Consider the following 72089-nt stretch of genomic DNA (forward strand, 5'->3'; position numbering starts at 1 on the left):
CATGCATAAAATGTATGCCATGGATACTTAATAACCAAGCATAATTCTTCAAGACCAGGGAGATTCCTATTTTAGGAAATGGTCATGACTAAACTCCCCTCATTGGTGACTGCCAGCTTTAATATTTTTAGAGCACACCCTTCTTACACTTCTTTCAGCAACTGAGCAGCACATCTTAAAAGTGCTAGTGGACGCATTAAAAAACCTCTCAATACTCGTTTCAAATGTATATTCTAAAATGACGCAAGCATCACATTAAGGCCTGATGTCAATGTTTCACCAAGATATTCCAGTAAATGAGAAGAAATACGATCCACTAAATTCCACTAATGTAATATAAAGATGGTATATTACATTCTGCCAAAGTTTAATCAATTTAATATACATCGAATTAATAATGCTCAGCCTGAGTATTGTTTAGGATAATTAAAGATTTATTTGCGTTTTTCAAACCACAATAATCAAATGTTCCTCTCCAAATATATAGCTGTATTTCAATACTTTAGTGCTAAGTTTGGTAAGAGTTGAGGAATTATGGCCCTTTGCTTAATTGCCTTTACCCTCAAATATCTGAGTGGGCTGTACAAGAGTAAGTATGTTTTCTGGGGAAATCTGTACCTGGGGACTGGAAATGTTAAATAAAGTTGTTAAAAAACTCTGCAGCAAGAGAACAAGGTATCAATAAATAATATGCCTTTCCTTGTAACAAAGAGAGTAAACGTATTAGTAAGCTTCAGGTGATTTCAAAACGTATTATCCTGTGTGCACGGATATATATGCCTACCTCTACCCAACACAATTCCAAAAATATCTGTGCCTGAGTTATTAAAAGAAGAAATGTGTTTTTCCTATACTTTGGAGTCTCATTACTCTTTGGTTTCTATTTATGTCTAACGAAGAAGAAACAGTTACAGGAAGGAGATATTTGACAAGTGTGCTGTGTGGCCATTTTCGTGTTGGACCATTTCTTGAAATATTAAATTCAAGGTTTCAAAAGATAAAATAGTTATACAAATGGGTTAGCTTAGTAAGAACGTGTTCATCAAACAATGCATCATCTATAATCATATCAGAGCGATGATCCTAGGAGAACATCAACAAAAGAAACAAGATCATTCAATGTGCATTCTTACCATGATTGACAAATTATTTGCATCAACTTTAGGTATAATATAGAATCATCAACTGGTAAAACGTCAGGGAGCCAAACAAGAAATTGCCAAACTTGCCATAGAAGGTGAAGTAAAAAATGTGTTTCTGTAATTTATTTTCCAATCAATTTGACAGATTGGTCCAGAAAACTGTGTATCAACAGCATAAGCTAAGAAATCGGTATGCTGATCAATTAGTTTGTAGTTATCTTCAATAATTACAACCAACGATCATAAGAATGATTTAAAGAAACAATAGGAGGTCAAACACTAAAACAATACATTTGCTCAGTTTATACTCATGTGGCAGAGTTGTAAAATCATATATGTGATGTGAGCATTTGGAAGGATCCAATCACAGACACATATGGTCAAGAAGAGAGAAGATTCATCATCATTAGGTTCCCAATAAATAGGGATCTCTAGTGCAGCCACCTTATTTGCTTTAAGCAGAATCCACTGTTTAAAGCATCTGCAAAATCAAGTATGGGGAAACATCCTTTACAACGCAACTTTTACCACGCAGTGCCTTTACGACACAACTTTTACAACACAAACCGTTACAACGCATTGCACTGGGGGGCGCTCTAGGATAGGGAATAAGTTTAATTTACTGTCCAACACCTTCCCTAGTGTTCACGGGGCCTGGAGTTGGAATAGTAAATTAAACTATTCACTACCCAGCACCCCAAAGCGCTATGCGTTGTAAAGGTTTGCGTTGTAAAAACCGCGTTGTAAAGGCATGCGATGTAAAAGCATGCGTTGTAATGTCATACATCCTCAAGTATGTGATCAGAATTATGATTCACGTACATGAGAGAAGTCAAAAGACTGCTGTGAGACTTCGATCCCTTCCATTTGGTGCGTGAAGCAGTGTAGCAGTAGGATTGTACCAAATCGCTCTTCAACAGAGTTATATTTTTAAATGATTGAGATGTTCCATTTTCTTAGCCATTTTAACCATTGGTAAAGAGGAAGTCATCAAAGTATCATGTGAAATCACAATGTCACTATGAAATAGCAGGACCAAAGAATACAATGGATCCAAATTATTCAGAAAAGTGAAATACTTCCAGATGCCAGAGTAAAATTCTAAATCAGTGTTTGGTACAAAGATCAGCTTTGCTTTAGGGATTAAGTTGATAACCTTTGCCCAGAATAACACAAGATGTCATATCCTTCTGGAAACTCACCAAGCCATCTTAGTGCTCTAAGGATCAGAGCATGCTTCACCCCTAGCCCTAGCAGACATTTTGGTCTGTGTGCTTAATCTGCACATCCACCAATGCTATGCAGATAGATATGGGGTGCCAGTAGGTGCTGGTTAAATGTAGTTGCAGGAAACAAATGTTTCAACAGACTGCACACACCCCCACAAGCAGGTTTTTGAGCCACAGATTCACCCACTAAGTTCCAAGGCAGCAGATCACACTATTAGGCAAGTGGAGATCGATTCAAAGATTGGGTAAATGTTGGTGACAAAAGGTGGAAACACCGATAGGGATGGATGTTCTTGACTGGAAGCGAAAATTGGTACAGGAGCATCTTGGTTTGCTCTAAAACAATAGCAGCTCACACTTTGGGGCCAGAAACCAATTTTTGAAGCAAAGAATACCTCCAACATAAGTAATATGGTATTCATCATATGTTGAGTGGTATCATATTGTATATTAAAATCCCATATTTCTGATTGGGTATAAGAGCCATCTCATCATCACCAATGACTATCTTCCAAATACTTGTTGTCAGTTCTGCAGAACGAATGGCTTGAAACTAAATTTAAAAAAAAGAATAATCGCATGTTAATTCTAATATTTCTCTATTCTAAAATGGGAAAATCTCCCATGGCACCGAAAGAGTGAGAAATTGGGACTTAGCACTGGGAGATGCACTAAAAGGGGTTGTGTCTGGAAGAAACATAGTGGGACATAACAGACACGCAGAGTAAGGGTTACAACTAACGGGAAAGGAGCAGCACTTTGTTGGTCAGACTGGTCTTCCTACATACAACAAGCACAACATGAGTAGTCATACAATGGGGATTTTCTGATTTTGCAAAAAAGTTTACACAGCAGCAGTCTTATAAGCAGATCTGGCACATATTACAGAATGTAATCCTACCAGCTGGATTAGCACTATACGTCACTCATTGGGTTCTATTTTGTGGATGATCTTTCCACCTAGACTTGGAGTCCATTAATGAGTAAGCTGATGCCTACCATTTCTCCATCCTGGGAAGTTCTCGAGGTACCTATTTGATGACTGCACCCACCTTTTATAGGGCCTTATTTGAAATGTGTTTCCTCATTGGCGTTGCCAGCGCCAGATAGGCTTAGGTTTCTCAAAAATGAAAATAAATGTAAGCAATTAATTAATCAAACAAATTGCATTAAATGTAAGGCCAGGATCAGCCAAGAGGAGTCAGATGAGGTCCTTGGTCAAATATTGGGTTCAGAATAAGAAGGGGGTCAATTGCTTCAATGAAAAACAGCGAATATCTGATCGACCTCGCTCTCTGCAAATCGATTACAGAATACTTACAACACGTTTCCTAACATGCTTTGCATTAGTAGTAGAAAAACCACTGAGAAGGAATGACTGCATCGAAATTAAAACAGTTTCTTCTAAAACTCATCAGATGTCACATTGATTTATCTCTCTGCATACGATATTGGACCTTTGCGTCAAAATACAATTTTGTGAATGAAATTCCCAAAGTGAAAAAAACAATTAATTTGTGAAGTTTGTCAGGTTTCATTGTAAAACTTCACGAAGGTGTCAAAGCAATGTCTACAAATCTGCACAAAACTATTGCTGAAATATTATCTTGTTGAAGAGTATGAAGTTTGTCCCCATTTGCAGCTAAGATTGTCCCTATACATTACAAGTTGACTGGAATCATATTTTTTGGACGATGGAGTTTGTACTACTCCGGCTAATTCCAAGTATCCGGGTGTTCTCGCATCTGGGATAACCAACGGCCATATTATCAAGAAAGGGCGCTACATTATCGCCGCTTTTATCATCAGGGAACTGCCGCTAAAGCGGAGATAATGGGCTTGATAATATGCCTTTTTTAATTCCCATAGAAGCCCAGGTTCTGGTGTTCACCTGGGCTTCTATGGGAATTCACAAGGGCATATTATCAAGCCCATTATCGCCGCTTTAGCGGCAGTTTCCTGCCGATAAAAGCGGCGATAATTTAGAGCCCCTTCTTGATTATATGGCCCCAAATGCGGGAACACCGGGCCTGATTTTCGTTAGTAAGAAAACACACGCAGTAAAAGACACTGGGGCTATGGTGCCAGCAGTGAGCAGAGTGGGGAGCATGCAATGCCCTCCTCAGCATGCCAGGAGCCTACTTTCATCACTCTATGACCACTGGCAAGCACACCACCATTCCCCTGTCCAGTTGCCTGCTTCCAAATTGGAAGCATTAATCTCCCCACAATCAGGCAAACCATGTGCAAAGGGACCTGGTAATTTTGGGTCTGGCTAGTTATTCCCATTATGGGGAGTTTAACTCATGATCCCTGTTAACTCATGAAAAAATACCAGCCACAATGACCCAGCACAGGAATCTTACCATCAAGTCAATTAGGAAATAAGTAGGGATATGCAGAATACAGAACGTGCAGAGAAGCTGCACATGTGCACTCCCGTGGACTAGTGTACAACTAAGAGGTTATCTTTTAGCATAATAGTACAGAGCGCATAAGTTACAATGGAAAATAGACAAAAACAGGCCGAATACTTTCTTCAGCTATCACTTTAGGATGCCCTGGAACGACATCCTCCTCCTATCCATCAGAATGGCACCACCCATCTTCAATTTAGAAAAGAGCTGAAGAAACACATTATAAAAGAACACAACATCATAACACTGTAAAATGTATACTTACATTCTCAGAACCAAGCTCACCTATTCACTTTATGACTGTAACTTTGTTTTCAACCCTGGCCAGTGCTCCAGGGCCTTCCAGCAAGGTTTGCACTATAATGCTCTGCTACCTTTCAGCTAGGGTTGCACTATAAAAATACCACTTACAGTACATACATACAAACATACAATGAAAGTGAACAGATGACATTTGAAAATGGTGCTTTTCCAAACAATTGATAGAAAAAAAAGAGAATAGGGAAGGAAAAGATCCAGTGAACCTGGGCTTTCTTCTTTGTGATTGACTGTTAAGTGTGGTGCACATCGATTTTGATGATAGAAGCCAGCTTGACTACAGAGAATTTCTATTTGAATTTGTGAATTGTGAAGAGGGGAGAAATTGTCAAGTTTCTACAGACATTTCTTTTGAAGATACTGAAAATTAAATATGTGTCCCAGTTAAAGATTTAGATAGCACAATGTAAGGAGAGGTCACTTTTTGTTTGTTCAAACTCCAATTTCTAGACTGATGCTGTTGGTGCATGGATATTTTTGTAACGCTGGGGTTCTGATGTCCAGCACCCAGTGTATGTGGTCTGACCCCTAAAAGCATGTCGAATTGGCTAATCCCTGATTGGCATATGTAACTTCCCCATGAATTTCCAGTATATGGTACCAAGTGGACACAGGGCCTGTAAATAAATGTCACTAGTGGACTGCAGCACCTATTGTGCCACTACTAATGTGACAGTACAAAGCATGTCTTCAGGCCTTCCCTGAGCATGAGTGTGCAGTTGCAAAACTGTAAAGTAAATCATTTGATAAACATTTCTTTTAAATAGTTATAAGTCAATGATAAGGTAGACCTTAAATGCCCAAAGGGCAGGATGCATTGTATTTAAAAAGAAGTAGGGAATGTATACTTACTTTTTACATGTCCTGGCACTGAAATATCTCCAAAGCCATTTTTCACTACGGCAATACTGGCTTTCTCATAGTAAAGCACTGGGTTACATTATAACACTAATAGTGTGCAACTTTAGTTTGGAACTATCTATAGCCATCATTCAATGACTCAAATTAATAGGAAATTAAAATCCAATCTGATAGTACAGTCATATTTTAAATTACTATTTTGAAAATGATACTTTTTTAAAGTTGGCATTGTTCTACCTGAAGCCTCAGACAACTATTTCAAAGATAATCCCCAGTTGTAACCTGGCAGCCTGCTGGGGAAGTACTCTTAGGAAATGAACAAAAGAGCCTTGACTGGGAAGAGTTGTGACCTCCTGGAGGATGTGGCCACTAACAGCACCAGCTTCAAACGGGAGGCCCCTGTCAAAGGCAAATGTAACTCAAACCTAGGTCAGGCCCTGCCATTGTCCAAGTAGCCAGAATAGTACCAATCCCAGTGAAGAGGAAAACCTGTCCCAGAACTAGTTTTGCAGGAGGGGTCCTTATTTTCCTAAACACACTTCACTGATATGCCCAGAACTCTGACCAAGGGAACAAAGATTATGCCATGTTGAATTTTGGCAGAGCAGGGCACTTTGGGATGGCTTTTGGCCAAACCCCCAGGAAATGATGTCAGAGTGAGTAGAGTTGCCTCTGGTAACTTCACCCGTATTGGTTTGGGAATCACTTCCACCCACAAGCAACTGCCAGGCATAAACGTGGCACCTCTATGTGCCTTCTTCAGAACACTGCTGGACCTGAGGAAGACAGAAGAAGGACTGCACAAATAGGACTGCACCTGCTGAAACCTGTGGAGAGAACCCCCAAGGGTTGGACCTGCTCCCCACATAAACCCAGGAGAGAAGAGTAGTCTCCCACGGCTAGTTGGTGTAGACTCCTGTGAAGCTCCAGGAACACAGAAGCTACAAGACGCCCATGAATATTGTGAGCCCAGCTGATCAGTTTCAGCTGGATTTTGTGTGGCTTCTGCGAGATTGAGTCATAACACCCAATTGGTTCCCAAAAGGTCTTGGACCCTTGGCTGGTGTTAACACCTTGGTTGCTTGGGTTGATCTTCTGCTGTGTTGAAGGTCAATAGAAACGGGTGTGGTCATGATGAGCTCAGCTCGTCATCATCACACGAGCACTGTGCTGCATGACGAGCTGAGCTCGTCATGAGCATAGAAGGGGTTAAAGTGTACTCTCCACCCTCCCCCCGAGATGCAGGACTGGGCACTTAAAAACGTTTTCTAAACTTTTGCCCAAAAACCTACGGCAGTATTGGATCTCCACCGAGACACAGACGCTGATGTTGAATCACCAGTGGGATTCAACTTCCTGGTTGGCACCTCTGAAAGAAGTTTGACTTCCAGCAAAGTTTGTAAGTCTAAACACAGAGGGATTCCACTGAAACTGATGTGAGGAGTAGCTGACCGCTGACGAGATCTTCCTCGGCACAGACTTTGGACTTTGCCAGCATGGAACTTTCCTGCCGTCAATAACGAGAGTCTCAAACTTACCGCCAACCCCGAGGTCCTGAACTTCAGCCAATTGACAATGTTGAGCCCTACATCAGATTCAGCCTGCAGCCCGACCATTCAATGACATTTTTCACCCGACACATGACTAATCTAGAAGGTAAACTTTCCAGCGGGATGAATCTGACCCCTGTATCCAAACCACACTCCATTGCGGTCAGCCTTAACATTTTACTTTGAACTGTACTAGAGCAACCTGATACCTGCCGATGTCACTTTGTGCTTTTTGATGCTAGAAGCGAATATATGACGTTACAACGCATGCAATTACAATGCATGCTTTTACAATGCAGTCTTTACCTCGCAACTATCATTACATTGCAGGATTTTACAACACATGCCATTGCAACGCATTTTTTAAAACTACAATTACAACTCATTCCATTACAAAATCATAGCATTACAACGCAAAATACTTTTAGAGCAACAGTAGGGTAAGTGTTGGATAGTGTAGGGGTAAAAATTATTATTCCCACTCCAGTGAGTGCAACAGTAGGGAAAGTGTTGGATAGTTTAGGGGTAAAAATTACTATTCCCATGTACCCTAAAACCCATACCCACCCTAATACTAAAATTATCTCCATCACTTACTTTATAATGGGTTGTAATGGCATGCCTTGTAATGGTATGTGTTGTAATGGCATGTGTTGTAGTGACATGCGTTGTAATGGCATGCATTGTAAAGGCATGTGATGTAAATGCAATTGCATTGTAAAAGTTGTGTTGTAAAGGTAGGTCGTTGTAATGACTGCGTTGTAATGGATGTTTCCTGCTAGAAGCATTTAAAACATTGAAGCTGTCGTATATCTGGTTCCCTACATCCAATTTTTGATGTTTTGGTGTCTATTTGAAGATTAAACATGCTCTCTATTTTTATAACTTGCAGTTTGATTTTTATGGAGTTTTTTTGTCTACTTATGTTTGTTACTGACAAATGCTTTACACTTGTTTCTCCTAAGTTAAGCCTACTTGCTATGTGCTACAGAAACCAAATATTAGGCTCAGGTTTAAGTTACGGAAACCTGCCTGGATCTAGATTGTGCCATTATTACTTGGAGAGGACTACCATCCACTTCAACTAATAATACACTTTCTCACACACACCAAATGCTATTCCGAGAGAGATTGTACACACATCAAACACACTTTATGTTCTCTAGGTGCTGGTCAAAACATTACCATTAGCTCCTTACTGAATTGCACAGTTGAATACAGGCATATTTTTACATCTGCTTTAAAGGTTCACATAATAAAGTTCCTGAAATAGGGAATTCCCTTTATGAGGATGTTATATTCTCTCATTGAGGACAGTCAAAAAGCATCAGGTCACTTAATTGTTTTACTTTCTGATTTTAACGTTCTTAACCCTTTGGCCGCGGCAGTAATTCTGTCGTGGCGCTGAGGAGGATGGGCGGTCGCTCGGCGCCGTCATGCTTGTGACGGAACCACTCCGTCAAGAGCCATGGGCGTGCTGTGCGCATGAGGGAGTGGTTCCGTCACGGACCCGCCCGCTCATCAATTCACCTGTGCAGGCGCGGAATTGATGCCGCGTAGGTGGCGCGGCCGCGGCGTGACGAAACCACTCCGTCATGAGCACAGCGCGCCCGTGGCTCGTGACGGAGTGGTTCCGTCACTAGCACAGAACGGGTTAAGGAAGGTAAGTTTATTTGCAAGGTGGAAGTAGCCCCAATGTGCATTTTACATATAATTATGTGCCTAATACAGTAACCTTTCCACAACCAGTGCAACATACTCCTGTTGTCAGATACATGAACACATTTTCTAAGTCGGTTGGCAATGATACCTCACCATTGTATACCACTTGCAGCCTCATCAATTTGGTTAGAGAAATGCCTAGAGAAAGTGATAATGCATACGTAGTCAAGTCTGTAATTGTTAGAAGTTCTCACCTTCCAGTGAAGGTTTAAGTCTCATAGGAAAAGGTGGTCATACTTTATTTAAAGATGATGTAGGAAAGAAATCTTAGGACCCTGCTAATCTGTGCGAGTAGAATAAGATGTTTTTCCTGGTAAACGCCAGTTTTACTACCATGTTAACCAGCTTGATTGCTAAGCACAGGATAGATGAAAAGGCTTAAGTAAGCCAATGATAAGTATCTATCAATAAAAGCTCAGTTTTTCCCCTCTTCTATTGGACACAGCTGTCTGGCAGCAAGGTCTTCATTTTCTCAAGGCATGAGTGTAGCATAAGTAGTAGGAATGGGCAATTTTGTGATCTTGCCCATGAAGTTAGGCAACTTTGGAGAATTTTGAATGTTGTAAAAAAGTATAAATGTTTTGTTTGAGACTGGCGTACCTAAGTTTACGCAGTATTGTGGCTTGTTGCTCCTTTCTAAGTGAATGGGGCATTGGGCTGCATAATTTGTGTTTCCCCACTGTTGCTGTTGAAACACAATAAACACGATAACCATTACTTAGCTATGTCATCTCTTTTCCCTGCTTCTGGACGTTGTTCCCTTGGACCTTGGGAAAGAAGGAAAGGAGATGGAGTTAAGTACCATCAATTTTGTTGCAGGACACAGCATTGGGAAAAGTACCTGCTGAATACAGGCTCTCCCCAAGCTCCACCCATGCTTTTGAACAGCAAGAGCTTCACAGTTTAGACAAAGTTGCAAAGTTGTAAGGCCACTACATTTGCACTTTTCTACAAATGTTATTAGACAATTTTCACTTCAGTTCAATAAACTTTAAAAACATATGAATGTAGCAGTTGCATAGTTCAAATACCTTACTCCTAACTTCTGTAAACCAGAAGCAGAGTAGGTGTATACATGGTGGAGAGACAAGCTTTCTAAGAAAATGGATCCTAGGCAATATTTTAGGCCAAGTGCCAACAAGTTGTTTTTTATCTTCTTACTTAGTCTCTGAAATTGAAGTGGTAATCCTCTAGTGGGGCAAGGCTGCAGATTGTATGTTTGAGTACTGCATATATAGGTTACACATTGTCTCTAACATTTAGCCTGACTGCTTTTCTGCCAAGCTTCCAGATGATGAAAGTAGCTGGGGCAACCTAAATCTTTGGCCCAGCACTGATACACCTTCATCTGATCAGCTTGGCAAATTAGTCCCGATCCCCTGTTGGTTCTTGGAGCAAAAAGTTGGCAAAAAGATCCAGGTTTCAGGAAATGAAGGAGGAGTACACTTTCACACCATCCAAGGGTCCAGACCTTTGGGGACAGCACTTCGGATCAAGACTTAGTTCAGCAGCAGGGTCCTTGGTAGGTCCAGTTGGAACTAGTCAACTGGGCAGTTGCATCCCTGTCGCTCAAACAGGAGGTCAGCCAGCTGACCCCTGCAGTCACATCTGGGGCCCTGGGGTCATGGCAAACAGGTCCAGTCTTTCATCAGGGTCTTTGGACACCAGGGTAGTCCTTCTTCTGATTCTTCACAAGTCCTGGAGTATTCTGAGAGAAGTTCTGGGGGTGCTAATTTTATGACCAGTACCAGCTTATAGGAAGTTGAAATTCTTGGCCTCTTCCTAACCAATGGAGTAAACATTTCAAGAGGTTACCCTACCCATGTTTGGAGCACTTCCTGTGTGTTGTACAGTAAACTATCCAACATTGCTCTTCTTTACCAAATAACATCATGGCAAAACCCTTCTTCCTCTGGTCAGAGATCCCTGTGCCCACCCAGAGGTGTGGCTATGATAAAGGGCATGCCCTATCTTCTGGTCACTCCCAAACAGTTATGGGGCAGCTCCTTCCTCCCACTGAGGTTGGATACCAGCTGACAAGCAAGTCATAGTGAAGAGGGCATAAGTGCGAGCTATATCCGTTAGTGTCAAGGTAGGCACCGTTTGAAATCAGTAAGGGACCTGTGCACAACCCCCAGCCACCCTGCTCAAGGAGAAAAATACTTCTCCACACCCAAGGCTTTTGTTCACTTTGTGAGAGCAATACACATAACACCAGAGGAGAGCCATTAACAGTCAGGTGCTATTGGACACTGGCGGAAAGGTACAGTTGGCTTTGGCACAACAATGAGAACTTTCTAAAAGTTTAAGTTCTAAAATAGTAATATAAAATCGACCTGACCATAATGTTGCATTTGAACTTACTATTAAAATGAGTCCTTGTATCTCGCGTCTAGCTGTTCCCAAACTGAAGTTAAGAGTTATGAATCGTTATTAAAAAAACAGTGTTTTCCTATGAGAGGACACGTCTTGCCACAGTGAAAAACAACTTTTTAGGTTTTTTACTGCGAGGTAATGAAAAACTTTAAATATAGAGTTCCTACTTTTAAAGTACCATGCACCCTGCCCTATGACCATAGCTTCGGGTGCCTTATAAGTACTAATGGGGAAGATTTAGGCCTGGCAAAAGGTGTTTTGCTATGGCAAAGTGGCAGCTTAAAACTGCACACACAGGATGCAAGGGCAGGTCTGAAGGCATGTTTTATACTACCCCTTTAGAGGGCGACACAATGAGTGCTGCAGCTCACTTGTAGCTTTCAACTTCAATTCCCTGGTTATGTGTAGTACCATATACTAGGGACTTACATGTAAATTAAATGTGTTAATTAGGTTAATGCCTATTTCACTGTGCTTGAAAGGGAGAGCCCAGCCACTTTACCACTGATTAGCAGGAGTCCTAGGGCCAACAAAAACAGGTTCAGTTAAAGAAGGCAAATATTTGCTGGAATACTAATCAAAAGATGGTAATTTCCAGCATCCAGCCTAGAACATGCTGTATTCTCAGCTGTACTGTAATACATTGTAATCTTCTGGCGGATAAAATGAAGGCAATATCTAAGTTGAATCAGTTATGTTGGGTAAGGGTGGTGCCTTGAGGGTAGTGTGTGGTTTGTCAGTGTCCAAAAAGATATCTGTTGAGAAAGCATGAAAAAAGTAACGTAGTAGACTGTTGATAATTTCTATACAATATTCACATCCATCATTACCTGCCATTAGCTCTACTTACAGTATGCAACTGTATTATTGGTACAGTACATATCTTTGAAGTAGTCAACTTTTGCTATTTCATATTTAGAGGAAAAGGCTGGAATAATATTTCTGGTAAATCCCTCAGAACACAAAGATAGTTCAAACTGCCTTCCGTTAGTTCTGCATATTTCCCTCTGTACTTCATTTAACATTGTCATTCCGAAACCATGGAAAAAGAGCAGTACGAGTAACCACACAATGAAATGTGTTTATATAATACAACAAGCTCTTTCAAAAAATATATTTTAAAGTTATTGTTCTGGATGTTAGGATTAAAGTTAATCAAATTACTCTTCTTGTTTTTTTTAAAATTAGTGATTGTCAAACATTCTGAAACCCTCACCACAGCATTAATCCAATGACCTGTTCACCAGACTTGACAAACAATAAATCTATCACTTACAATTTTTCTCTCCTTTTCTTCTCTTCTTGCTTCTCTTTTTGCCTCCCTCTCACCATCTTATTTCTGCCTTCCTTCTATTCTTTCATGTCTTCTTTCCATAGCATCTCTTGTATCTTCCACCTAGTTATAATCATCGCCATGTAGCTTCCTCTCGATTTAGGGCCTGATCATGACTATGGCAGTCCGATGGAGAGCCATAGCCATGTTCGTGGTGCGGACACTGCCGGTCTAACCGCCCTGTTACAAGTTGGATGGCCGGACCAACATAGGACCTGTGATACCTACAGGAATCAGAGATCCCTGTGATGTTGCGGTGGTCTTGAATATGCTTGGAGTTACCGCTGTGGCACCACCAAGCATATTACGAGTTTCCTCTCCGCCATGATTTTCATGGTTGTGAGCCCACCATGAAAACTATGTTGGAGAGGAAAGAAATGCCTCAGGGCCATAGGGCGCATGCAGGGGGGCACATGTTGTGCCCTCCTGTGGCATGCACCCCATTCCTGCACGGCATGGACAACGGAGTCCATGCTGTGCAGATACAGCCTTTGATGCTCCCAATGCAATGCCTTGTTTCATAGGTACCGCCATTGGACTGCCAAAGAAATACCCGCCAGAGATGAAAAAAGTCGTAAACTGGCAGGCGGTGACAGTACGTCTTTGGTGGTGTGAGTGTGGGGCAGCCGTGTGTTGGCCCCTCTCCCACACCACCAAAGTTGTAATCAGGCCCTTTGTGTTTTCCTTACTTCACCTTCACCCATTCTAGTGTTCCCAAACTACTCTATATGTTGCTTTTTAGAAGAATTCTTATTAAGTAAAAGTGAAATACAAACAGTGCTTTAAGAATATGTATGCATTTGGAGACAAATTAAGGAGAGAGCAAAATATTATGTGTCAGAAAAACATCACTGTGGCCCTCATTCTGAGTATAATGTTAACTTTGTATGTAGATATAAGCAGAAATTAACAATCAAACTGGTTTCTCTCTGTGAGTTAACGGGGATCACACGTTAAACTCCCCAGAATGAAGATAAACCTGCACAAGAATTATCAGGTCCTTTAACTCTGGTGTTTCTCAATTTTGAAAAGTTTATTACTGATAATAATCAGTTGAATGTGATTTCATTGAAAAACAATTTCCTAGGATACCATTACTAAGAAGCCATTCCACCTAACGGGTTTAATGGAAATAGTTGAACATGAATGGCATTTAATTTTCCTAAAAATCAATTCATAGAATGTCTCTTTTTCAGGATTTATTTCAAGCCTACAAGATAAAGCAAGTTTTATGGTTGCAGACCTGCCAACCTTAAGAAGAAATGAATGGTGTGAGGAGAGGACATGACCTTGGAGGGGGCCGGGCATTGTGCCCAGAACTATGTAGGAGGCTCTTTTTCGCCCTCCCCCACCACCTCCTCCTAAAAACAAGCCTGGTGGGACTGGTGCTGATGTCCTGGGGCTTTTTCACACCCCATAATGATTGTCAACTTTTAAGAGACTCCGAAACAAAACATAAGCCGGAAATCTACTCTTTGCAGTGGTTTCCAGCTCACTTTTCCTGGCACCATGTGGTATCCGCTCCTCACCGAGGGATCGTTTAAAGGCAGCTGATATCATCTGACACACGGTGGTACTGTGTGAGTTAGCGGGTCTGTATTTGCAAAAGTCATACAGCCCACCCATTGCTTTCCATTAGTTGGCTATATGATCACCCTCATCTGCTGGCTTCTCATTTAATGGCTTTCCTTATCCCAGCTTATCCATTATGTGTATCCCCTCTTCAGGAGCATAGCCTCTGTACCATCTCTCTGATAGGATAGCTTCTGTCCTTCCACTGCTCACTTTGAGGAAACTACTTTTTTCGTTTTCCTTAAGGACTCTATTATAATGTATACACTTTCCAGTTCTCCCCTTCGTGTGCTTATTCCCCTGCCAAATACCCTCCTGTGCTCCATTTTGCTACTCACTTATGTGCTTCTCCACCACGCTCAGTGTTATGTACTGCTTTGCCCTCCCCCTGCCCTGCCCTCCCCGCTTCCCCCACCTTCTCCTCTGATGCCCCTAAGCCCACCTTTAAAAAAATTGCTTTATAAAGCAGCGTATATGGGTGTGTCTATGTATGTGTGTTGGTGTGGTGTTTCTGTGTCTCATAATTTCAAGACCGGAAATGCCAGACCACTCATAGTTACCCAGAGCTTTATCGTTCCCAGGTATACTGCTCCCGGAAACTCTTAAAGGGGAGCCTAAGACTGCTCTGCAGTATTTTCGGAAAACATCCATATTAGTGCCAAAATATTACTCTGAAATTATTCTATAGAAAATCAACTTCCAAAAAAGCACTGGCAAAACCAATAGGTTTCACCTATATGAGATCTATAGGTTTTGTTAATGTTTTTACATGTTGCATAGAATGACAGCAAGATGAAGATGGGAGGGTGGGAAAACAGGACAGACAGCAGGAGGAGGGCGGTGGTTCAGGAGTGGTACAGCAGGGGCATGCACTCTATAAGAGTGTATGTCCAAAAGTAAAAAAGAATAGCTGGAGGAGCCAGCAGCCAGTAGAAGGACACTGGCCGCAGATAGGAAGCTGTAGTTGGTCCATGCTCCACAGCAGGGAAAAAGCTCAGGAGGTAGCCGAAGCAAGGAAATGAGAATGACGTTCGACCCAATCACTGGTAAGTGATGGTAAGTAATGGCTATGCTCTAAACTAATTTACATTTTTTGGTTTACTGGAGATTTCACAAACACAGCGCAAGCTCTGTGCAGGTGAAACCTAAAAACCAAACCCCTTTCCAACACGTTATGAGCATGTGGAGTACTGCTCTCCCAATGCTACATGGAGCAGTGTACATGGCACTAATCTACCTGACCAAAGAATCAGTAGTTGATTCTCTGTGGAGGCACCATGTAACGTACGAGAAATAGAATGTCACACTGAGTGGACATGAGCAGTCTACGAGGAATGAGTGACTGAAAAAGGAAAGGGGGCAAGAAGCAGTCTGGATACTGGTAACACCCAGTCAGAATGACTCAGCACATCTTGCCATTGGAAGAGGAAACACAAAGAGATGGGGAGCAGTTATGCTATGCCATGCTATGTTTACAGTGTGAGTGAGCTTTAGATGGGTATATTCGAGAGGTAAAGACTTAGTGCACTAGTGACATGGATGTGTGCAAAGCTAATTCTGCAGCATCAAATGCCATCTTGAATTAGAAGTCCTTTAAGTGAGTATGAAATTGTGAATGGCCTAAGTGGGAGGATCCTGCTGAGGAAAACGTTTGTCTTTCAGAAATAGTGGGTACAAGCAGCTGCACTGCTTTCAAGTTTCACCTTTAATTCTTGATGACAAAAATCTGAGCAAAGAACCAACCAATGAACGTTTTTGCAGTTTTACAATGGAGAATAACACCTATAAGATCATCAGTGAAATATAGGATTGGCAAGGCTATTTATCTTTACACGAAGAGGACATAAATTATGCTTTTCAATCTTATTCCCAGTAACTTTGCAAAGTCAAGGTTAGAGGTGCTCATAAAGCTATCTTTAATTATCATAATACTATGTTCACGGCAAATCACTGATATCAGGTGCGCAAGCTGACAACCTCTCTGAAGGTAGATGAAATCACAAGTACATTAATAGGTCTACTAATTGTAAAGCTGCTGGGGATGAGTATTTCAAAGTCACATTTTACAAGGGTTTTCCAAGAACCTTCACCCTGTGGTCTTAGAGTTATTGCAACGATTATGCTATTGCATAAAGAGAAAGTATTTGAATGGGTGGCCTCTGGCCTGGCTGCATCCACGGGAAGTGCTGTGCCAGGTTGACCATTGCTGCTTAATATATGTAGTGAATCTAAATGTTATATAAACCATCTGTTGCTAAAATATCTGTTAACAGTAATTAATTGATTGGTGGTGCAAAACAGCTGTACCTCGAATATTCCACTATGTTTGCAGTCTATATTGAGTACTTTATGGCTCTATTGATTTTTCTTAAGTAGATTGTAGCATCATGGCAGAAAACCTACAGTGCCAAGTCTGTTGCAATATATAACACCACGCCGATGACTATCTTGCCTATTGAAGACAGATTAGAGTTCAACATTATCCGTTAATTCTTCATTTCAGGGTATTTTCTGGAAACACCTGGGTGATGTCTAGAGACTGAACTATTGAATGTCATCCCTCATCTGATGCTATAAGAACCTGATAAACATGTGCTGATTGTTTAAATTGACCTTAGTGGGGGAATAGTTTATTGCTGGACTGCATTTGGGAGACGCCTACTTTAGCTACATAGTTACTATTAATTTGTACTTATTTTCTCACAGTTTATTCCTAGTTACGTTGGAAGATAATCTTTTGATTTACGGTAAATTCAGGCTTGTCAAAAAAGCAAAATATAAGGTTGTTAGAAATGGGGTCTCTAGTTGGCAGGGGTATGCACCTTGTCCAAGTAGGGACATTCTAGTCGGGGTAAGGGAGTTAGACACACAAGATAACCCCTTCTCACCTCCTTGGTAGCTTGGCTTGAGCAGCCAGACCTATCTCAGAGGCACTGTGTAAAGAATTTGCACATAACACACACAGTAACACAGTGAAAACACTACAAATGAACACCACACCAGTTTGGAAAAATAACCAATCTTTATCTAAACCAAACAAGACCAAAACAACAAAATACAACATCCATAAGCAAAGATATCACTTTTTAAAGGTTTAAGCAGGTTAGTCCATAGAACTCTATGGATGCATTATTAGTGTAACTTTTTTTCGGAGGTGTCTTTGCGCTAAAACTAAAGTAAGCCAGAAAGTACCATAAACTTGTTCTGAAATAACCAGGTTTTAAGACTCTTTCTGAAAGAAGCTAGTGAACTTGCAGACCTTATATGCATTGGAAGCGTATTCCATTGATCTTAGCACAAAATACCTTTGATGCGGCAAAATCTGAGACGAAAAACAGCTGTAGAGGAGGGAAGCATCAGAAAACACAAGCAGTGCATTGATTCTTGAGTCCCAGAAGCATGGAGGTGTCAGTTCTGCTGCAGGCAGGAGAACTGTTGTGTCGATTCCTTACTGTGCTGAGAATCAAAGTGTCGAATTTCCAGCGTGGCTCCTTACTTCGGGGTGATGTCTCTAAAAACTTGATGCACAAGTGCGATGCATGGAAAATCCGGATGCACTGGGGTTAATGCAGAGGTGGCGAAACAGGCTCTATGTTGAATCTTCCAGCCACACATCAGGGCCTGAGTCGAGGTTGGAGCGGTGGTCTTGGACGTCAGAGAGACGGTGCTCTGCATTCCTGAGCCACACAACAGGCGATGCGTCAATTGTTTGGCTGCACCTCGGCGATGTGTTGGTTTTTCAACCAAATAGCATTGCTGCAGCTAAAAACAGACCCTAAGGGCGATGCGTGGTTTTCAGCTCTTGAAGCAGCAACACCACCTCCAAGGGCCCAGAACTAGAGTTGGTACCACTTGGCAGGTTAGAACTCTTAGCAGAGGAGTTCAGGGAATCTGGCGATTAAGTATTTAATGGTCTTGAGGTTTCCAACAGGAGGCAAGCACACACACGCCCTTGGAGAACCTTGAGAAGCATGATAAACTCCAGAGTTTATGAGACAATGTCATCACATGAGAAAAGATCATTAGCTCTTGGCTGTTATGGAAACTCTTTATCTCCCAGTACTCTTATTATGGATTTGTTTACTGCTTAAAATTAATGGAAAAAATGCATAAGGCAAAAGGATATCAATGTATCAGATATACTGAAACGTGTGGCCAGTGCTGGAGCTTTTCAATAGATCTAAATACAAGTGGGGCATTTAGGTAGGGTAACATCCGAGCAGCTGATAATCAAGCCCAGATGTTAAGAAGCGCAAACCTCTTTTAGGGCACCAGAGGAGTGGCCCCAAGTGAAATTGCCATTGACCAGTTACTGGTGATCTTAGGCTCAGGTATGGGCAATAGATACAGTTCAGTCAATGGAAGAACCGTTACTGCTCCAATTGGCCTTTAAAGCCAGAGTTCCAATAGGGGAGCTACTATTGCTCAAAACAGGTTGGCACCCACAGTAGAACATCAGGGCACCTAACCTTAGGGTCCCATATGTTGGGATGGTAATATTCCCTGCATGGCTCGATAGAGTGTGCAATCCTACTCTGAGTTTCCTTTACTGTGAGTCCCAGTATATTTTCGTTTTTTGTTTCAGCTCACACAACAATCATTCATGTACACTGCAGGTCTGTAGAGAAATGGATTTGAGACCTGGGGCAAGTGATATGGACAGACCCACCCTTCCTTTTTTTTTAAAAACTTTATTTTTGGGTTTTCCATCAATAACCTTCATCATGGAGTGCAGTATAGTTACACATTACAGGCGATTTACACAGCATACATGTACAAATTGGATCATTGGTACATACATTTCCACATTACAATTCACCATCAACATCAGACATCTGAAGAGCGCAATCAATTGTATTCGGTTTCATGTCACGTTCTCAAACCATGGATTCGTATCTCATGAGAGACGGATCATTACAGTATACGTACGGTGAGACAGTAAGGTTCCTCATAAGTGGGTGCTGACTTCTTCAAGAGCCCGCCCCATTCGGTTTTCACATTACCTCGGACAACATGATACCCACCCATGGGAGGTCTTCTGGTGTAGAGTGTCCTAACTAGAGGATGGGGGGTGGGGATATTAGACTGCTGACCCTTCTCCAGTATCGTCATTAACCCGGGATAGATAACCACTCAAAGGGGCCCATATGTCACAGGGCCGTGAAGTTGGTGGCAACAGCTCAGAGTATGTGTTTAATTGTTCTTGGCAATAAATTAAGTCAAGGAGCCAGTTCTTGAACTTCGGGGCCCTGCCTCTACCCCATCTACACGCAACTCTTCTCTTCACCACTAGGAGAGCCAGCGCAACAAACTTGCAGTGCGCCGCCTGTAGGAGCTCAACGTACCCCAAGAGCGCCAGCACCGGGGAAGGGGTTATTGCAGTGTGAATCATTTTGGACAGCGCAGCCAGTACCTGAACCCAGTAGAGTTGGACTGCATTGCATGACCATGCCAAATGTAAGAAGTCAGCTCCTGGGGCGTGGCACCTATCACAGTTGTCAGTAGGACGGAGTTGAAGTCTACATAACCGGGCCGGGGTGTAATACAGGCGATATAAGAACTTATAATGTATAATTCTATGCCGACTGCTAGCTGAAATGCGTTCAGTTTGCTGGAGGCAAAAAGCCCATTGCTTGTCTGTGAGGGGCCTTTCAAGTTCTAAGTCCCATTTCAGTTTGGCTGCGAAGGGCGGATAGTCTATGTGTGTATGCATTGTCCTGTATATCATCGACACTAGCCTGCCTGGGTTGTCAGATTGGAGTATAAGCTGTAAAGGAACTAATGCCAGTGGTTCCTGTGGAAAGTCAGGCGTGAGTGCTTTTAGCCCTTGGCGGAGCCTAATGTATAGAAAAATGTCAAGCGGGGATGGGTGTATGCCTTCGTACAAATGTTCCATGGAGCGAAACGTACTGTGGTAAATAAATAAATAATACCTCTATTTTTGACTGGATATAACAATAACAGATAGCTCAATAAATAAGAGTCAAGATTCGAGGTAGTAGGAGTTTGCAGGTTTAATACAGCATAAAGGACAGGAACAGGACAACCTGCACGGGCAAGATCTGGGATGGCTAGCCAACAGGGGGGCCCCGACAGCTGTCGGGCAGGAGCTGGAATGAGCGCGCTGGCTTTTAATAACAGTACACAAGTATATATAGTTAAAACAATTGCATTACAATACATACAGTAGGCGTAACAGTGGGCAGGGCCTGTAGCAGTCGCGAAAGATAAGGCAGAAAGTAGGTGTAACAAGAGGCGTGAACATAGACATGTGATGTAAACGTAACGGAATATGTCATAAATGGGGCGGAAACATGGAGGGGGCTACCTAAGGAGCCGGGACCTCTAACCTAGTGGTGCGCGCAAGCTGGCAATGACGTGTTACCAGGGAGAAGCTGGGGGCTATGACTTCTGCGCTAGAAGGAGAGACGAAAGTCTGGAGAGTTAGAGCGACATGTACCTAAACACTATCTAGTATCTGATGTTTAGAGAACATGTTGATGGAATCCAAAAGTTATCAGGGTAAAGGCTAACAGACACTAAGACTGGTGCATGCATTATTCTACATGTAGTGTGTGTTGAGGAATATTAAATGACCATAAATACAGTATTTCTCTTACATGGAGACTTAAAGGCTAGACGATGACTGAAACTATTGATGCGATTCAGTAGCTTAGGAATGCAGGGAAGGAGAGCTGGACTGATAACTAGAATCATAACATACTCTTGGCAGACTGGCAGGCAGAGCCAGGCCGAGCCGGGCACTGTTAGGCAGGAAGTAAGTGAAGGGTCAGGGATACAGGTGGGGGCTGTATCGCTCCTCGGAGAGGGTTCAGGAGACAGGAACTGAATCTGAGTCTGGGCCCTTTTGAGGCCTAGAAACGGGGATTTTACAATGAAATAACGTGTACACTGAGAAACGTGGCAACGTAACTTTACATAGGCTTAATATTCGTAGCTTTCACGAGAACTGGAAACTGGCATACTAGAGATGGACACAACTGTAATTGCGTCTTTAATCGATCATGGGGAATACATATGCATATTAATCATGCACATTCAACATAACATGGGGAACACGTAGGGACACAGAACATGGCAAAATTTACTTTTCCACATTCCCTCCTTGTCACTACGTTTCCATCAGGAAACATCAATATTCATGATACCGTCTATCATTTCATACAGTATCATTTGCTCGTCTCGAATTTTCTTGGAACGGGATTTAGGACGGGACTTGGGACTAGGAATACAAGAGGTAGCACAAATGCCGCAAATCGCAGGGCCACATTGTATACAGAGGCAGCAACTGAATATGATCGCTACTGCAATACCTAGAAATGACAATACTTTCCATCCCCAGGCAGAAATAATACTCCAAAACCAACCGGACCATGTCCAGGTGCCTGGATTCTGGTGCAACTGATGGGCAATTTTATGAAGTCTGGTTATAGCTGAATAAACAGACGGCGCGTTATTAGGAATGAAAATGCAGCAACTAGATCCGATGACTCTACATGCTCCTCCTCTATCGGCCAGTATGACGTCAAGAACGAGACGATTTTGGAGCACGACAAATCTCATAGCAGATTGCTCTTCGGTTAAGTTACCTAGGGCAGAGGCAGTCTCATTCACTTCTGCTTCAAGGGTTCTTGTTAACCTACGGATTAACTTACTATTCTGGATAGGTCCTATAAAGAAGAAGAATCCTTTATTGAAATCTGTATACTGTTCTAGAGCAGTTTCAGTTTGATCGACAATCGGGGACTCGATCTCCCTTCTATGTCTAATATGTACTAGATGTGTGTTTCTATGATAATCAGATGGGGCTAGAAAAACTGGTGGCAGTAGGAAGGCAATGTAACAGGTTCCCTCCCAATCGAGGGGCAGACGAACATATGCGGTCTGACCACAAACAAAATAAGAATGACGTGAAGCTTTGAAAATAGATTTCCCACTGTCACTATACTTGACAATAGTAGTACAATCACTATGTCCTACATGTACGGAACCATTATTTCTGACACATAATTCGCCTTTGACTGGTAGTACTGAAATAGCGGGTAAGTCTGGAGTAGGATCAGACTGAACATTCAGGACCATGAATTTCGAAGAATAATTACCTAAATTATAAACTTCATTTTCTAGATCTAACCCTGTTCTGTGGGGAAGACCTTGCTTGTCTGGAAAACATGTACTATTCAAAAAGGACATATCTGTGGTGGATGACGTTAACATGGACCAGGCTCCACATGAACCGTTATGTGAGAACGGATAAGGAAACAGTGGCAGAACTCCCTTCGGTGTCTGGAAAGGGGGGAGTCGACCACACACCCAACAATTAGTGGCATTGCTGGTCTGGTGTGAATAATGTAACATGCGGATAAATGAATTGTTGCGCATAGCAAGACGATAGGATAGTTCGTGAGGAGGCAGATCACTAAACGTGTGCTCTACTGTAGCATTAGAATACTTATTTACATGAGAAATTGGAAAACATAAATGAAATGCATAGCTCGTGCAGGTAACCATCAAGCTGAGAAACAATATAAAACTTAGAAAAACGATACATCGGATTGAGTTTTGACTAACTCTCTCACTATGGGGGTCTATTTCATACATGTCAGATACCTGTCTAACCGTTTCACCTAGGGGAGGACTTAGACAATTAAACTGGCTGACTTATTTTACTAGACCGGAGCTTACTTTTATACTCCTGCTGTGGAGTTTTCTCTAACAGGGGAGGCTTGGTATCAATGTAATTTGCGGGACAGTCCTTAAGAATAGTTTCTTGGCAGTCTTTAAAATCTTGACAATCCTTGGAAATGTTCTTGGAAACAGTTTTTAGTCCGTGAAATTTCTTGACGTGTGACAGGTGCACCCACCCCTTCCTGCCTTCCAACTTGACGGCAGTGCGGGTGGTCAAAAGGACTAACTTCGGCTCCTTCCAGCGAGGCTCCAGCGGACTTGAACGATCAAAATTCCGGACGAGAACCAAGCTTCCTGGAACAATTTCATGCGGTTTCACCTCGGTATTGTCTGGAAATGCGGCGGCAACCTGTGAACGACAAGAGTGTAGGGCAGACATCAAGGAAGCTAGGTAATCTGTCAGCATATTACTGGAAACATCTGTAATACTTCGGGGTCTGGGTGTACCCCACACGTTCGGGGGGCGGCCGAATACGACCTCATAAGGGGACAGACCTGATCTGGAGTGTGCGACCATGCGCATATAGAACAATGCAACTGGCAGGGCAACTAACCAGTCTACACCTTTTTCTTGACAGACTTTGGCAATACGGATTTTCAAGGTTTGATTATGTCTCTCTACGAGACCGGCTGCTTCTGGATGGCGTACACAATGGAACTTCCACTGGTACCCTAACAACAGGGAAACGTGCTTCATTAGTTCAGATGAGAATGGCTGGCCGTTATCAGAATATACGACCCTTGGGAGTCCATAGCGGGGGAAGAACTCACGAACCAACTGCTTGGCAGTGGTCGCGGCTGTGTAATCTGGGACTGGATATGCTTCTGTCCACCTGGACAAAGCGCATACAACTACAAGGACATACTTGAAACCTCGACATCGCTCCATCTGAATATAATCCATCTGGAGGACTTCAAAAGGGTGGTCAGGGGGCTGGAATCCACCTTGTTCCACCGGGACACTTTTACCTGGATTGAACTGGCAACATATCATACAGGTACGGACTTTCTGTTTGGCTGCAGCTCGTAAATGCTTGTTAAACCAAATGTTCTGGATACTGTCTAACATGGCTTTTTCTCCTAAGTGTGCTGGACTATGTGCGGTATTGATAATGACTTGAACCATTGAGTCGGGGAGAAACCATGTGGCTTTTCCCTTCGTCACCCATCCCTGATCTGTCTGGACCCCTCCTTGTTCGGACCATTTCTTGATTTCTTCAGGAGTAGTATGTAACTGTATGTCTATGACATCTTGAGTAGGGTCCTTAACTGTCATACAAGTAGTCTGTTCTAGAGTGGATGTCGGTGTCTTGTTAACTGGTATGTCTAGTGTCTGTGCTGTAAGCTTGGCTGTTCGATCTGCTAGATCATTACCTTGAGAAATAATGTCAGTAACTTTCGTATGTGCTTTGCATTTCATGATAGCGATAGATGTCGGTAAATGTATTGCATCTAACAGAGCTTGAATAAGGAACCCATGCTGAATCTTGGTTCCATGAGAAGTCATGAAACCTCTCTCCTGCCAGAGCACTCCAAAGTCGTGTACGACTCCGAATGCGTAGCGTGAATCTGTGTAAATGTTTACTTTCAGGTTCTTGGCACGTATGCAGGCTTGAGTCAGAGCAACTAGCTCTGCTGCTTGAGCAGACAGGGTGTCAATACGGTGTGTTTCAATAACTTCAGTGTCAGTAGTCACTGCATACGCGGCTACTAGTTCTCCTGTACTCGTTCTCATACATGAACCATCCACATAAAGTGTCAGGTCAGGATCTGGTAATGGAATATCTGTCAGATCTTGTCTTGGCTTAGTCATAGTGTTAACAACTTCCACACAGTCATGTGTGGCAGGATTTGAAGTAACTGACGGTAACAGTGTAGCAGGATTTAGAACGTTGCAGCGTCTGATTTCTATGTGTGGCTGGAACAGTGTCAATTCATAACCTGTCAAACGTGCAATTGTCAAGTGCTGAGTCTGTGTTCGGTTTAAAAGAACTTCCACGGAGTGTGGAACTTGTACTGTCAAGGAGTGTCCTAATACTATGGAATCACTTTGTCTGATAGCTAGTGCTGTGGCTGCAACTGACTTGAGGCACGCAGGCAGAGCCTGGGCTACTGGATCTAGTGTGCTCGAAAAATAAGCACAGGTCTTGTACTGTCCGGCTTGATCTTGTGTGAGAACAGATAATGCTGTACCATTACGTTCTGTGACAAAAAGTGTAAAAGGCTTACTGTAGTTCGGTGTAGCTAAAACAGGTGCTTGGCATAAGGCTTTCTTCAATTCATTAAAACTAAGTGTATGTTCAGATGTCCAAGGGAGGACAGTCGATACGGCTGCCTCCTGTGTCGTTAACTGTATCAGTGGCTTGGCTAGAAATGCATACTGAGGAATCCATTGTCTGCAATAAGAAGTGAGGCCAATAAAAGCACGTACCTCCTTCTGTGTCTTGGGCTGTGGAAGACTCGCTATTAACTGGATGCGATCGGGTGTCAACTGCCTACCCCATTTGGACAGTAAGTGGCCTAAGTAGATCACTTGCTGGACACAGAATTGAAGCTTCGAGGGGGACACCTTGTGCCCCATCTCGGCTAGGAAATACAGGACTGTAAGTGATGCTCGCTCGCAAGCACGTTCAGAACGGGCTGTGATCAGTAGATCATCGACATACTGGAGCAGGGCAGTGTCAGTTGGCATGTGAATGTTGTCTAGTTGTCTCTTAAGTGCTTGACTGTAGATGCTAGGACTTTCTGTGAAACCTTGAGGAGCTCGTGTGAATTTATAGCTCCTTCCATTTAAACAAAAACCGAAAAGGTACTGGCTGTCTGGATGAATCGGAACACTGAAAAATGCGTTTTTGAGGTCTATGACTGTGAAAAATGTAGCCTCAGAATCAATGGCTGTCAATAAAGATGAGATATCTGGGACTACTGGATACTGGGGGATGATACATTTATTAAGTTCTCGAAGATCAATCACTAATCGATATACTGGAGGTGCATTTGGATCAGTACGTTTCATGACTGGAATGATAGGAGAATTACATACATTGGAGTCAGTTTCTACAACTACTCCTTGAGCCATGAGCTCGTCAATAATTTTGGATAAGGCTGCTACAGCCTCAGGTGGCAATCTGTACTGTCTGATTCGTGGTAACACTACACCTTGCTTGAGAGTCACACGATGGGGTGTGATTTGCATAAAACCAACATCAGTTGGACCTTGCGCCCATAGATGCTGCGGAACATTAGACAATCTCGGATCAAAATCTCGTAAAACATAGTGACCCTTGAAGTCACGCAAAAACAAACGTATTCCCTCTGGGGAACAGCAAATAACTGCACCTAATTCTTTCAGTGTCTTAATACCTAACACATTTTCTGGACATGACTTCGTAAGTAATAGATCAGTAGTTCGGGACAATGGACCAACTTCTAGAGTAACTGGCTTTGATATCTCGTTTACAATTGGCTTTCCTGAAAATCCAAGGGAAACATTTCTAGAGCCTGAGAGCGGAGCCCCTGGAACCTCGTCGTGACTTATAGTAGTCCTACTTGCCCCTGTATCAATCAGAAACTTTCTGTCTTTCCCTAATACTTGACTATGAACATAGGGACCTTCTTGATCTACAGGAATCTCGATGAGAGGCAAGCCTACCTCCCTCTCTAGGCTGTTTCATGAATACGCTTGATACTCTGGATACTCTGTCTGAGCATACTGGTACATCTGCTGTGTAACATGCTGAGTTGCAGCGATAGGCTGCGGTGCTGGAACTGTCTGTTGTGCATTCTGTGGCTGAGGAGTCTGTGAAACTTGTTCTTGTCTAGGCGGACGTGGTCTTTCTTTAGTTTTACCAGTGGCTATATTGTGTTTCAGAACTGCACACTCGTTTATAAAATGACCTGGCTGTTTACAATAATTGCATGTCCCTTTAACGGGAGCTGCAGGATGACTGGCTTGATGCGGACCCCTCTTCTGACTGTCTTGAGGAACAGATTGTGCAACTAGTACTTTCATTTTTGTGTCTTTCATACGTCTTCTCTCGTGTTCTTGCTCTTCTCTGATTCTATTCTGGTGATACTGGAGCATCTGTAACATCTGGGACGGGGTACTAGCTTGCCATGTACTTTCGACTTTCAAAACTCGATTCTTAACTTGTGGACTTGAATTCTCGACTAATTTAGTAACAAAAAGATGAGGGTATGACTCGCTACTCGTCTTCAAACCACTGTTGATGATAAAGCATTTCTCAAATCTAGAATAAAAATCACTAGTATCTTCATCCTGTTTCTGTTTACATGCTGAGATTGCATCCCAGTCTTCCTTTTTAGTGGCTAATAATCTAGGCAAAACTTGTATTAATAGTTCTGGTAATTCTTTACATTTGTCTCCAAGACCGGTACCTGGTACTCGTATCTTATCTTCAGCTTCTAGAGCTGTCCAATCGATCTTTTTCTCTCCCACCTCCCAATCTTTTTCCTTGAGTTTTTCGTATACCCCTGCGGGCAACAGGACTTTTAGCATTTTAATAATATCTGGATACGTGTATTCTCCCATACGGAGCATGTCTTTTAATTCTCGATGGAACCCTGCTGGATCTTTGTCGTGACAGGGAATTAATTTCTTCATTTCTAAGAGTTCCATCTTGGTAACTGGGGTGTAAACAAATACTCGTTGCATTTCACCATCTGGTGTCCTAACTGGGTGTACTTCTCGTAACGGATGCTGTCTGTCTATGTAAAACGGTTTACTTTCTGGAGATGAGACATGAACAAAATGCGGGTTCAGAAACGTTCTATATTTGTGGCGCTGTTCTAGAATGACACTAATTAAATCGGTACCTAAACCTTTCCATCTATACTGGAGTAGCTCGTTCAGGATATCATGTAACGGACCTGGATCAGAATGTTGACCCTCATACAGTGTAATGAGGTGTTGGATCATATACATACCCACCAGTCGCTGCTCGGCTGGGGGCAGTTTCAGAAACATTTGTGCCACTATTTCGTCTGGAAAAGTGGTAGAATCAGTAATCCATCGGACTGCTGATCGGGCTAGTTCTTGTTCATGCATAGTACCTAATTCACTATAACCGATTCGTGATTTCAGAATTTGATCGGTAGCTTGAAATACTTGTTCTAGAGAACCTTGTTCCGGTGCTGGAAGATGAAAAACTTTCTTGTGTTCTAGGTGTAAATGTCGGTCTGGAATTCTAGATTTACCCACATACGCTATTCTGGCGGGATTCTCGTCGTCTACCTCTTCAGTAGAAGAGTCATTTTCTTTCTCGCTTCCTAGAGCTTCTTTGCGTTGTTCGTGTAACCTTATTATTTCTTTACGTATTTTCTTGTACATACTCTCTATACTATTGAGTGTCTTGTGCTTACCCTCGGCTATATTATCACTCCACTTTGTCAGAATTTTCATTTCGGTCGGGTCTTTAGTCGGGGAATCTTGTTCCCTAATTAAACAATTGATCAGAAACTTTAATAGCATAAACTGGATCTCAGATTTCCTGAGAGACATGACTTCAGCAATACTTTCTGGATCTTGTCCTGTACGAATGAAACGATACATTCTGTCTAGATCTTCTTTCATATTCGGTAGGGTGACCAAATACTCGGACACCTGCCTTATACGTACGGAATATATAACCATACTATCCTCGCCTGGGACTGGATCATAACAGCATTCAGTAAGAAGTCGCCTGATTTCTGCAATAGTCTTATATTTGGGCGTACGCTGTAACGCACGTTCATGTAACTCGACTGCTCCTAAACATCTACTTGGCGGCAGGGTACCAGGAGGACCTCCTCCCGCGGCCCCTATACTGGAATCGTCGACTGATACTCTTCGTGCTGGCAGAGTGACTGATGTGGCGGGAATTTGTACTACGGGCTGGACCGGGGGTACCGTAACAGGTGTTGTAACAGGTGCCCCGGTGGCTGGAGGACCATGAATTACATTATTTACAGGAGCTGGTGGAACAGGATTTGCATATTCTGGGACTGTGTCGTCCAAATAGGACGAGATAAAAATATCAGCTGCGGTCGGTTTGTGACGTAGCTTGGTCGGAACTAAGGATGGCGGAAAATTACTGGATGCCTCCGGGGTTGCTTTTGGCAAGCCCTTGGCAAGAAGAGGATACATACCCTTAATGAGGGCATTCCTCTGTCTGTCTGACTGTTCGGCTTTAACTCGTTCACCTATTTTCGATTAGTTCCCTTTCTTGGGCTCTTTCTGAGGATTCTCTACTTAATTCTGACTTTCTGATTTCTTTTTCGGTTCTTTTATGAGATTCTTTGCGCCATAACTCGATGGCATCTTTCTGTGACTGTCTGGCTTTCTTTTTCCATAATGCTTCTTCTACTCGCATGATGCACTCGGCATCCCATGTACCCGATACGGGCCATCTATACTTTTCTTCTAACTGTTTGGTGTACTCCACCCATAAATCCAGATATAATATGGCACTTATGCCATGCTTTTGATACATAAAATGACCTGGACTGTCCCTAGGCGGGACAGGAACTGCTTCTTCTAACAGACCTTTTCTAGTTTTTAACTGACGTAACTTGGAAAACAATGGCATGACTGAACTGTAGTCTAGACACAATACAATACACAATGAACACGATAATTACACCACTTTCATACCACGACATTGAAATACATGGATGACATTTAAAATAACAGTTCTGACAGAATACATGAATTTCTCGAGAACAGAACGGACTAGAACAGAAACTAGATGCACTGCTAAAACAGTACGAAACTTACCGGTCTCATAAAGAGACACGTCAGGACCCGCATCCACCTAAGTGGACACTTCGTGTTGGATCTGTGTACCCAAACCCACGGACCAGAGACAATACAATTGACCCTGTCTAGATACTACCCCAGCAACGGTACTCACCGGGCAGCAAGAACGGAAGGCCTCGGACTGGACTGCTACGACGCCGGACGGACGAACTTCGGACTTCTGTTACGGGTGGGCCTCCGGATACCTCGGACCTTGGACTCTCGGCTTGGGCTCTGGTCGGGACTCGCCGCGTTCCTCCACCGCCTCGTCTGGATGCTGGACCGCAACCTCCGTCTCCTCCGTGGGCCTGAGGGATACTTGAAGCAGAAATATCTGCACGTGCACGGTATGGTTCCGTCACGGCTGCAGAGGATCAGGGGGCTTGCGTGGCTTCGCCGGCGCGTGGGGAAAGGGCAAGTCCCTATTCGGGCGCCATTATGTGGTAAATAAATAAATAATACCTCTATTTTTGACTGGATATAACAATAACAGATAGCTCAATAAATAAGAGTCAAGATTCGAGGTAGTAGGAGTTTGCAGGTTTAATACAGCATAAAGGACAGGAACAGGACAACCTGCACGGGCAAGATCTGGGATGGCTAGCCAACAGGGGGGCCCCGACAGCTGTCGGGCAGGAGCTGGAATGAGCGCGCTGGCTTTTAATAACAGTACACAAGTATATATAGTTAAAACAATTGCATTACAATACATACAGTAGGCGTAACAGTGGGCAGGGCCTGTAGCAGTCGCGAAAGATAAGGCAGAAAGTAGGTGTAACAAGAGGCGTGAACATAGACATGTGATGTAAACGTAACGGAATATGTCATAAATGGGGCGGAAACATGGAGGGGGCTACCTAAGGAGCCGGGACCTCTAACCTAGTGGTGCGCGCAAGCTGGCAATGACGTGTTACCAGGGAGAAGCTGGGGGCTATGACTTCTGCGCTAGAAGGAGAGACGAAAGTCTGGAGAGTTAGAGCGACATGTACCTAAACACTATCTAGTATCTGATGTTTAGAGAACATGTTGATGGAATCCAAAAGTTATCAGGGTAAAGGCTAACAGACACTAAGACTGGTGCATGCATTATTCTACATGTAGTGTGTGTTGAGGAATATTAAATGACCATAAATACAGTATTTCTCTTACATGGAGACGTAAAGGCTAGACGATGACTGAAACTATTGATGCGATTCAGTAGCTTAGGAATGCAGGGAAGGAGAGCTGGACTGATAACTAGAATCATAACATACTCTTGGCAGACTGGCAGGCAGAGCCAGGCCGAGCCGGGCACTGTGAGGCAGGAAGTAAGTGAAGGGTCAGGGATACAGGTGGGGGCTGTATCGCTCCTCGGAGAGGGTTCAGGAGACAGGAACTGAATCTGAGTCTGGGCCCTTTTGAGGCCTAGAAACGGGGATTTTACAATGAAATAACGTGTACACTGAGAAACGTGGCAACGTAACTTTACATAGGCTTAATATTCGTAGCTTTCACGAGAACTGGAAACTGGCATACTAGAGATGGACACAACTGTAATTGCGTCTTTAATCGATCATGGGGAATACATATGCATATTAATCATGCACATTCAACATAACATGGGGAACACGTAGGGACACAGAACATGGCAAAATTTACTTTTCCACAGTACCATTGTGATAAAGGTCCCCCCAGGTCACTACATTAATCCTGTGGAGCAGCCTGCGGAATCCCGTTTCCTGTAGTAAGGGCATATCTGGGTGGTATGGCAGCGGTAGCAGTGGGGCATAGAGCATTGCCGTGTTTAACCTAGCAACCAGTCGGGTCCATGCAGTAACCGTGCTTAGTACTGTTGTGGGCGTTTTGTCCCTACCGGGCACATCAGCATAGAGCGCACCTTCTATTGGGATAGGATCGGCCAGCCAGTGCTCAGCGGCAAGTTGGGGCAGATATCTAGGTTGGTGAATCCAGAAATATACATAATGGGCCTGAGCTGCCTGATAATATAGTTCAAAGTCCGGCACACCAAAACCGCCTTGGGTATAGGGCCGAGTCAGGGTGTCCCACTTGAGCCGGGGGGATTTCCCACCCCATACCAGTCTAATGAGCTCTGAGCGGAGTTGCTGAAAAAAAGACCTGCCAGGGTAGAACGGAATATTCAAAAATAGATAGAGTAGTTGTGGGAGGATCACCATTTTAATCAACGACGTCCTCCCTGCCACAGAAAGGGGCAAGGTAATCCACCGTGTAACATTGTCAACAATGCGATTCATAGCAGTGCCATAGTTGGCGCGCATTAGTTCATCTCTATCCCTCTCTATGTGTATCCCTAAGTATTTAAAATCTCCGTCACTCCAGGCAATAGGATAATCTAAGTCAAAGTGTGTTGTGGAAGGCGTAAGCGGAAAAATGCAGGATTTGCCCCAATCGATTTGGACACCAGAGAGCCTACCAAATTGTATAAATTCTCTAAGAATGGGGTTCAGGTTTTCGCTCGGGTCGCGTATATATAAAGTGATGTCGTCAGCATACATCGATATTAGTATTTGCCGTTGAAAACAACGTAGTGCGCTATCGTTATGATGTTGTCGCAATTTGGCGGCTAACGGTTCCGTAGCTATTGCAAATAGGAGAGGTGAGAGGGGGCACCCCTGTCTGGTCCCTCTGGTGATAGGGAATGCCTCAGATAGCCTGCCATTAATAAGTACCCTGGCCACCGGGCGCTCGTAAAGGAGTCTGATCCAGGAGATGAAAATTCTCGGAAAGCCCATCCTCTCCAAGACAAGGAACACATAATCCCACTCAAGGGAATCAAATGCCTTAGTGGCATCAAGGAAGACGGCAGTCATTGGTAGGTCCTCGTGCACCGAGTTGAGGACTGAGAAAAAAGTACGCAAATTATGTGAGGTAGCCCTTCCAGGCACAAATCCGGATTGGTCAGGCAATATTAGGGTAGGGAGCAGAAGGCTGATGCGGTTAGCAATAAGTGTGGCAAGTACCTTAACATCACAATTCAGCAATGAGAGCGGACGGTAAGAGTCACAGTTGTTCGCAGGTTTACTGGGTTTGAGTAATGATGTGATAAGTGCCATCCTCATGGAGGGAGGTAAATGTCCCACCTCTAGAGCGTCCTCATAAACCTCACGAAGCACCGGGGCCATAAAATCAATATATGTTTTGTAGAATTCTATTGGGATGCCGTCTAATCCTGCGGCTTTCCCTGACCTCATACCCATGATCGCTTCTCTCACTTCATCTAATTCGAAGGGTGTGCTAAGGAAGGCCCTCTGGGCATCACTGAGCCAGCCCAGGGAGACGTCAGCCAGGTAGTCATGTAGCCGAAGTTCTCCTGCTCTAGAGGAGGTATAGAGAGTACTGTAATGCGTCACAAAGGAGTTGAGGATTTGTGTAGTGTCACGAATCACAACACCATCTGGGTCTCCGAGTTCTATTACAATATTGGGCGCACGTGCTAGTTTAATTGTGGAAGCCAAGGCCTTCCCAGGTCGCTCGCCTTCACCATACTGGCGAGCGATCCAGTACTTGCCTCTAAATTTTGATTCCCTTGCGGCCTCAGAGGTATATTCGGAGACCTTATCATGTATCGTCTGGAGGACGGAATCCGTGGGAGCAGTGGCCAATACCGTTTCCAGGTTTTTAAGCTCTTTCTCTAGGGACATTATCCGAGCAATAATGGACTTTAAGATCCCAGCCCCTTTAGCAATGCAAATTCCTCTTAACGTCACCTTAAATGCATCCCAAATAGTTTCAACATCTATGACTGAATCTTTATTTCTCCGAAAGAAATCAAGACATTCATCTCGAAGTTCCTCCTGGAAGGCTGGGTCTAGTAGCAATGTGGGCTGCATCCGCCAAGCAGTGGTGGGGGGGCCCAGGTCCGCTGAGCGCAGTGTAATTCTCACGGGGGAGTGATCTGAGTAGGTTCTTGGGAGGTGCTGCGCCCCGGTGAGCGAGGTATGAAGCTGCGGCGTCAGGAATATATAGTCAAGTCTAGCCCATGAGCGCACCTGTGCTGTAAAATGTGTACCCTCTTTCCAACCGCCCTGGAGGCGCCTCCAGGCGTCCACTAAGCTGTGATCCGTGATTACCGTACGCAGCTCTGCTCTTGCTTTAGTGTAATGTTGTGGGGCTGGGTGTGACCTGTCCAGCGTAGGATCGAGTGTGGTATTAAAATCTCCTCCCCAAACTAGGTGGTGTGGTCCCGTCCCCACAATCGCCGCCCATAGCTCAATAAAGAACCCCGGGTCATCAATGTCGGGACCGTAGCAGCAGACCAGTGTGACCGCTATATGACCTAATCTACCCCACATCATGCAGTATCGCCCCTGGGAGTCTCCCGTGGACCCAGCCAGGACAAAGGGGGTGCCTCTTTTCACTAAAATTGCCGTGCCTCTAGCATATGTAGAGAACGACGAGAACGCAATGTGGATCGCCCATCTGTTAGCAAAGGTGTGAGGGGTTTGTGTCCTGAAATGGGTTTCCTGCAGGAAGGCAATGTGTATTGAGTGGCGATCTAGATACGATAGAACCTGCCGTCTTTTCCTGGGATCACCAAGACCTCTCACATTCCAAGTTAAAATATTTAAGTCAGTGTCCCCCATGAGTGGTGTACAGCATTAACTCTCAAACCGTAAGTCGATGATGGCGAGTGAGCAATCACTCTGAAACGGAGCAAGGTATATACGTCTGTGCCCAGAAGTAGCCTGTTGCTTGTGTGTGTAACCTGCACTGTGAGGAGGTCAACTTGCCTACAATCACTAGATCCTGTCGTGTAAAACTGTAGCAACTCGTAAGTAGGTTTCGTGAATAACATTAGTACATAACATTGGAACCAAACAGTCCCCCCATCCCCCGTGCAACAACCCCAACAATCTGGTAGTAGAGGCAGTGAAAGGAACAATTACATTCAGTTCGATATGTCCCATCAATATCAGCGCAGAGTACCACCCCCTCCCCTGCCCTTACCGCAGAAACTCAGAAGACACTATGATATGAAATGCGATAAGTCTCATACAATATCGTGCAAGATACCACCTCCCATCCTCCCAGTTTCGCCACACCGCACTGTGTAGGAGGACAGATATAAAAAAGCAAGAAGTATCAGCATTCAAGGTGCAAGTAAAGCGTACATTAGTTGCCGCGGTCGAGAAATGGCGGAGCACGCCCCGCAAACAGCAAACTGCAAGTATAGCAAGCAGAAGTCCAATAAAGCAAAGGGAGTAGATACAAGGGTTCCATTTCACTCCAACCAGCGCGCCACCACCCCCCTCCCACTGAAGCAGCCCCAACTTGCCAGTAGCCCCATCCCGCCCCTCACCCTCAACAATCCCAAAACAACCCAACATTTGCATCATTGTCAACAAGTGCAGTGGGGTATTCCCTGCGGGGTGCAGCTTAGTCGCACACAGAGCCTCCCCCCACACCTCGCCCACCATACTGATCGGCCACATTAGGGTGGAACCAAGGCAGTGGGGGGGGTTGCCTGGAATACTTTACCACCATAGTCCAGTGCTCATCCAGCGATTCCCAGCCAGCAATGTAGATGTCCATTACGTGGGTCCTTCCAGGGGACCGGAGACGGACGCCAACGGCATACAGCAGTATTTAGGTATATAAAGTCCAACATTACTCCTCTGCACCTGACGAATGGAGGTCATCCTGTCTGTCCTCACCATTGCGCCCGTGACCTGTGCGCTCTCGCTTTAATTTTTTCATAAAGTCTTCTACCTGCTGCGGGTTTATAAAGAAATGTTGTTTAGCTTGATATGTCACTCTTAATTTCGCCGGGTAAAGTAGTGCATAGTCCACTTGCAGTGCACGGAGCTTCTTCTTGACGTCCAAGAATTTACGACGCTGTTCTTGCACTACTGGGGTGAAGTCCGGGTAAATGGAGAAGCTGACCCCCTCAGACGTGAGCGTGCGGTTGGTGCGTGCCGCCTTCAATGCTGTATTCCGATCCCGATAATTCAGTAGTCTCGCAATGATGGGACGTGGTGGGGCTCCAGTATTGGGCCTCGGTCCCAGCGACCGGTGCGCCCTTTCAACAATAAATTGTTTGGAGAAAGCCTCGGGCCCAATCGCCGCAAGTAGTATTTTCTCCACGTATTCCTCCATGCGCCCTCTGTTGGTCGATTCCGGCACACCTACCACGCGGATGTTGTTGCGACGGCTTCTGGCTTCCAACTCTTCGTTCTTAGCAGCTATTATCCTGAGGACATTGTCCATTCTAGCAAGTTGCGTCGTGTGGGTGGCCGTGGTGTCATCATTCTCGGATATGCGTCTTTCAGTTGCAGTTATGCGTTCTTCATGTACGTCCATTTTCTGAACCATGGCGTCCATTCTCGATGACATCCTGTCCACCTTGTCCACTATGGTGACGAATCCCTGTTGCATTTCTTGCATCATCTGTTGCAGTTCAGACGCCCCGGGGCTGGGACCAGTCTCCGTCGCCATAAGGGTCTGCGAGCCCCCCGCCTCCTGCGTGCTTCGCAGTCCTTTTTTGGACGTGACAGAGTCAAACGATAGTTTGGGTTGTCGGTTATCTGGTTTGCCCATGGCAGGTCTCTTGTAGGGACTTGAGGCCGATGGTAAGGATCGTTTCACCCGGGTGTCGCAGAGTTGGCTGGAGTCCGTATTCATTAGTGGGGGTCCCTCGCCATGCAGCCTCCTTGTTGTAAATACGGTAAGGTGTGCGAAGAGTCTAAGTGGTTTGGTGACTATGATGAGCACACAGGCAACAGAGAAGGTCAGGAGAGCAGTCTCAGCACAGGGAGTAGAAGCGGGAAGGAGGCTGAGCGATGTCGCGGGCCGTTCCCCTCATCAGTAGTGGCCCAAGTCCCGGAAATGCAATGATCGCCAACAAATTAGGCCTGCGAATTAAGTCACCACTCTGCAAGCAGTCACCAGGGATCAGGACACCGGGAACGCTGGGGCCCAATAACGGTACTTTTCTGCCAGATAGCGTGTCTTTTAGGCAGCCAGAATGTTGCAGAAAGGCGGGAGATCTCACAGGTCCCAGCCAGCACAACAGAGGTCCACAGCTCCACAGGACGCCACTGTCGATCGTTGGGTAGTGGGGTTTTGGGAAGGATGAAATCTCCCTCACCCCTGCAGGTCGCCGTCCACACCAGCCACGGACCTCAAGACGTCCACTAGGCACTTCCGGCCGTGTATTTATTCGGCCCGGGTGCGGGCTATAAGGGAGGGCGATCTAGGTATAGGGTATATGCCCCTATTTGTGATGTTCGGGCATATCAAGTGTCTGTGCTGAGAGGCAGCGGCCAAGAAGGAGACCGCACAGGTCGGGTACGCACAGCGGCTTTGTGCAGCAAGAGCCACGCAGTATGGCCGTCACTCTCTCCGGGTCGCACGTCTCCCGCCACTCACAGCGCCCCAGCTCCGATATGAGCAGCGGCAAGTTAGGGCAGCGGGTGTGTGGCTACAGGCAGGAATATCGCCATATGTCTTCTTCGGGACGCCCAGGGGTCTTACTTGTTCCAGACGCAGTCAGGAAGCCGCTCCGCCGGGACTCCGTCTAGGGGCCTATTCGCCTCGTGGTGCGCCGCGGTCTCACGTAGGTCACTGTTCCCGCCAGGTCATCAGACTGTGCCAGGGCTCGGCTCCGGTCGGAAATACCGGACGCTGTAACTTCAGAATGGCTGGTCGTAGATCGCTGAAACTTTCGCCGAGGCTGTATGACTGCAGCCTTCTCGCCTGAGAGTGGTCAGGATGAGCAAAGGTGGCGGTAAGGGAGGATAAATTCAGGATTCGGTATCCAGGCTGCAGGAGCCTCACATATGTGCGGCCATACTGCTAGTGCGCCCTCTAGCGCCCCCAGACCCACCCTTCTTTTTTGAGAATGGCCACTGTCATCTTACTAGGCTGAGATGAACAGGCAGTAGTGGCAACAAAATGCTGTAATAGAAAGGGGTAGGCTTTTTTATCTGTTACCTTTTATGGGGGGTTGACTATTGGCTTCTCCTATTTAAAACAGTTTTCAAATTAAATTCAACTGCAAACTTCACTTCATCAATTTGAGAAGGGGATGGAGCATGTGCTTTTGCTCTAAAAGTATGAGGATAAGTAACCTTGAAGTGGATCACTGGCACAATGTCGACGTAAACAATATAGTTTGACATAAATATTGTGCCAAAAATATCGCTTACCAAAATAACATGTCCCGATACTTATAATGGTAAGTACAAAAAATATGGAAAATAAATATTACTGACAATAATATCATCATAAAAACGACAAAAATACCGATGTTTTTATGTAGAGTGGTGTTAAATATTTTAATATATATGCAATATAATTTAAATTAAATATATTCCATCAATTTATCTGAGCATAAGAACACCCTCTATATGTGATTGTATTTATATAAACATATATATAATGTTAATGTAACATAATTAATACAAATATTTATTTTACATTATATTATTTCTGTACATTTGAAATTAATATCAATATATATATAATATATTTAATAAAACATTTGTATACATTATACTAATTTGTTAATAGTTTAAAGTTAATATTATGAAAATGTAAATATATTCTATGTGTGTGTATATATATATGTAGTAATACATTAAAAAATATCATTAAACGTAATATATAATGTATGTTATTAATTATGCTATTATAGTTAGGTTTCATACAAATTATATAATTGATGCTCAAGTAAATAATTAATTAACAATTAATAATTCATTGTTAATTAATTATTACTTAATTACCTTCCCACCCGATACCTATTCCCCTTTAAACTTAGCAGACCACACCTAAAATATAACAAAACTATATAATTATTACACAATTTAAATAATTAATAATCAATGAAATAATCAATAATATAATAATGATTATTTTTTCCTTAATGATAACTTCATTAACTTCCCACCCTATACCCCTACAAACCTAGTAACCTGTGTCTAAGATATAACCTAAATAATTCACTGTTACATCATATGTATAGTTAATACCAATCACTTGATTTAAAATGATTAATTAAATAATAAATAGTTTTTGCTTGCTTAACTTCCCACTGTATCCTGCAACACACCCAACAACCTGCTAAAACACAATACTTACTATTAGCTATTAAATTACAAATTCTAAATCACTTAAAAATGACAACTAGGGGGCGTGGCTTGGCACCCAAATGACATGGCGGTGTGCCCGTGGTCTCCGATACCGCCGCGGGAGAGGCACGCGTCCACTACCTCCAGCATGCAAACAACCGGCTAAGAAGACGTGTGAACTGCGGCTGAGACGGATGTAAGCTATTTCTTTATCTTTAGCTGAGACACAATGCAGTTTTCTGGAAGGTAATACGGCCGAGTGCAATTATGTAGCCATTTTACCTCCCCGGTTTTTACCGCGACTGACTGACGCTACAGGGCTTTTTTAAACGGTAATGATTCCCAGTCTATTTTTGAAGCTCCTCTGTCTTCAGTAATCTCAACGCTTCACTTTGAATGATCGCCTGGCCCCCTAGTGGAAACAATATGCCTTTTTGTTTTTGAACTGACATTGCAGGATTAAACTCCAGACTGTCACTTCTGAAGTGAATGTTTGCCTCCAACTCGTCGAAACCTTGCAGCTATGAAGGAAGCACATCTTTAATGTAGTGAACTTTCTGCTTAGTTGAAGTGACTTGGCAACCAGCAATTAATATTATCAGTACATTTGTGTGGTCGTGGTTTGCTGACCGCCATCTTGTTACCATATAATATTCTCTAATTCGACCTAATTGTGTGTTTACCTCATAAAAGGCTTGAAGATTGGCAAAAATTTCTCATGTTTCTGATTTACTTTATTTTTTCTTCGCAGAGATTTGTGGCGGCAAAGTGACTCAGTTTCATCCCACCTTTTCATAAGGGTTGGGGTGATGAGGTTACAAATGTCACTTCCTTTTTTTTTTGCCTTAAAAATCCAGCATTACTGGGAGTCGCATTAGCTAAATTACTTTGCTTTATTCAGTCCTGTGGTCACCATTCCTCCTGCATGATACCTTCCTCTGCTTAATACATTTGTAGCAAGCGCCTCATAGTGCCTTCTCAAATTGTCTATCCGGTTGATGTGAATAAACACATTTCTGATATACGAGGGCCCTTTATATGCTTTGGACAGTATTCTTAAAGCAGAAGCCTGGCCTGTTTACACATTCATTGCACCGAATAGATTATCTCGCACCCAATTCTTTAACTTTGTAGATTGTGCTAACTTATGACTTTTGTTATCTCCATTTCAATTTCATGGGTAGGACAAAAGGTATTCTCTCTGGCACTTCAAAATATAAACAAGCTTTAATCAAGAACTCTAAAGTTTTTTCAGAACTCTCTAACTTGGAAAGTTTGGGTCTCCTTGAGATAGACCAGTGTGAGGCAAATATGGACACTGTACAGCCAACAACAGGAAAGTCTAACATAAAACATCTGAAAAAGGATCCCCCTTCACCACCCAAATCGACCTCTCCAGTGTCAATGGAACTATTGCTACAGGAAATAAGGGCCCTTAGACCGTTTATGGAGGAAACCAACACTAAATGACATATTCTGTCCAATAACTGGTCACAGATGGATGCTAGGCTTACAAAAGTGGAACTCTTCCTTCCAAGACACCACTAAATGCGTCACTTCCTTGCACTCTCAAGTATCAATGCTACAAAAACAAATCGAAGACCTTGAAAATCGCAATAGGAGAAATAACATACGCATTAATAATTTGGCAGAAGGGGTTGAAGGAGCGGATCTATTGCTTTCTTTAAATCCACTCTTCCCAGGATCCTCCATTTACCAGAAGACACTGTATTAAATATACAACGTGCTCACAGATTAGGTCGCATTACCAACAATACTTCATCTTCGCAAAAACCAAGAGGAGTAATTTTGTATTTTTTGGAGTACACAGGTTTGTTAAAAGTTTTGAATGCTGCCAGATGCTTCGAAAAGATTTCATGGTCTGGTGCTACTCTATTTTTTGCACAAGACTATTCCAGAGCTACTGCGTCAAGGCGTAAAGCCATCCTCGACATGAGACCAGCTGTTCGTTCCATGGGTGCCAGATATGATCTATTCCATCCATTTTTATTTAAAGTCACCTACAGTAATAAAACAATCCCATATGAAGATCCAGTACACCTGCGGAGCTTCATAAATGTACATCAAACATCTTATGGATTCTTCAGGACCTTCCTCCTCACATGGATCCTGATTTGTTCAAGTCAGACGTCTTTGGTTTGTCCTGTGTCTCACTATTCACAGAATTGATACTGTTCGATGTTTTTGTTATTATTTTTATTACTCTTCATCTTAATCCTATCTTAGATGAAGTTAATTCACATTACTAGTTTTGTTTCATTCCATGTTTGCACTCAGTGTATAAATTGAAGACGATCTTATCACTTTACTCCTTCTTTTTGTCTTCACAGCTAATTCTACATTATGGCGTGTCTCCCCCATAGTTGGGTCCGGTCTTCATTGGATGTTTTGTCTGTTCCATGTGGTTCCACTTCCCCCCATATTTGTGTTCCCTCAATGTAGGAATGTTTCTTCTTTCGTTCGTTGTCTTTTATTTTCTGTTTCAATATTCCTCTCTCTTCATTCTTGGTGTCTTTTATATCCTTTTCCAGCCTCACTTCCTCTTTTGCTTATTCCTATTTATCATTCGAACATTCACTTTTAGCTATTCCCTACTTCTTCATTTTTCTAGCGCTAATTATATACTTTACTTTCTTACTAATCTAATTTCCTATTCATGGTCTATGCTCTTTACATTTTATTCTTCTCTATTATACAAGTCTTTGTTGATGCTCCAACTTTTTCTACTGATTCCCATTCTTATACAATGTTGTCAGAACAAATTGGGTTCTTGCTGTACAGTTTTGCTAAATTTTGCTATTATTACTTATGTCATTGAAACGTATCTCGTGGAACGTTAGGGTTTTAAACTCCCCTATCAAAAGGCAGAGAGTTCTTACTCACTTAGCTAAACTGAATGCTGACCTGGTGTTTTTACAGGAAATTCATCTCATAGGTAATCAATCATTAAAACTGAAGAGAGGATGGGTGGGAGACATTTTTTCATCTCCAGCGGATGGGAAACGAAATGGTGTAATGATACTATGTCGTAAGTCACTTCCAATCTCACTCTTGTCGCAGGAATCTGATAGCGATGGCAGATGTCAAATTGTTGTTAAAAGATGTTCCTGTTTCTTTTCTTAACGTTTATGCCCCTACAGGCGGTGTTCCTTCTTTTTGGCCCATATTAACCTAAAAAATCGCAAGCTCTATGGAAGATAATTTTGTATTAGCTGGTGACTGTAATCAGGTTTTTGACCCATTCGTTGACAGAAACTCTAAATTTCCCTTTGTCCCCAATAAACCGCACAAGTCTTTTGTTCATACTATCAATCAATATAAACTTTTAGATGCTTGGCGCTTATGCAATCCAATCACCAGAGAATACTCTTTCTACTCTCCCACTCACCACACTCAGTCTAGAATTGATTACATTTTTGTCTCTCACAACATTTCACAAACACTTACATATGCAGAAATTGGTCCAATCTTACTTTCAGATCATGCTCCTGCCTCAATTGGCATGGATATTTTACCTAAGTCCCATATTCCTAAAAAATGCCAGAATTTACCACTTCCTTCACTACTTTTTCGAATGAATGCTTTGAAATTAATTGTACTGAACACATGCCTTTCTCAACCGTGTGGGATGCCTATAAAGCTTCGGCAGGGGACTTCATTATTGGGTTTGTTGCCAAACAATGTAGGAACACTCATTCACGCATTAGGAACCTCCTTCAAGATATCAAGAAGTTAGAACACTCTTATTACACATCACACTCAGAAGATTGTTTAAAGGCTCTTATAAATGCTAAATTGGAATTTAATAAAAATCGACTGATGACGCCTCATTATATTTGGTAAAATCCTGTGCAAAATTCTATGGAGGTAAAAATAAGGCTGGGAAAATACTAGCTAATTATTTAAAAATCAGACAAAATAAATTAAACATAGAATCGATTTATGACGCTAATTCAGATTTAAAATTTAAAGATGCTGAAATTGTAAGTGAATTCTCTCTTTTCTACAAATGTTTATATTCATCTGAAACGCATCCTACTCAACATTCCCTATCACACTTTTTTCTAACATACCAAAACCTCACCTCTCCTCTTTGGACCTGTCCCCTCTGGAATCAGATATTAAACAAAAGGAACAATTATGCGCACTTCAACATCTTAAAAAAGATAAAGCACTAGGTCCGGATAGTTTTACAGTTGAATTTTATCTCTATTTTTCCAAAATCCTTATACCTAAATTGTACTCTTTAACACATTTCTTTAGCTCTTTAAATAAATCCTCTAGATCCTTTTCAGAAGCACATATATGCCTTATACCTAAGGATGGTAAAAACTCTAAGTTTTGTAAGAATTATAGGCCAATTTCCCTGGTTAACATTGACTATAAAATATTTTCAAAATCATTAGCAATTAGGTTAGATTCTTACTTACCAAACTGACTGGGAAAGGAACAGTCTGGATTTGTCAAGGGACGCTTTATTACAGACAACACCCGACTTCTTTTTAACATTTTGTCTACATCGTCTCACCTAAAACACTCCCTAGCTGCAATTGCATTGGACGCTGAGAAAGCGTTTGATAGGGCTGAATGGGCTTATCTATTATACACTCTTCAATGGTTTGGTTATGGTCCAAAATTTATATCGTTGATCTCTCTTCTTTATTCCAACCCTCGAGCTGCAGTCTGTGATGACGGTTTGGTTTCCTCGTTCTTTGATCTAGGTAGAGGAGTTCGTCAAGGTTGCCCGTTATCTCTATTTTTATTTAATCTAGCTCTGAAACCTTTTCTCTCCAAATTACGCCTAAATTCAAATATACACGGTTTCCAAACGACTAATTGCCATATCAAACTTGCAGCTTTTGCAGATGCTATCCTGCTTTTTATTTCTAATCCTAGTTGATCGATCCATGCCTTTCTAGCTGAAGTCCAAGCATATTTTCTTATTTCTGGATATAAACTAAATAATGATAAATGTGAAATTTTGCCCTTAACAAAATATACTTATAAACCTAATTTTAGTGCTTCTAATTTTACATGGAAAACTAATCATATTAAATACTTAGGGCTATATAATACACCTAACATTTCAGAAACAGTAATACTATGCATGAGCAAATGCACTCAAAAGCTTTCCGACTTAACTGCTAAATGGCATCCTCTCTACCTATCTTGGTGGGGACGGTTAGATACCATTAAAATTATGCTAACGCCCATAGTCTTATACACTATTTCCAATATACCAGTGTCAATAACTGTTAAATCATTTCATAAGGTTAATTCAATTCTCTCTTCCTTTCTATGGGACAAGAAAAAACCCAGAATGTCCCTAAAGAGGTTAATCTGCTCTAAAGTTGAAGGTGGAGTTAACTTTCCAGACTTTTGGGTGCATCAGAAAGAATTCCTTCTATGACAGGCATCTTATTTGTTACTTGAACCCACAGAGTATTGCCCTCTCTGGACCTCAATTGAACGCTCTTTCTCGCTCCCTTTTCTTTCCAGGAATATCTTTCCTTTTCTTGCAAGCCGCAGACCCTTTCTTCCCCCATAATCAAATTGACCTCTAAACTCCTCCATTCATCATCTCCTCTTACACACCACACTAAAGATTCCTTCCTCAACTTAACCATTTGGCATAATAAAAGTTTGCTAATCCATATTAAACCCTTTTATTGGAAAACTTGGCAAAAGAAAGGATTAATCTGGATACACCAGTTATTTTCACAATTAACCTTTTTATCCTTCTCCTCACTCAGCCAATTGTATAACCTGCCTGCTTCATTTACTACTAAATACAATCTCTTAAAAGAAGCTGTGATGACTACCTTTACCCAAATATGCAACACACCAACCATTTCTAAGAGCCCGACTCCCACTCACAATTGCACACTTTGTTAAAAAACACACGTAAAGCTTCCACCATATATAATTATTTACACGATATTGCTATTATAAGGCAGAAGTCTAAGATAGAGGAAGCATGGGAAACTGATTTCCAGACCTCTTGGCCACTTCCTTTATGGAAAAATGTATGGATTAAAATATGTAAATCCTCCAGAGCAGCAAATACAACGCATGCTATTTTCTTGTACTTCCGTATGTCACTTCTGGCAACAAGTTTGGACTCAAATCAACTTAATTTTTGACACTAAGTTTCCCTTTTCCTTCACCAACATCTTCTTAGGAAGTCTCTCACCTGTTTGGGAAAACATGACGTTTAATGTTAAAATTATTGATTTGATATTAGCTGTTGCCTTTCAACAAATTACTATAAATTGGAAAGAGTTTACAAAACATTCTTTTAGAGCCTGGCGGTGCGATGTCTGTCACAACCATAGGTTGGATACTGCTTTTGTTTTCCCTATAAATCTGGCGACAAAACGTCTGGATCTATGGTCACCTGTTACTATATTTCTTGATGCAAGCGCTAAAAGGTTCTCCCAGCAACAACCTTCACAACAGGAAGTTCTTAAACCCCCTTGGCCCCCTAATTGTTCCTATTTTCTCTTGCAATTTATTGGTATTCAGATTTTACGTGTATTATTTGTAATCCATATATTGTCATTTAAAACTTGATTTGTTTATTTGTAAGTATGCTTTCTCTTGATATTTGGTATGAGATCTTTGTTATGTAATCTATATAGACACCTTTACATTTGTCAATAACATTTTCTTGAACTGGAAAAAAAAACTATATTTTAAAAATGTATCACAATAGTAACACATAAAATCAATATATTAACTAAAATAATTTAAAATAATAAAAAAAATATGTTTTACAACTTTAATATTAAAAAAATATATTCCTAAAAACAATATTACTTACCTAAAAAAGCCATATTCTTGGCAACTATATTTTTGCATCACAATATTTTTGTCACAATATTTTTTTATTTACAACTCAATATTTTGTCCAAACACCCACCCTTGAAGCACCTGGGCTGTGAGTGCCTACATAAAGACAGGAATCGATGTTGGTACACCTATGGGTGCCTGTCTACCACAATAGCAGCAGGGGAGAACCTCACAAAAAGGAATGTGATTTGAAAGGTCACGGAACATTCCTAAGTTGCACTGAAATGGAACAGGTTTTTATAAATACAGGGAGGTAAACAGGCATTCATTTTTTAAGTGCAGAGACAGTGCGGGAAGTGAACTACGAGGAGTACCCCTACATATGAGGAGAGCTGTTGGGAAAATAAAGATTTCTGTCTAGCGAGGAAAGGTTGGTGGAACAGTGTGAAGTAGGTTTCAGAAGATCGCAGCATGTAGATGCTGAGAGGCATGGCGGGAGGAGTGGTTCTGAGAGGACCTGTGGTGGGCTCTACCCTGTCCCCGAAGAGCCCTGTGTGCATGCCACTCATTGCCTCCTCTTTTGGCCTTAAACTGAGCACATTTTGCTCTGGCTTGGAAGAGCTAGAAGTGCTGAGCCTGAATTTCCTGCACACAGCATCTAAAATGTGCCCAGCTGTTGCAGGGGTGTGAAGAACCGGGTTTTCAGAACCCAGCGGCGTCAGGGACACGCCCGATGTCTTCGAGTTCCCCTGTCCTGGCAAACAGAGACACAGAATACTTCTAGGTGGCGTCAGAGATCAAATTTATTAGCTGCAGCTAGTAACAGTAAACCAAACAATACAACACGGTGTACAACTCAGGAGACTGCTCAATTTTCGTAGAGCAAGACATCACTTTTTATGGACAATTCTGCTAATTACGAATGCACACCCACTGCGGCAAATTCTGACCAATGAAAATACATTTCTACACATTATTACATTCCAAAAAGCTCACTTTACCTCGTACCAACCCACAAGTTAATTATTAGGACTGTCCCAAATTCGATTACCAAAAGCCGGACAAACCCATAATTGAAGGCACTACCCATGTAATGAAAAGTCGTAAAGAAAGAAACAATTCAGATGTTGAGTAGGAAAAAATATGTGCAAGAAACTAAAAGTTAACGATATCCTGAACATTGATTACCTACTTCATACAATGATCAGCTAAAGAAATCGGCTTCATAGAAGGGTCAGTTTCAGGTGACGGGGTCAGCATCTTACAGTCCACTCGCAAGTCGAAAAGGCCCACGTTAATGCTTACATGAACAACGAGGCCCATGCAACTTCGTTTGTTCGTTTACCCCTACAGCCTACGTGAGGGCAACACAAAATGGCGTCGCAAACAATGTAAACAAAATGGAGTCCGGTCCCGAAAGCCACGGAACCTCAGACCCTCCTTTTGCCATTACGTAGGCAATGACCTAAACTCACGTCAATCTGAATCCAGGTCTATATCTATTCTCATCAGGCCATTAAGGTGTTGTTGTAACATCATCTTATTATCCTTTACTTCTCTCCAGACAGGTTTTCTCACACAGATCGTAGCACAAAGGCCACAAATGGCGGGACCACACTGGATGCATAAGCAACACGAGAAAAGGATCGCTAAAGCCATACCAAGAAACATCAGAATCTTCCTTCCCCATTTGGACAGCAGTTCCCATAACCATCCTATCAACGACCAGTTACCTTCGTCTACATGTATAGACTCAGCAGACTTATGCAACTTCAAGATGGCTTGGTACACTGTCGGGGGTTATCTGGTATGAAAACGCAGCAACTAGACCCGATCAATTTACATACTCCACCTCTGTCTCTGAAAGTATAATATCTAAAACAAAGCGGTTCTGTAATGTCATAAGGCGATCCGCTTGAAGCTCAGCTGTAATATTGCTAAGGGCACCTGCAGTCTCATTTATAGTGGCCTCAACCACTCTCGTAAGCTGACGAATATTCCTACTATTAGCCATAGGACCCCAAAAGGGCAGGAAACCTTTGAAGAAGTCTCCAATTTCTTGTGCAACTGTATCTTTCACATCAATAACACCTCTACCATATCTTGTCTTGTGGTAGTTGAAAGCAGCTGTATACGTAGGGGGAAGCAAAAATGCCACATAACATGTGCCTGAAAAATCAGAAGGCAACCATGTATATGCTCTGTCGTAACTAACAAAATACGTGCCTTTAGCTGGCACAAACGGAGGATATTTCTGGGACGTATAGACATATGTGTGTACACACACACTCTTACCAAGCTGAGCTCTCGGATTTTGACCATTACCTTGCAGACAAAAATGACCTCGGTGGGGTACAATCCAAATAGGAGGAGACCTTCTCTGTCTCTCTTTCTCTGTCAGACTAATACTATATCTCATCTTGTTCCAACCAACATATGCTCGTACCTCATCTTTAGTGATAGCGTTATACGCATCGATATCTCTAATCATATCTACTATTCCCTGTATCAAGGCATTATTACTCGCATTATCTTTGACAGAACGACAGGAGAGGCTTCATTCGCATAGATAAACATTGCTTGGAGTGCCCAAACTAACCCATTAGGCGAAAAAGGCAAAACCAAATATGGCATTCCCTTATCCGTCGTATGTGGCATAAGACCACAAACCCAACAATTCATGGTATTTACAACTAGCTGATGCTGATGCAACATCTGTATAAACGAATTGTTCACAAATTCTGATCTTCGTGTCTGTTCATGTTCAGGCAACATATAAACTCATGTGGGAAAACAGTAGGGAAAGAAAGAGTAGGTTGGGAGGTAGATGCAAGCGGTTGTTGTGTGACATAGAAAATCCAACCCACATAAGCTAACGTAATATTCAAAAGCATTAGAAAACACAGTATTAAAAAACATTTGCTATGAACCAACGTACACATCTTCATTTTAGAATCAACTCTCTCAACAACCTTATCAGACTCAAAAACTCCATCCTCTAACGTGCTGCTCACGCTATTACCTTCTTCACTTACGTGTTCGCCAAGATCGCACTAACGACCCTGAACCACAGAACTTATGTCAATTCGCGGCTCACCCCTTAAGGCTGTACCGCGACCCTGCAGCTGAGTCTGGATGGTGACTCGAAAAAGGAAAAAGTAAAAAAATGTCTTGATCTGACAAGGTGTAATTCACTACATAAAAAAGTTCAATCTTTATTTGTCGTTTAATTCAATCTTTCTCGGTCTTAGATTGTAGCGCTCTTTACCAGGCACAGTCTGCTCTCGAAAAAGGAGCTCTGGATTCGTTATGTCAAATCTCAAATTTAAAGGCACAACAGCTTGAAAAACGTCATCATCCTCGCGTTCTGACTCAGTCCATGTCAAATGCGCATCACTAAAAGGTACAAATCTAGGAACTCTTTCACATTCGGAGTCAGCTATACCATCCCTCACCCACTTGTCATACGGTAAGGGCAAAGGGACCTTCTTACAATGGATAGCATGTACCCAGTTTTTTTTACCAGCTACTCTAACAGCAGTTCTAGTAGTCAAAAGAACCAAATAGGGTCCGGTCCATCTCGGCTCCAAGTTCTTAGTTTGCTGGAAGTTCTTGGTGAGGACGAAATCGCCAGGTTGAATCGTATGGCCTGGATCTGCAGTAGCTGTCTGCAAACTGTCATAGACCTGTTGGTGGAGAACACGTAATTTAGCAGTCAAGTCATGTAAGTAATCCACCAACATTGGATACTCAATCTCGCTGTATTTCTTAGGATGAGGCACACCCCAAACATTTGCCGGACGACCAAAAACTATTTTGTATGGGCTAAGTCCCACACGAGAATGCACTGTCGTTCTTGTTGACAAAAGAGCCAACGGCAAGGCATCTGGCCATGTAAGACCAGTGCTCGCTTGTATCTTAGCTATTTTCAACTTTAAGGTGCCATTATAGCACTCGACAAGTCCAGCAGACTGGGGGTGATTCGCAGCATGGAATTTCTGATTGATACCCAAACCAGCACACACGTTCTTCATGATTTGACCCACAAATTCACTCCCATTGTTGCTCCATACAATTCTCGGCAAACCATATCTAGTAAAATACTCTTTGAGCAAAACCTTGGCTATAGACAAGACAGTATTATCCTTTAGAGGGTAGGCCTCTATCCATCTGTAAAAGGCGCAAACAACCACAAGGACATACTTTAAATTTTTGCATCTCTCCATGTGAATGTAATCTAGCTGTATCACCTCAAACGGATACGTCGGAGGAGCAAAATGACCAGCTGGAGTTGGAGTTCCCTTACCAGGATTATACTTCAGACAAACCATACAATGCTTCACCACATTCTCAGCACATTTCGGGATTCTAGCATTCTGCCAAACTGGAGCCAACAACTTGCATATTCCCTTCGAACTGACGTGAGCCATTCCATGAGCCATTGTAACCACTGGGAGCACATACGCATCTGGCAAGAACCATCGCTGGGGTTCTGACAACTCAACCCAACAACCTGTCGGGTCCAACATACCTGTGTTTTCTCTCCAAACACTCACTTCTTTCTCTGTAGCTTCAGCCTGAATCATCTTAACACTTTCTATTGTGTCTTCACACATTCCACCAGCCATAACCCAATTAGCAGGGCCTGCAACATACATATGGCTCATCATATCTTTTGCCGTTTCCTTCGCAACTTCATCCGCAAATGCATTCCCTCGACCTACATCATCCACAACTTTCTTATGCGCACTACACTTCACAATTGCAATCTGCTTTGGGAGAGTAAGTGATTCCAGAAGTTAATTCACCAACTGCCCATGCTGAATTCTCGTGCCATGGGAAGTAAGAAATCCTCTCTCTCTCTCTCCACAAACGTCCGAAACTATGGGCAACACCAAACGCATACTGGATATCAGTGTAAACATTCACTCGCTTTCCCTCTGACAACACACACGCTCTAGTCAATGCAATCAACTCTGCTGCTTGCGCAGAATTCTGTGCTATGCGTGCTGTTTCAACAACTCTATGTAAAGTTTTGACAGCATATGCCGCAGTCGTCTCACCATTCGGAAGCTTGAAACACGAACCATCTACCCATAGGGTACCATCAACATTCGTAAGAGGAGTATCTTTTAAATCAAGTCTAGCCTTTGTTTCTTCCTCTGTACGAAGAAAGCAATCATGCTGTTCTTAAGTATCTGTCTCTACAGAGATCGGCAACAACGTAGCTGGATTCAACACATTACACCTCTTAATGTGCACATGGCTAGCCAACAATGTCAACTCATAACCTGAAAGACGTGCACTAGTAAGGTGCTGTGTCTTGGTCCTGTTCAATAAAGTATCCACTGCATGTGGGACCATCACAATCAACGTATTATCCAATACCAAACCAGCAGACTGTCAGGATAGAAACAGCCGCTGCCGCTGTAGCTCTCAAACAACTCGGCAACGCCTTAGCAACCGGATCTAACGTCGCAGAAAAATACGCACATGGATGCTGCTTATCTCCGAATTGTTGCGTCAATACTGACAACGCACAACCTTCTCTCTCGTGCACATACAATATGAAAGGCTTACTGTAGTCTGGAGCACCCAACACAGGAGCCGAACATAATGCATCACGTAATTCAGAAAAACTTTTCTGACATTCGTCAGACCAAGGAAGAGGACGCGGAGTATCTTTAAGAGTCAATGCTAACAGAGGTTTCGCTAACATGGAAAAGTTTGGAATCCATTGTCTACAATATGACGTGATACCTAAAAAGGCACGCACTTCTCTCTGTGTGGATGGCACACTCATTTGCGCAATTGCCTGAATTCGTTCTGGGGTCAATCGCCTTCCCTCCTTCGACAAGAGATGACCTAAGTAGGTTACTTCTTGGCGGCAATACTGTAACTTTGAAGGTGACACTTTATGATGAAGGTTAGACAAATATCGCAACAAAGAAAGAATAGCCTCTTTACAAATCTTTTCATCATCAGCAGTAATCAGCAAATCAGCAACGTACTGAATAAGAGTAGCACCAGCAGGCAACACAAAACCATCAAGCTGAGTTTTCAACGCCTGACTATAGATGGAGGGACTTTCACAATAACCTTGAGGTGCGCGCTTGTACCGGAAGCTTCGGCCTCCTAAAGAGAAGCCAAAAATATCTCTACTCTCCTCAGCAATAGGAATACTGAAGAAAGCACTCTTCAAGTCGATGACAGAAAACCAGGCTGCCGAAACAAGAATCAGAGTCAACAAAGCAGTGATATCAGGGATAACAGGAAACTGTGGCACAACAATTTTATTCACTTCTCGAAGATCAATCACAAACCGGTACACAGGTGGCTGAGAAGCATCAGTACACTTAAGGACAGGCAAAACAGGACTGTTACACGCATGACCTCTCGTTTCCTCAACTACACCCTTCTCAACCAGATCATAAACAATCGCTAAAAGAGCTCTCTCGCCATCGCTCGATATTTTATATTGCGGAATACGAGGTAGCCTAGCATTCGATTTGAGGGTAACAACATACGGTGGAATCTGCAAAAGGCCAACATTATTTGGACCCGTAGCCCAAAGCATATCAGAAAGCAAACGCAATTCCAGTGGAAGACAATCTTTAGACAAATACATTGGAGAAATCACTTTCTTACCCAGGATAAGTTGTACTCCCGAAGGAGAGCAATGCAATGTCGCAAACAATCTTTTCAGCAAGTCCAAACCCAACAGATTCTCACCACAACCAGTCGTTAGAATAAGTGGAGCTTCCAATTCACAAGGGCCAATAGAAAGGGACAAAGGACTAGAAACCGGATTACGAACTGGGGCGCCTGAAAATCCTACTGAAACATTGGTCAAGCTGGACAAAGGTGCGCCAGGAAGTTTAGAGTGCATGATAGAACTCTTCGTCGCACCAGTATCCAAAAGAAAAGGTTCTACCACACCTGATGTAATCACTTCAACATAAGGTCCACTCTGGTCTACTGGAACTGACACTACTCCCTCACTTTGTCCATGGCTGTCCTAGTTGGCATTATAACCAGAACTCTCACCTTCAACACAATAATCCTCAACATAGTACTGGGCAGACTGACCACTCGGAATATTCTGTCTATCAAAATAATTCACAGAATTCTGTAGGGAAGAGGAACGCTCATTCTGGGGGATCACACCACGTCCCCTACCCCTAGGAGCTTGCTGAAAACCACCACGACCTCTTTGACCAGATACACCATTCGCACGCTGTAACAAAGCCGGGCAATTATTTTTGTAATGGCCTTCCTCTCTACAGTAAGCACACTGATTAGGACCAGGAAAGAATCGCTGAGCATAAGGCTCAGGCTTCTGTAACAATCTCTGAAACTGTGAAGGTTGCTGAAACTGAGGCTGATTCTGACTAGGCGGATAAGCTTGCTGCAAAAGAACTTTCGTCTTTAAATCTTTAGTTTTCTTCTCCACTTTATCCTTCTCATCTTTATCCCTATTCTCATAATATTGTGCAGTAGCCAATATCTGGGCCGACGAAGAAACAGCCCATGACCTCTCGGAGTCCTTTAACTTATTAGAAAGCTCGGGAAGTAAATTAAAGACAAATTTGTCCACAACCAACCTTTGACCACCTTCAGTACTCATGTCCTGACCACTATGATAGATAAACGTCTCTTCAAACCTAGTGAAGAAATCAGACACACTCTTGTCTTTCTTTTGCTTGCATGCTGCTAACTTATCCCAATTCACTCGTAAAGGAGGCATCATAGTTTTCACCAAATTAATAATTCTACCTGGCAATTCTGCAACTAAGGGTTCAGGTTTAGCACCTCCTACCTGTCGACCATCCGCAGCAATATTATTCGCCCACGTATCGCCTAATTCTGCCGCATGATTCTCATGGCGAATCTTCGCCCACAAAGGTTGCGGAACTACATTACCCATCAACATATCGATGTCGGCTAAATTCATAATACATGCCTCAACTGTCTGGGACAACTCTTTATAATAACTAGCAGGATTTTTACGAGGATCAGGTAAGGTCTGCTTAAGCGCCAAGACCTCTGCTCTCTTCCAAGTGACATGTACCCATACTCTCTGAAAATGAGCCGGTTCGGCATCAATATGAAGAGCGGCATCAGCCTGGACTGCGTCTCTCCATACAGGAGGAACCTCTTTCATAGGATACTGCTTCACTTTCCTCCTAATAGAGGAATCAGGTTCATGCAATGTCTGAGGCGGAAGCCTAGATCGGAGATACAGGAATGTAAGGTACAAGATCTTGAGGCAAAGCTGGTAGCAAAGCTAGCGACCCTAGAGTGGGTTGCGCAGTAGGAGGCAAAACCATCTGTGGAGCACCGGGTGGCTGAACAACAGCAGGAGGTTGAACAACAAAGGGTGGAACAACCGGGGTAATGGAGGCGCAGTAGCACTCTGCACATAGGGAGGTGGCAATCTCAGTAAATGAGAGATCATAGGATCTTTTTCAAGGTCTTCAATCACTTTTCGGAGGAGAAGACGTCAAGGCCGGACAAACTTTATCTATGGCCATGCAACGCTGTCTATCTGAAACTTCACTCGCACGTTCTTCTCCATCATCCCTAAACTGCCTAGCAGCCTGTAGTACTGACATATTAGTATCTTTCCTATCTCTTTTTGCTTGCTTAATTTCTGTCTGTTTGGCTTCCTTTCGCCAAAGGCGGAAAGAGTCAAACATTGCCGGCCGGGCTTTCTTCCTAAATAGTGCATAGAGGAGAGCTGTTGGGAAAATAAAGATTTCTGTCTAGCGAGGAAAGGTTGGTGGAACAGTGTGAAGTAGGTTTCAGAAGATCGCAGCATGTAGATGCTGAGAGGCATGGCGGGAGGAGTGGTTCTGAGAGGACCTGTGGTGGGCTCTACCCTGTCCCCGAAGAGCCCTGTGTGCATGCCACTCATTGCCTCCTCTTTTGGCCTTAAACTGAGCACATTTTGCTCTGGCTTGGAAGAGCTAGAAGTGCTGAGCCTGAATTTCCTGCACACAGCATCTAAAATGTGCCCAGCTGTTGCAGGGGTGTGAAGAACCGGGTTTTCAGAACCCAGCGGCGTCAGGGACACGCCCGATGTCTTCGAGTTCCCCTGTCCTGGCAAACAGAGACACAGAATACTTCTAGGTGGCGTCAGAGATCAAATTTATTAGCTGCAGCTAGTAACAGTAAACCAAGCAATACAACACGGTGTACAACTCAGGAGACTGCTCAATTTTCGTAGAGCAAGACATCACTTTTTATGGACAATTCTGCTAATTACGAATGCACACCCACTGCGGCAAATTCTGACCAATGAAAATACATTTCTACACATTATTACATTCCAAAAAGCTCACTTTACCTCGTACCAACCCACAAGTTAATTATTAGGACTGTCCCAAATTCGATTACCAAAAGCCGGACAAACCCATAATTGAAGGCACTACCCATGTAATGAAAAGTCGTAAAGAAAGAAACAATTCAGATGTTGAGTAGGAAAAAATATGTGCAAGAAACTAAAAGTTAACGATATCCTGAACATTGATTACCTACTTCATACAATGATCAGCTAAAGAAATCGGCTTCATAGAAGGGTCAGTTTCAGGTGACGGGGTCAGCATCTTACAGTCCACTCGCAAGTCGAAAAGGCCCACGTTAATGCTTACATGAACAACGAGGCCCATGCAACTTCGTTTGTTCGTTTACCCCTACAGCCTACGTGAGGGCAACACAAAATGGCGTCGCAAACAATGTAAACAAAATGGAGTCCGGTCCCGAAAGCCACGGAACCTCAGACCCTCCTTTTGCCATTACGTAGGCAATGACCTAAACTCACGTCAATCTGAATCCAGGTCTATATCTATTCTCATCAGGCCATTAAGGTGTTGTTGTAACATCATCTTATTATCCTTTACTTCTCTCCAGACAGGTTTTCTCACACAGATCGTAGCACAAAGGCCACAAATGGCGGGACCACACTGGATGCATAAGCAACACGAGAAAAGGATCGCTAAAGCCATACCAAGAAACATCAGAATCTTCCTTCCCCATTTGGACAGCAGTTCCCATAACCATCCTATCAATGACCAGTTACCTTCGTCTACATGTATAGACTCAGCAGACTTATGCAACTTCAAGATGGCTTGGTACACTGTCGGGGGTTATCTGGTATGAAAACGCAGCAGCTAGACCCAATCAATTTACATACTCCACCTCTATCTGCAAGTATAATATCTAAAACAAAGCGGTTCTGTAATGTCATAAGGCGATCCGCTTGAAGCTCAGCTGTAATATTGCTAAGGGCACCTGCAGTCTCATTTATAGTGGCCTCAACCACTCTCGTAAGCTGACGAATATTCCTACTATTAGCCATAGGACCCCAAAAGGGCAGGAAACCTTTGAAGAAGTCTCCAATTTCTTGTGCAACTGTATCTTTCACATCAATAACACCTCTACCATATCTTGTCTTGTGGTAGTTGAAAGCAGCTGTATACGTAGGGGGAAGCAAAAATGCCACATAACATGTGCCTGAAAAATCAGAAGGCAACCATGTATATGCTCTGTCGTAACTAACAAAATACGTGCCTTTAGCTGGCACAAACGGAGGATATTTCTGGGACGTATAGACATATGTGTGTACACACACACTCTTACCAAGCTGAGCTCTCGGATTCTGACCATTACCTTGCAGACAAAAATGACCTCGGTGGGGTACAATCCAAATAGGAGGAGACCTTCTCTGTCTCTCTTTCTCTGTCAGACTAATACTATATCTCATCTTGTTCCAACCAACATATGCTCGTACCTCATCTTTAGTGATAGCGTTATACGCATCGATATCTCTAATCATATCTACTATTCCCTGTATCAAGGCATTATTACTCGCATTATCTTTGACAGAACGACAGGAGAGGCTTCATTCGCATAGATAAACATTGCTTGGAGTGCCCAAACTAACCCATTAGGCGAAAAAGGCAAAACCAAATATGGCATTGCCTTATCCGTCGTATGTGGCATAAGACCACAAACCCAACAATTCATGGTATTTACAACTAGCTGATGCTGATGCAACATCTGTATAAACGAATTGTTCACAAATTCTGATCTTCGTGTCTGTTCATGTTCAGGCAACATATAAACTCATGTGGGAAAACAGTAGGGAAAGAAAGAGTAGGTTGGGAGGTAGATGCAAGCGGTTGTTGTGTGACATAGAAAATCCAACCCACATAAGCTAACGTAATATTCAAAAGCATTAGAAAACACAGTATTAAAAAACATTTGCTATGAACCAACGTACACATCTTCATTTTAGAATCAACTCTCTCAACAACCTTATCAGACTCAAAAACTCCATCCTCTAACGTGCTGCTCACGCTATTACCTTCTTCACTTACGTGTTCGCCAAGATCGCACTAACGACCCTGAACCACAGAACTTATGTCAATACGCGGCTCACCCCTTAAGGCTGTACCGCGACCCTGCAGCTGAGTCTGGATGGTGACTCGAAAAAGGAAAAAGTAAAAAAAATTATTGATCTGACAAGGTGTAATTCACTACATAAAAAAGTTCAATCTTTATTTGTCGTTTAATTCAATCTTTCTCGGTCTTAGATTGTAGCGCTCTTTACCAGGCACAGTCTGCTCTCGAAAAAGGAGCTCCGGATTCGTTATGTCAAATCTCAAATTTAAAGGCACAACAGCTTGAAAAACGTCATCATCCTCGCGTTCTGACTCAGTCCATGTCAAATGCGCATCACTAAAAGGTACAAATCTAGGAACTCTTTCACATTCGGAGTCAGCTATACCATCCCTCACCCACTTGTCATACGGTAAGAGCAAAGGGACCTTCTTACAATGGGTAGCATGTACCCAGTTTTTTTTACCAGCTACTCTAACAGCAGTTCTAGTAGTCAAAAGAACCAAATAGGGTCCGGTCCATCTCGGCTCCAAGTTCTTAGTTTGCTGGAAGTTCTTGGTGAGGACGAAATCGCCAGGTTGAATCGTATGGCCTGGATCTGCAGTAGCTGTCTGCAAACTGTCATAGACCTGTTGGTGGAGAACACGTAATTTAGCAGTCAAGTCATGTAAGTAATCCACCAACATTGGATACTCAATCTCGCTGTATTTCTTAGGATGAGGCACACCCCAAACATTTGCCGGACGACCAAAAACTATTTTGTATGGGCTAAGTCCCACACGAGAATGCACTGTCGTTCTTGTTGACAAAAGAGCCAACGGCAAGGCATCTGGCCATGTAAGACCAGTGCTCGCTTGTATCTTAGCTATTTTCAACTTTAAGGTGCCATTATAGCACTCGACAAGTCCAGCAGACTGGGGGTGATTCGCAGCATGGAATTTCTGATTGATACCCAAACCAGCACACACGTTCTTCATGATTTGACCCACAAATTCACTCCCATTGTTGCTCCATACAATTCTCGGCAAACCATATCTAGTAAAATACTCTTTGAGCAAAACCTTGGCTATAGACAAGACAGTATTATCCTTTAGGGGGTAGGCCTCTATCCATCTGTAAAAGGCGCAAACAACCACAAGGACATACTTTACATTTTTGCATCTCTCCATGTGAATGTAATCTAGCTGTATCACCTCAAACGGATACGTCGGAGGAGCAAAATGACCAGCTGGAGTTGGAGTTCCCTTACCAGGATTATACTTCAGACAAACCATACAATGCTTCACCACATTCTCAGCACATTTCGGGATTCTAGCATTCTGCCAAACTGGAGCCAACAACTTGCATATTCCCTTCGAACTGACGTGAGCCATTCCATGAGCCATTGTAACCACTGGGAGCACATACGCATCTGGCAAGAACCATCGCTGGGGTTCTGACAACTCAACCCAACAACCTGTCGGGTCCAACATACCTGTGTTTTCTCTCCAAACACTCACTTCTTTCTCTGTAGCTTCAGCCTGAATCATTTTAACACTTTCTATTGTGTCTTCACACATTCCACCAGCCATAACCCAATTAGCAGGGCCTGCAACATACAAATGGCTCATCATATCTTTTGCCGTTTCCTTCGCAACTTCATCCGCAAATGCATTCCCTCGACCTATATCATCCACAACTTTCTTATGCGCACTACACTTCACAATTGCAATCTGCTTTGGGAGAGTAAGTGATTCCCGAAGTTAATTCACCAACTGCCCATGCTGAATTCTCGTGCCATGGGAAGTAAGAAATCCTCTCTCTCTCTCTCCACAAACGTCCGAAACTATGGGCAACACCAAACGCATACTGGATATCAGTGTAAACATTCACTCGCTTTCCCTCTGACAACACACACGCTCTAGTCAATGCAATCAACTCTGCTGCTTGCGCAGAATTCTGTGCTATGCGTGCTGTTTCAACAACTCTATGTAAAGTTTTCACAGCATATGCCGCAGTCGTCTCACCATTCGGAAGCTTGAAACACGAACCATCTACCCATAGGGTACCATCAACATTCGTAAGAGGAGTATCTTTTAAATCAACTCTAGCCTTTGTTTCTTCCTCTGTACGAAGAAAGCAATCATGCTGTTCTTGAGTATCTGTCTCTACAGAGATCGGCAACAACATAGCTGGATTCAACACATTACACCTCTTAATGTGCACATGGCTAGCCAACAATGTCAACTCATAACCTGAAAGACGTGCACTAGTAAGGTGCTGTGTCTTGGTCCTGTTCAATAAAGTATCCACTGCATGTGGGACCATCACAATCAACGTATTATCCAATACCAAACCAGCAGACTGTCAGGATAGAAACAGCCGCTGCCGCTGTAGCTCTCGAACAACTCGGCAACGCCTTAGCAACCGGATCTAACGTCGCAGAAAAATACGCACATGGACGCTGCTTATCTCCGAATTGTTGCGTCAATACTGACAACGCACAACCTTCTCTCTCGTGCACATACAATATGAAAGGCTTACTGTAGTCTGGAGCACCCAACACAGGAGCCGAACATAATGCATCACGTAATTCAGAAAAACTTTTCTGACATTCGTCAGACCAAGGAAGAGGATGCGGAGTATCTTTAAGAGTCAATGCTAACAGAGGTTTTGCTAACATGGAAAAGTTTGGAATCCATTGTCTACAATATGACGTGATACCTAAAAAGGCACGCACTTCTCTCTATGTGGATGGCACACTCATTTGCGCAATTGCCTGAATTCGTTCAGGGGTCAATCGCCTTCCCTCCTTCGACAAGAGATGACCTAAGTAGGTTACTTCTTGGCGGCAATACTGTAACTTTGAAGGTGACACTTTATGATGAAGGTTAGACAAATATCGCAACAAAGAAAGAATAGCCTCTTTACAAATCTTTTCATCATCAGCAGTAATCAGCAAATCAGCAACGTACTGAATAAGAGTAGCACCAGCAGGCAACACAAAACCATCAAGCTGAGTTTTCAACGCCTGACTATAGATGGAGGGACTTTCACAATAACCTTGAGGTGCGCGCTTGTACCGGAAGCTTCGGCCTCCTAAAGAGAAGCCAAAAATATCTCTACTCTCCTCAGCAATAGGAATACTGAAGAAAGCATTCTTCAAGTCGATGACAGAAAACCAGGCTGCCGAAACAAGAATCAGAGTCAACAAAGCAGTGATATCAGGGATAACAGGAAACTGTGGCACAACAATTTTATTCACTTCTCGAAGATCAATCACAAACCGGTACACAGGTGGCTGAGAAGCATCAGTACACTTAAGGACAGGCAAAACAGGACTGTTACACGCATGACCTCTCGTTTCCTCAACTACACCCTTCTCAACCAGATCATAAACAATCGCTAAAAGAGCTCTCTCGCCATCGCTCGATATTTTATATTGCGGAATACGAGGTAGCCTAGCATTCGATTTGAGGGTAACAACATACGGTGGAATCTGCAAAAGGCCAACATCATTTGGACCCGTAGCCCAAAGCCTATCAGAAAGCAAACGCAATTCCAGTGGAAGACAATCTTTAGACAAATACATTGGAGAAATCACTTTCTTACCCAGGATAAGTTGTACTCCCGAAGGAGAGCAATGCAATGTCGCAAACAATCTTTTCAGCAAGTCCAAACCCAACAGATTCTCACCACAACCAGTCGTTAGAATAAGTGGAGCTTCCAATTCACAAGGGCCAATAGAAAGGGACAAAGGACTAGAAACCGGATTACGAACTGGGGCGCCTGAAAATCCTACTGAAACATTGGTCAAGCTAGACAAAGGTGCGCCAGGAAGTTTAGAGTGCATGATAGAACTCTTCGTCGCACCAGTATCCAAAAGAAAAGGTTCTACCACACCTGATGTAATCACTTCAACATAAGGTCCACTCTGGTCTACTGGAACTGACACTACTCCCTCACTTTGTCCATGGCTGTCCTAGTTGTCATTATAACCAGAACTCTCACCTTCAACACAATAATCCTCAACATAGTACTGGGCAGACTGACCACTCGGAATATTCTGTCTATCAAAATAATTCACAGAATTCTGTAGGGAAGAGGAACGCTCATTCTGGGGGATCACACCACGTCCCCTACCCCTAGGAGCTTGCTGAAAACCACCACGACCTCTTTGACCAGATACACCATTCGCACGCTGTAACAAAGCCGGGCAATTATTTTTGTAATGGCCTTCCTCTCTACAGTAAGCACACTGATTAGGACCAGGAAAGAATCGCTGAGCATAAGGCTCAGGCTTCTGTAACAATCTCTGAAACTGTGAAGGTTGCTGAAACTGAGGCTGATTCTGACTAGGCGGATAAGCTTGCTGCAAAAGAACTTTCGTCTTTAAATCTTTAGTTTTCTTCTCCACTTTATCCTTCTCATCTTTATCCCTATTCTCATAATATTGTGCAGTAGCCAATATCTGGGCCGACGAAGAAACAGCCCATGAACTCTCGGAGTCCTTTAACTTATTAGAAAGCTCGGGAAGTAAATTAAAGACAAATTTGTCCACAACCAACCTTTGACCACCTTCAGTACTCATGTCCTGACCACTATGATAGATAAACGTCTCTTCAAACCTAGTGAAGAAATCAGACACACTCTTGTCTTTCTTTTGCTTGCATGCTGCTAACTTATCCCAATTCACTCGTAAAGGAGGCATCATAGTTTTCACCAAATTAATAATTCTACCTGGCAATTCTGCAACTAAGGGTTCAGGTTTAGCACCTCCTACCTGTCGACCATCCGCAGCAATATTATTCGCCCACGTATCGCCTAATTCTGCCGCATGATTCTCATGGCGAATCTTCGCCCACAAAGGTTGCGGAACTACATTACCCATCAACATATCGATGTCGGCTAAATTCATAATACATGCCTCAACTGTCTGGGACAACTCTTTATAATAACTAGCAGGATTTTTACGAGGATCAGGTAAGGTCTGCTTAAGCGCCAAGACCTCTGCTCTCTTCCAAGTGACATGTACCCATTCTCGCTGAAAATGAGCCGGTTCGGCATCAATATGAAGAGCGGCATCAGCCTGGACTGCGTCTCTCCATACAGGAGGAACCTCTTTCATAGGATACTGCTTCACTTTCCTCCTAATAGAGGAATCAGGTTCATGCAATGTCTGAGGCGGAAGCCTAGATCTGAAAGCAAGTATCATCTCTACGGCATCTGTAACATCGGACTCCACTATCGTCCCTTTAGCAAATTCGGACTGAACATCAAGCACTTCCTGCGGAATCGGACCCAACTCATTATCTTCCCATTCCTCACACAGAAAAGTACACATTATATCAAAAACATACCGTTGCTTAGGCGGTTCCCACTGAAAGAAAACATCCATAATCGCTGGCAAATTATACCTAGAAGCATTCGAAATCCATCTACAAGCCAACAAATCCAACACTGCCCGTTCCTCGGAACTGGGAAGCTGACTACGACTCTGCTTACGTTCCGAAACAGGGGTCATATTCAGTGACCCAAACAATGGAGATAACAAATTAGTAACAGTCTCAGTCATTTGTTTTCGAGCACAAGGAGAAGAAGCAGACATGAGAACAGGAGATTGAATATTCGGAGGTGACAAAGGCATAGCGACAGAAGTAGCAGAAATAGTCGGAGATACAGGAATGTAAGGTACAAGATCTTGAGGCAAAGCTGGTAGCAAAGCTAGCGACCCTAGAGTGGGTTGCGCAGTAGGAGGCAAAACCATCTGTGGAGCACCGGGTGGCTGAACAACAGCCGGAGGTTGAACAACAAAGGGTGGAACAACCGGGGTAATGGAGGCGCAGTAGCACTCTGCACATAGGGAGGTGGCAATCTCAGTAAATGAGAGATCATAGGATCTTTTTCAAGGTCTTCAATCACTTTCGGAAGAGAAGACGTCAAGGCCGGACAAACTTTATCTATGGCCATGCAACGCTGTCTATCTGAAACTTCACTCGCACGTTCTTCTCCATCATCCCTAAACTGCCTAGCAGCTTGTAGTACTGACATATTAGTATCTTTCCTATCTCTTTTTGCTTGCTTAATTTCTCTCTGTTTGGCTTCCTTTCGCCAAAGGCGGAAAGAGTCAAACATTGCCGGCCGGGCTTTCTTCCTAAATAGTGCAACTTCCAGATTATCTAAAATATTTAATTCGAAACTACCATGTTGGGGCCATCGTAAAACACCATCTTTCCTCGTATAGCGGACCCACACTTCATTATAAGTAATAGGACCCACTCCGTGTTTTGAATAGAGCTCATAAGTTGGAGTTCCAACCGGAGATATCGGACACGAATCCTCCAATCGGGAATCCCTGTTGCAACCACAACTAAACCATTTGCTAATTTTGCTAAGACCAGGCATCTTATAGCTCACTAATCTAGCTTCAAACTTCAAAGGGTTATCAACTATCGATACACTCATAAATATACGAGCCCCTCGGCTTCGATTGTTGCAGCAACCGAATCAAACAAAACCAAGAACCAAAACAAAGTCGTGGGAACGACCCACTTATACTTAACTAAAATATCTGTCACGCCACCAGAAGACCGTCTATCGTCTCGCTCTACAAAGAATCAATCGAGGGTCCAAGACAGGGCGACAGTCAGGGTAGCAGTCCTTCGTAGCCGTCGGAAAGCGGGAAGCCTCACAGAAAAAACTTTGGTCCACGTCGACATACAGGGGTCGATGAAGTGGCGGCCTTCCTCCAGAATTTCCTCACGTGGCTCCTCACGATCCTCGGGCTTGGACCGGTACCGCTGAAGTCGCCCCACATTGGGCGCCAACTGAAGAATCGGGTTTTCAGAACCCAGCGGCGTCAGGGACACGCCCGATGTCTTCGAGTTCCCCTGTCCTGGCAAACAGAGACACGGAATACTTCTAGGTGGCGTCAGAGATCAAATTTATTAGCTGCAGCTAGTAACAGTAAACCAAGCAATACAACACGGTGTACAACTCAGGAGACTGCTCAATTTTCGTAGAGCAAGACATCACTTTTTATGGACAATTCTGCTAATTACGAATGCACACCCACTGCGGCAAATTCTGACCAATGAAAATACATTTCTACACATTATTACATTCCAAAAAGCTAACTTTACATCGTACCAACCCACAAGTTAATTATTAGGACTGTGCCAAATTCGATTACCAAAAGCCGGACAAACCCATAATTGAAAGCACTGCCCATGTAATGAAAAGTCGTAAAGAAAGAAACAATTCAGATGTTGAGTAGGATAAGATATGTGCAAGAAACTAAAAGTTAACGATATCCTGAACATTGATTGCCTATTTCAGACAACGATCAGCTAAAGAAATCGGCTTCATAGAAGGGTCAGTTTCAGGTGACGGGGTCAGCATCTTACAGTCCACTCGCAAGTCAAAAAGGCCCACGTTAATGCTTACATGAACAACGAGGCCCATGCAACTTTGTTCGTTTGTTTACCCCTACAGCCTACGTGAGGGCAACACAAAATGGCGTCGCAAACAATGTAAACGAAATGGAGTCCGGTCCCGAAAGCCACGGAACCTCAGGTGTGCTCCCAGCAATACCTGCTATGACAAGTCCCTCTTGTGTGACTTAGGCATGGGAAACACTGTTTTTGTCCGGCTCCAAGACCAGCCCTCAAAGTGTAACCACTGCGTTTTGGCAGGTTCCAGGGCCAAACACCAACGTGTCACTACTATATGTGACATGTTGCCCATTTAAGGAAACCTTTGATTTTCCCACTAAGAATGTGTGTGCCCACATACCCTTCACTGCCAGAGGATGATAGGACCGACCACCGGGGCACATTTGAGGTTCCACATAGAGGGCTCTCACTTACACCCCCAAGACAGAACTATCAGTCCTCTGGTATGTTCTCCATTTGTTTGCATGGAGGTTCTCAGGATCAAGGAAGCAACTGAAATGTTCAGAAACCTACCTCCTTTTTTAGCCTTTTTTAGTATGGTGACCTTCTGTTTGACTTTTCTTGTCCATCAATTTATCTGTGTAAAGACTAAAGCAATGTTACTTTATAGGACCAGTTACTGATTGCACATGGATTTATGAAATGTTTTCCACATTGTGCACAGTTCTGATTCTATAGCCTGCTCCCCCTCCCACAGTAAGCACTGGGCTGCTCTGCTTTGCTATCATGTGCATGTTTCTAAAGGGGTTTACCTGGAACTCAGTTTTTTGTCCAACAGCAGGGTTACCCCACGACAGAAAAGGTAAAAGGTGCCAAATATCTAAATTTGAGGACACTACCCTCTATCATCGCTGTGGCCCAGGAACCAGTTCTCACACCATATCTCATGAACAGATGCTCCTTATAAGAAATTCAGGTAATGGGAAGTCAGGAGACTTGAGCCAATCCACTGGGCACTTTGGATCCCACTTGCAGCTAGGGGGACTGTGGTGTAGGGTCAGGGCTCAACTGCACCTGTAAACTTAAGTTAAGAAAGTGATGGTTCAGGTGATTCCAGAATTAAAGTGATTTCCCTCAGCAAATGGTCTACTACTGCAATACCAAAAATGAAAGTAAAATTCCCTTCTCTTTCTCTGAGGCTGAAACTGGAGCAAGATAACCTGCCCGAAAACCAGAAAGCTGCCTCACCACTAGCACATTCATTGAGCCGTTCCTGTAAGTCCTGAGTCCTTTGGATTTTCACATGTACTTCAGTTCAGACATGGTCAAATAGAGTATAAGGTCCTCTTGCTACATCAACAGCTTGCTTCTGCTTCGAGCATCATGCTTACAGCTCTTCAATAAGAAGTGCATTCTTTCTGGCCAGGTTTGCTTAATTCCTCACTGGTAAGTCCAACAGTATTCTGCTCAGGGCATGGCACAACAGAACAGTGACTGGTGTCCTGGGCATCAGGCATAGGTGTGCTGGTCCTGGTCAGTCAATCCTCTTTTTCTGAAAGGGTCTCTGGAACAAACTCCAAAACCAAACTGAAGACAAGCAACTGACACTGGAGAGCCTTAGAATGTGAAACCAGGACCAATACAAAGGTGTACCTCAATCAAACATCATGACTCTTACCAATCCAATGTAACGTGTTCCTCTACATTTGTTCAAAGGAAGGTGAAGGAACCAGTACCACGTGGATAAAAGAGATGTATTTTCTAGGCAAGACATACCAAATTCCCCAAGTGAGGCCTCTCCTTTTTCAAGGCTATTCTCAGCCCAAAGGAGAAACCACACATGACAGTCATGATTTGGATTGCATCAACAAAACTTTGGCTCCCTGACCTTGTGTAGGGTTTCTCTAGAACTTCTAAGAGCAGATGCACCCTAGGTGGAAAATATATGTCGGGCACTGCTTTATTTTGAGTCAAGGTTCTGCGCCAAACGTAGAATGCATCCAGAAACTGGACATGGAATAAGCAGCTATGTGGTTTCTGAGGTGTCTCCTCAAAGTCTGCTTCAAGCATGGGGAAGCTAAAATTGTCTTAACATCAACATTGTATGCTTTATGTAATTTATCCTTGCAGAGCACACCGTTTATACTGCACACATTTGCCATGCAAATGTAAATTCAATCACACAACACCCTCATACATGGAGAAGTGAGATGTTCGAGTTATGAGAAAATGCATGAATTATGGAGAGCATCAGTAGACACCTTGCTTAGGGTTACACGTGCAAAGTCCTCTGCCCTTGTCTCTCAGGTAGCTCTTAGAAACCGGCAACCTCTCCACAGCCTGGTTTGGGGATATAAGTCACCCCCAGCAGTGCATGGGATTACTCATTTTGTGTAGCTGCACAGATTGTTCTCAAGTTTCTTGCTTGATAATCAAGATCATCCACAAAAAATGGTAGAGCATGAACATTCAAAATGAAGACAGTATTTCACAGGTGACTTTTCATAAAAGAATTTCATTCCAACAGTAGCCTTTTGGGCTTTAGGCACACAATTTTGCCCAATTTTAGTTTTGAATCACTCAATTTGCGTTTAGCTATTTTTAAAAATGCACTTAAAACAAGTCTTATTAAAGTAGGAATCATGGCCATTATTAATGTATTGTTTCATGTAATGACCAAAGGAAAGTCAGAAGCTTGAAAGATCCACAAACACCTGCTCGTCCTTGTTTTCCATACAGTTCTTTTCTTTGTTCCTTCTTTTAATCATCACTGCTTAATCACAATACAGACCTTGAAGATTACAGAGGAATGCAGTTAGTGATGACGGGGCAGGTGGCTCACGGCAACCAGCAGTTTGCGGGTCCACCGCTCCACGAGCCTTCCACCTTACTCTTCCTCCTGCTCCCGCTGCTGACCTGCCGCATCCCCTGCTGACACCGCTGCACCCCTGCTGAACCCGCGGCTGCCAGTCGGGTGGCACCCCGCCCTCCCTTTCTCTTCTTCTATCCGGCCGAAGACGGGGCAGGGAGGAGAGCAGGCAAGGAGGCAGAAGATCGGTCCCAGGAAAGTGATGGGTCAACTGCCCTAGCCTTCTTGAAATTCACGTCATATTTCTTCCACCCTACGCCCCCATATTTGTCTTGTCATGAGACATAGTAATCCTGCTCTGGTAACAAGCCATCTCTGCTTGTATGTTAGGTGTACGCTCAGCTGTTATTGCCATAAATACTGAAAAGGCCCTAATCCAGTTGCACAAATTCTCCTCTGCCCTGAATTTCAACAGTTCACTGCTCCATTCACTAGGAAGCATCCGATCTTTCTGTTTCCTCGAATACTGCATTTCTCTTTCATCCACGAGTAGGGAAAACATATTAATGTAAGCACCAGACCATACCAATTCTTTCACTTCCCTTGTTACATGGATGGCCAAATGCTCCCTTCCTGTGCGTGACTCACCCACGCCCAGTAATAGCAATGTCACTTCCTTACCTATTGCCACAACTCCAGCTGGCTCCGTCAGCTTGTCCTTCCCATGGCTGCTCACTGGCACATCTTTGTTGTTTCCTGCTAAAGGTTGCGGGAGAGATGGAGTACCTGGCCCTTCGCCTGGCGTCCCGCTTGGTGCTGCAATAATCTTTGCAACCATCTTCATTGCCTCAGCCAAAGGGTCCTCCCCTACCTTCTTTGCCCCCACTGAAGGTGGCAACATCCCTCCCCTCCCTAACCAAGGGAGAACTGCTGCTTTCTGTGCCACTAATTCCTGTGGGACCTGATTGATCTCTGTTGGGGTACCTGATGGGACAACACCCTGCAGGCCCTCCCCCACCGGGACCTCTGTGACAGATGACGGGACCACTGGGACAGGTATAGGGATCACTGGACTAGGTGTGGGCACCACCGGGATAGATGTGGGGACCACCGGGGTCGGTGTGGGGGCCATCGGACTCGGTGTGGGCACCACCGGGATAGGTGTGGGGACCACTGGAATACTTGTGGGGACCACTGGTATAGGTGTAGGGACCACCGGGACCGGTGTGAATGGACCCCTGAGGGACCCCCGCCTGATGGAACATCGCCCAGAGGATGGACTGGCACGGAGGCTTTTTCTTGATTCTTCCCCTTCCTGGGCTTCGCCCGCCTGGGGAGTGGATCCAACTCACCCCTGGGTTTTGGGGGCACTATGGTTCGCTTAGGCCTCCCCACTACCTTACTCTGCGCTTCAACGTTTTCTCTGAGCTCTGCAAGGCTCTGCCTGATTTTTTCCACCTTTCCCCATCTCCTATCCATAGTCACCATCCTACGCACCATTGATTCCATCGTGTGCTCCATGCGGAAACGCTTCGCGCCACGCTTACTAGCCATAGTTCCTGAGCCAAAATTGCAAGGTCACTTATAAACTGATATGCAATAAAACCGCAAACACAATATTATCTGTACCTAAGTGTCTTCTCTCACTGAGAGCCTCTCCACAATATTGGAAACCTGTCAAGGTCCTTACCTTGGCACTGTTGCAGGTACACAAACCGTCCGTAAGCACCATGCAACTGGAGCCGCGCCACACCACCTAACCTGGGTGTTGGGCAAGTAATCTTGAGCCTGTGCGGCCCACAGAAGCAGTGAAATACAGGCCTGTCTGTGACCTCTGTGAGTGATGTCCTTTTGCAATGTCTGATGTGCCACCGCGGAGAGTCTTTGACCACAGAAGCAGAATATGGAGCCTGTAAGTATGACAAGAAGAATGTTATATCCCTGATATCAGCTTAATCTGCAGCTGTATCCCTTTGACTGTATCTTTCTTTAAACATGCTGACCACCAGGGCAGTATCTAACCTCCCCCCTAAAGTGAGTATGCAAAAAAAACAATACCCCCCCACAGCAGTACATAATTATAGCTCAATAGGCCTGTTACCACCTTTTTGTTCAGGATCAACTTTTGTATGCACACAACCTTATGCTTTCTGTGAATAAATGAACTGCTGAATAAATGAACTGCCTTTGATTAACTTGTTATTTCAAATTCACCCCTGCTAGATTCCCAAGCACAGCGAACTGCCAGAATTTAATTATGCCTGCCCCCTAATAGTAGCCTTTTTTCATCAACCGGCAGCGTGTGTAAGCAGCGCTGAGCTCATGCACCACTTGGCATACCGCCACTCTCGCCCCCGTTTTTAAAAGGAAAATTGTGGGTTAAAGGCACCCAGTGCTTTCCTCCCCGAGAGAGTGATCACGCCGATTGCGCCGGCTTCCCCGCCCCCACGGTACCTTAGAGAAGTGTGTGAGCTTCTCGCAACCAGATACTTCCAAAAGGAGCGGGCCCCGGTCTCTGTGTCGCAGCTGCCCCCTCCTTCGCCGCCGAGCACCACCGCAAAGTTACCGCTATTGGTGCTGCAGAGGAAACAAAGAAAAAACTGTCCCGGCAATCCTGCTGAGCTCAACCAACGAGAGGTATCTCCTGTGACGCTGATGCTCCCCACGACACATCTGCAAGCCGTAGATTCCTCCTCCCGGCGATATCTCAAGCCTGAAAAATAAAGAACAAAGAAAAAGAATTACAGCCTCTCCAGAGGCTGAAGGTACAGGCCGTGGAGCGGGGAGTCCAAGAGGCAGATTACCGTGCTCCACGGCCTTTTAACCCCTTACATGCCAGGCCGGTTCTAACTGGTCTGGCCTTTGCTCACTGGTGACCCAGAAGTGATTCTATCACTTCTGGGTCACAGGGAGACCCAGCGTCCAATCGGCACTGGGACGCGCCTGTCGCGTCATTGTATCGCGACAAGCTCGCCCCAACACTGAGAGGGGGTGGGGGCCGGTGTGTCCACCATACTTGTAGTGGGGCAAGATATGAGCTGGCAGAGAAGGCTGGCAGCCAACCCTGGGAATTGGTGACAACACTGCACAGAGTGCTGAAGTGAAGAGTGACAAGAGTGACAAGTAAGAGGGGGAGGTCGGGTGATGGTGGTTGAGGCTGATCTGCAGCGATTGTAGTGGCCGGGTGCCCAGTGTGAACCCAGGCCCCTGCAGAAGCGGCCCAACTAGGCTTGTGGTTAGTCTGGTGTGTTCCCGCCCAGCACTCCTCCTTCCCCCTTCCAATCCTCCCTGTAGCATCACTTAGTGGCTCTGCTTCCACTACTTATCAGAGCCCAGCTGTCATCCCACGGGGGCTCAAAGAGGATTGAAAAAGAGTAGGTGGATAGGCCCTTGTCCTGAAAAGAAGACTCTCAGTTATGAACAGGGAGTAGCAATGCGAACAAGACACCCCCTGCAAAAATCCTACCGCCCCCATAAGACTGCCAAAAGACAGAAAGCAAAGATGTTGTACCCTCAAGGAGGAAGGAGAGAGAACCAATCATCATCTCGAATTGAGGGAACCCTGGAGGTGTAAGAGGGGGCTAAATCAGGCAGTCACAGCAATCTCCTGACATCCTCGGCCGGAAGAAAGCAAGAAGCCTCGAGAAAGCACAACCTGGAAGCACTCCGGCACCAGCCAAACGGAACAATTGCGACACCCGAGATATCAGAGTCTATCTCAATCGGCCCAATAAAGAAATGCAAATGCTCAAGCAAGCAGCCCTCCTCATGGGACTCGAGAGCCCAAGCACTCATAGCCAAAGTGAGGAAATTTGAACAAGTACACCTCACCCTGTGTCTCTTTACCCAGAAATAATCATCCATGGGAAGGACTTTGCTTCTTTGCAACCAGCCCCGCATCCCTTCCAAAGGATTCTCCAAGAAAGTCATCTGGATGACTGGCTAAACAATAAGCCAGTCTTGGGTATGCTTAGATGCTTCGGTAACACGAAACCCGGTGTGGCCCACCAAGAGACACCACAATGGGTGGAACCCCTGGACTCTCACGAAGATCGAGACCTTGCTTTAAACCAGAACTCTGGTCAGAAATAATCTCGTCCACTAGTTCACCGAGCCCAGTAAGTCTGTTCATGAACCTATTAAGCCTGTTGTCCTCTGAAATAGAAACAAACCAATCTAATGGTGCACTGGAGCCTTGCACCCAAAATCTCAGGTTCGATTTCCCCTTGCCTGCCTCCACACTATCACCTGCTCCTTGCAAGCAATTTTGCTATACCCGCCCCAAGGACCCACAACAGCTTGAGACTAGGGGCTGAATAATTAACGCCTCATTGATGGTCACCAATATCAGCAATGGTAGCCATAAAGCAGTCAACCAACAACAAAATTCACATAAAAACCTTCAAAGGAAACAGCCCTTGTCAACTAGTATCTATTCAAACTCAGACTTAAGCCCTCCACATCCCCAAAACCAGTACAACGAACCCTCAAAAATAGAATCCCTGCACAGGGAGCCACTCCACACTCCATCTATACATAAGGTTGAGGTGCTGCTCTCAGTCACCAATCAAACCCTG

Source organism: Lissotriton helveticus, chromosome 2_1, assembly GCF_964261635.1.
Source record: "Lissotriton helveticus chromosome 2_1, aLisHel1.1, whole genome shotgun sequence".
NCBI classification, from domain to species: Eukaryota; Metazoa; Chordata; class Amphibia; order Caudata; family Salamandridae; genus Lissotriton; species Lissotriton helveticus.